The sequence below is a fragment of the Aegilops tauschii genome, chromosome 4 (genome assembly GCF_002575655.3).
Source record: "Aegilops tauschii subsp. strangulata cultivar AL8/78 chromosome 4, Aet v6.0, whole genome shotgun sequence".
NCBI classification, from domain to species: domain Eukaryota; kingdom Viridiplantae; phylum Streptophyta; class Magnoliopsida; order Poales; family Poaceae; genus Aegilops; species Aegilops tauschii.
In genome coordinates this window covers 10444701-10516789 of record NC_053038.3, presented here as the reverse complement: position 1 = coordinate 10516789, position 72089 = coordinate 10444701, and the positions used below count along the sequence as shown (strand labels likewise).

The 72089-nt window shown below is 44.3% G+C and overlaps 1 protein-coding gene across 1 annotated transcript; it reads left to right on the top strand.

Moving 5' to 3' along the window:
- Positions 1-49116: 49116 nt before the first annotated feature.
- LOC109762222 (protein argonaute 12-like) lies at positions 49117-55397 on the top strand. The gene is made up of 21 exons (XM_073497439.1): positions 49117-49571; positions 50203-50402; positions 50495-50641; positions 50782-50942; positions 51049-51158; positions 51470-51640; positions 51727-51843; positions 51997-52104; positions 52190-52261; positions 52615-52737; positions 52812-52986; positions 53078-53199; positions 53272-53409; positions 53823-53965; positions 54041-54103; positions 54190-54253; positions 54418-54553; positions 54653-54726; positions 54852-54946; positions 55054-55085; positions 55234-55397. The coding sequence occupies exons 1-21, from the start codon at positions 49323-49325 to the stop codon at positions 55395-55397; spliced, it is 2664 nt and encodes an 887-aa protein (XP_073353540.1). The 5' UTR covers positions 49117-49322.
- The last annotated feature ends 16692 nt before the right edge of the window (positions 55398-72089 follow it).

Below are 72089 nucleotides of genomic sequence, written 5' to 3'. Positions count from 1 at the left end.
CGATGACTCTTGCATAAGGAAGAAGATAATAATAAAAGATAGGCCCTTCGCAGAGGGAAGCAGAGGTTGACATGCGCTTTCAGGGTTGGATGCACAAAATCTTAATGCGAAAGAACGTCACATTATATTGCCCCTTGTGATATGAACCTTTATTATGCAGTCCGTCGCTTTTATTTCTTCCACATCACAAGATCGTATAAAGCTTATTTCCTCCACACCAATCAATCATACATATTTAGAGAGCAATTTTTATTGCTTGCACCGATGACAACTTACTTGAAGGATCTTACTCAATCCATAGGTAGATATGGTGGACTCTCATGGCAAAACTGGTTTAAGGGTTTTTGGAAGCACAAGTAGTATCTCTACTTGGTGCAAAGAATTTGGCTACCATGAGGGGGAAAGGCAAGCTCAACATGTTGGATGATCCATGATAATATACTTTATCTCAGATATAAGAAAGCATAACCCATTACGTTGTCTTCCTTGTCCAACATCGACTCTTTAGCATGTCATATTTTAATGAGTGTTCCGAATCATAAAAGATGTCCAAGATAGTATATTTATATGTGAAACCTCTCTTTCTTTCTTACTTCCTATTAATTGCAACGATGACCAAAGCTATGTTTGCCAACTCCCAACAATTTTTAATCATCATACTCTTTCTATGTGAAGTCATTACTCTCAATAAGATCAATATGATCTCTTTGTTTCTTTTGATTCCTTTTCTCTTTTTTTATTCACTCAAGATCATAGCAAGATAATCAAGCCCTTGACTCAACACTAATCTTTATTATATAGCTCACGGACTCAATTACAAAGAGAGATCATAAAGCAAAACTCAAAACTAAATCATACCAAAACTTTATTCTACTAGATCAAGATACTACTAAAAGGATCGAACTAAGAAAGCGGTAAAGATAGCAGTGTGGTTGTGATACGATACCGGGGCACCTCCCCCAAGCTTGGCAGTTGCCAAGGGGAGTGCCCATACCCATGTGATTATGTCTCCTTCTTTGGTGAAGAAGGTGGAGTTGTTGATGATGCGGGTTTGTCGTCCATCTTCCAAGGCATAGGCTCACCATCATAGAAGGATGATCGAGTCTCCGGGATCCTCAAATCTGTAGCCAAACTCATCCTTTTGAATCTATATTCATACTCATAGTTTTGGTTTTGCAGGTCATAGATTTGGGCTTGAAGGTGCTCGATCTTCTCGTGAAGCTTGAAGATGGTCTCCCCAATGTTGTTGGCATCCAGTTTGTGGTTGTTGGTGAACTCCGCGATCATCATGTGGTTGGAGTTGAGTCCACGTTCCACCATCCCCTGGCACTTGAAAACTTGTTGCTCCATTGCTTCGAGCCTCGTCTCCACGCTTCCGGTCCCCTTCGGTCCCTCAACATCGTGGATGTGCAGCAACCCATCACCCATCTCAATGGTTTGAGGGTGTCGCAGCACCTCCGCGAGGTAAGGATTGATGACCTTCTCGAAGAACTTGTCCTTGGGGGCACTTGGAGACGTCAATCTAGATCTGTCAGAAAAACAGCTCGAAACAAGGGCAGAGGATATTTGCGTGATACCGGGGTCAAAACCTTCGGGAGATTATATAATGAATTTTTACCGACCAAAATACGTATCGTGCAAGAAAACGGAGTCCGGAGAGCACACGAGGTGCCCACGAGGTAGGGGGCACGCCCAGGGGGGTAGGGCGCCCTCCACCCTCGTGGGGCCCTCGTGTCCTTCCCGGACTGCTTCTTATTTTTCTATTTTTCTAAATATTCCAAAACAGAGAAATATTGCCATAAAAATTGTTTTGGAGTCGGTTTACTTACCGTACCACATACCTATTCCTTTTCGAAGTCTGAAATGTTCCGGAAAGTGTCCCTTATGTATTCCTCTGGGGTTACGGTTTCAATAACATTGGTTTCAACATTTATAGGATTACCTGAGATATAGTGTTTGATTCTTTGACCGTTCACCACCTTCGGATTTGTGCCTTCGAAGTTGTTGATTTTTATGGCGCCGGAACGAGAAATACATAATCACCTACGTTAAACTCACGCTTTTGTATCCTTTTGTCATGCCATCTTTTAACTTTTTCTTTAAATAACTTGGCATTTTCATAAGCTTGGGTTCTCCATTCATCAAGTGAGCTAATGTCAAATAACCTTTTCTCACCGGCAAGTTTGAAATCATAGTTGAGCTCTTTAATAGCCCAATAAGCCTTATGTTCTAGTTCGAGAGGTAAGTGACATGCTTTTCCATAAACCATTTTATACGGAGACATACCCATAGGATTTTTATATGCAGTTCTGTAGGCCCATAATGCATCATCAAGTTTCTTGGACCAATTCTTCCTAGATCTATTAACAGTCTTTTGCAAAATTAATTTGAGCTCTCTATTACTCAATTCTACTTGACCACTAGACTGCGGGTGATAAGGAGATGCAATTCTATGGTTAACATCATACTTAGCGAGCATTTTACGAAAAGCACCATGAATAAAATGTGAACCACCATCAGTCATTAAATATCTAGGGACTCCAAACCTCGGAAAAATAACTTCCTTAAGCATTTTAATAGAAGTGTTATGATCAGCACTACTAGTTGGAATAGCTTCTACCCACTTAGTAACGTAATCAACATCAACTAAAATATGTGTATAATCATTAGAGGCAGGAAAAGGTCCCATATAATCAAAGCCCCAAACATCAAATGGTTCAATAACAAGTGAATAATTCATAGGCATTTCTTGACGTCTACTAATGTTACCAATTCTTTGGCATTCATCACAAGACAAGACAAACTTATGGGCATCCTTGAAGAGAGTAGGCCAATAAAAACCAGATTGCAATACCTTATGTGCAGTTCTATCTCCAGCGTGGTGTCCTCCATAAGCCTCGGAGTGACACTTGCGTAGGATCTGTTCCTGTTCATGCTCAGGTACACAACGTCTAATAACACCATCTACTCCTTCTTTATAAAGATGTGGGTCATCCTAAAAGTAATGTCTCAAATCATAGAAAAACTTTTTCTTTTGCTGGTATGTGAAACTAGGTGGTATAAATTTAGCCACGATATAATTAGCATAATCAGCATAACAAGGAGTACTACGAGAGGCATTTATGACATTTAATTGCTCATCAGGAAAGCTATCATCAATAGGTAGTGGGTCATCACAAACATTTCCTAACCTAGACAAGTTGTCTGCAACGGGGTTCTCAGCTCCCTTTCTATCAACAATATGCAAATCAAATTCTTGTAGCAGGAGAACCCATCTAATAAGTCTAGGTTTAGCATCTTTCTTTTCCATAAGATATTTAATAGCAGCATGATCCATGTGAATAGTTACTTTAGAATCAATAATATAAGGTCTGAACACATGGTCAAAAAAACACAATATAAGGTCTGAACTTATCACAAGCAAATACAACTGCTAAGAATTCTTTTTCAGTAGTAGCATAATTTCTCAGAGCATTGTCTAGAGTCTTACTAGCATATTGAATAACATTTAATTTCTTATCAACTCTTTGCCCTAGAACAGCACCTACGACATAATCCCTAGCATCACACATAATTTCAAAGGGTAAATTCCAATCAGGTGGCTGAACAATAGGTGCAAAAATCAGTGCTTTCTTAAGTATTTCAAATGCTTCTACACAATCATCATCAAAGACAAATGGTATATCTTCTTGTAATAAATTAGTCAGAGGCCGAGAAATTTTTGAGAAGTCCTTAATGAACCTCCTATAAAATCCGGCGTGACCAAGGAAACTTCTTATACCTTTGATGTCCTTGGGACATGGCATCTTCTCAATAGCATCAACCTTGGCTTTATCAACTTCAATGCCTCTTTCAGAAACTTTATGCCCCGAGACAATACCTTCATTAACCATAAAGTGGCACTTTTCCCAATTCAAGACAAGATTAGTTTCTTCACATCTCTGCAAAACTCGATCAAGGTTGCTCAAGCAATCATCAAAAGAGGATCCATAGACGGAGAAGTCATCCATGAAAACCTCACAAATCTTTTCACAAAAGTCAGAGAATATAGCCATCATGCATCTTTGAAAGGTAGCAGGTGCATTACATAAACCAAAAGGCATACGTCTATAAGCAAAAGTACCAAAAGGGCAAGTAAAAGTAGTTTTAGATTGATCATTGGCTGAAACAGGTATTTGAGAGAAACCAGAATAACCATCTAGAAAGCAAAAATGTGTATGTTTGGATAATCTTTCTAGCATTTGATCGATAAAAGGTAAGGGGTAATGATCTTTCTTAGTAGCTTTATTTAATTTGCGGAAATCAATTACCATCCTATAACCTGTAATAATTCTTTGCGGAATCAATTCATCTTATTCATCTTTATCATTAGGAACGACGGTAATACCTCCTTTCTTAGGGACGCAATGGACAGGACTTACCCACTGACTATCAGCAACATGATAAATTATACCTGCCTCAAGGAGCTTTAGTATTTCCTTTCTTACCACTTCCTTCATCTTAGGATTCAGCCGTCGTTGATGATCACGAACTGGTTTGGCATCTTCCTCCAAATTTATTTTATGTTGACATAGAGTGGGACTAATGCCCTTAAGATCATCAAGAGTATATCCAATAGCAGCACGGTGCTTCCTCAGAGTTTTCAATAATCTCTCTTCATGCTCTGAAAGGTTAGCACTAATAATAACATCATATATCTTTTTCTCATCAAGATAAGCATATTTAAGATTATCAGGCAACGGTTTAAGCTCAAACACGGGATCACCCTTGGGTGGAGGAGGATCCCCTAGGATTTCAACAGGCAAATTGTGTTTCAGGATAGGTTCCTATTTAAAGAATACTTCATCTATTTCCCTTCTTTCATTCATAAACATATCATTTTCATGGTCTAGCAAATATTGTTCTAAAGGATCACTAGGAGGTACGGCAATAGAAGCAAGACCAATAATTTCATCCTTACTAGGTAATTCTTCTTCACGGTGTTGTCTACTAAATTTAGAGAAATTAAACTCATGAGACATATCACCCAAACCAATAGTAACAACATCATTTTCGCAGTCTATCCTAGCATTGACGGTGTTCAAGAAGGGTCTGCCAATTATAATGGGACAAAAGCTATCTTGTGGGGAACCAAGAACAAGAAAATCAGCAGGATATTTAGTTTTCCCGCACAAGACTTCAACATCTCTAACAATTCCCATTGGTGAAATAGTATCTCTATTGGCAATTTTAATTGTAACATCAATATCTTCTAACTCAGCAGGTGCAATATCATGCTTAATTTCTTTGTATAAGTCAATAGGTATGGCACTAGCACTAGCACCCATATCACATAAGCCATGATAACAATGATCTCCTATTTTAACAGAAATAACAGGCATGCCTACCACAGGTCTATGTTTATCTTTAGCACAAGGTTTGGCAATTCTAGCAGTTTCATCACGGAAATGAATAACATGCCCATCAATATTATCAGACAAGAGATCTTTAACAATAGCAATATTAGGTTCAACTTTAATTTGCTCAGGAGGTGTATAAGTTCTAATATTGCTTTTACGAAACATAGTTGAAGCTTTAGCATGATCCTTTATCCTAACAGGGAAATGTGGTTTCTCAACATAAGAAGTAGGAACAACAGGATCATTATAAGTGATAGTCTTTTCTTCAACTTTAATAGGTGCAGCTACTTTTACTTCCATGGGAGGATGATATTTAAACCACTTCTCCTTGGGGAGATCAACATAAGTAGCAAAAGACTCACAGAATGAAGCTACACTACAGGAAACAGCTACTTTGCCGTCTGCCATGGCGGACGGCAAAGGCTCGAAAGGCGGACGGCAAAGACCTTTGCCATCAGCCGCGGACGGCAAAAGGCTCCGGCAAAGAAGGCTACGGTAAACAGCTGCTTTGCCGTCTGCTTCCTGGCGGCGGACGGCAAAGGCTCTTTGCCGTCCGCGGCGGACGGCAAAGAGGGCGGACGGCAATAATTGCGCTGTCAGTCCGTTAAGTGGCTAACGGCAGACCTTTGCCGTCCGCCGCAGACGGCAAAGAGCCTTTGGTCTTTGCCGTCCGCCTTATGATGTCATGTACACGTCACTAGATGGCAGGTTCTTTGCCGTCTGCCACTGATGGCAAAGTGCAGGTTCTTTGCCGTCTGCCACGGACGGCAAAGTCTTTGCCGTCTGCCACTGTAGGCAAACTGACCAAATGGGTCAGCTCCCAGGAAGCACAGTTGGCTTCCACGTGGCTTCTTTGCCGTCCGCGGCAGACGGCAAAGGCTCTTTGCCGTCGGTGGCAGACGGCAAAGAGCCTGCATATTGTCTGTTTTTTCTGTTTTTTATTAAATCCCACAATTTGCAGCACATATCACATATATAAGTTTCATATCCAGCACATATCCAACACATATCTAGCACATATCACATATCACATATCCAGCACATATCACATATCACATATCCAGCACATATCACATATCACATCAGTTTCATCCATACACATTGTTCATACATAAGGAAGTTCCATCCATACACATTGTTCCATCCATATATATATTACAATGCAAAGTGTCATGAAGATAGCAAGCTAGATACAATGCAAAGTTTCATCAAAGGCACTCCATCATAGCAAGCTAGCTTCCATCAAGTGAATGAAATCTGCAAAATGGTAAATAAGAAAGTTAGAAATAGGTGACTAGAACAAGAAGAAGACTAGAACAAGAAGTATATGTCATTTATGAGCTAACTTAGGTGAAATGGATCATATATGAGCTAACTAAGTTGAAATGGGTTGTTTATGAGCTAACTTAGTTGAAATGGATCATTTATGAGCTAACTTAGTTGAAATGGGTCGTTTATGAGCTAACTAAGGTGAAGGGCATCGTTTTTGAGCTAAGTAAGGTGAAATGGGTCATTTTGGAGCTAACCTAGTTGAAATGGATCGTTTTTGAGCTAACTTAGTTGAAATGGATCGTTTTTGAGGTAACTAAGGTGAAATGGATCCTTTTTAGCTCACTTAGGTCAAATGGATCGTTTTTGAGCTAACTTAGTTGAAATGGATCGTTTTTGAGCTAACTTTGTTGAAATGGATCATTTTTGAGCTAATTTAGTTGAAATGGATCGTTTTTGAGCTAACTTAGGTGAAATGGATCATTTATGAGCTAATTTAGTTGAAATGGATCTTTTTGAGCTAACTTAGGTGAAATGGGTCATTTATGAGCTAACCTAGGTGAAATGGGTCGTTTATGAGCTAACCTAGGTGAAATGGGTCGTTTATGAGCTAACCTAGGTGAAATGGGTCGTTTATGAGTTAACCTAGGTGAAATGGGTCGTTTATGAGCTAATTATGCAATTTTTGACATAAGTAAGCTAAGTACATATCGTTTTAGAGCTAACTTAGGTAAAATGGATGGTTTATGAGGTCAGTAAGCTTATTAAGTCATTTTGGAGGAAAAGAAGCTAACTCTAGGTCATTATGGTAAGCATATTGGAGGAAATAAAGCTAAGTCTAGGTCTTTATGCATTTGTTAAGCAAAACACTAGAGAAACTTACCGTGATCAGGGAGGTGTAGGAGCGGGCTGGCTAGTGCCGGTAGCTGGAGAAGGATCATGCGATGCGTTTCTGGAGTTAAGCTGCACCAAAGATCATTTCCAATGTCTCGTTAGCATTATGACACTCAAATGTTAAGACTAGCAAGTAATGTCCATTCAAATTAAACTCACCGTGGTCCCAGGAGCAATCACTGGCATCGGCGGAGCGGTCTGACCGGTCTTCTCGCACACAGACTGCACATTTGGTTTTGACGACTCAGTCATACTAGTTAGTAATGAGACAAACACTACATGAATGTTTTGGCTAATCTGCAGAAGAAACTTACCACAAGGAGCTCGTACATGGCCCTTGCCTGCATGTCATTCCGTGCCCTCTCCTCCTCCATCATCTTTGTCGTCCTCTCCTCCAACTCCCGCTGCCTCTCCGCCGCCTCCGCCAGAAGTTTCTCCGTTCTATCTCTCTCACTCTGTATAGCAGCCTGCAACACCACTCACATGACCATTTGTAATCATTGATGGAAGCGCACACAATGTAATGGAGAAAGATAGCTGAGTACGTATCACTAACCTTGATGGCGAGTTGCACTGGCCGTTCACAAGGCCTTATCTCAGGAGCGGAGCTCGACTGGCGCGCCTTGATCTCTGGGAGAGTGCTAGGACAACGGATAAGTCCATCTCCAATGGCTATGGAGCCATGGGACCTCCCGCCACCAGATATCATCACCAGCTCTGGATCAATGGGACCCTGGCTCGGGTTAAAGTCCTCCCCTTTCCTCGCCTTCCCCTCATCTCTATATCTCACGAGCTTGTTGTGGGAGGAGATGTTGGTGAAGTTGTTTGCATCATCGAGGTCAGACTGAGAGAAAGCCTTGACTTTCTTGTAAGAGCCAGTGTGGGCCATGGCATACAGGTCGTACACCTCTGGCACCTTATCCGCCTTATTGTGGCGTGCCTGAAAGAGAGAAACAATGAAAATTAGTAACTAAAGGGCTCAAGCTAGCATGATGAATGAATTGCATGAATCATGAAGCAAACCACATACCCAGTTGCGCCCGAACTGATATAAGTTGGAGCTGCCTTGATGGTGTGGCACACCTTCCATTTGGGCACGTTTGTCCTTGGCCTGGTTGTGGAGGGCTAGCCATTCTTGTGAGCACCACTCATCGACCAACACCTCCCAACAATCCATCCGATCCGCACACCATCTCGGAGGCGCCTAAGTTAGCAAATAGAAACTTGAGCGCTACGGCTAAGAATTACTAAATGAAGGAACTTAAGTAGAAGGCCTTAAGAATTACCTTCATGTACTGCTCCTTACTCAGGAACTTATCGCGGCACGCCGGCTTGGTCTTCTTGATACCACGCAAGGCGTAGTAGTCTCGAACAGCCTGCACCCGAGCCTCGTGCCGTAAGTTCTGGAGTAGGCGCTTGCAGACGTTCTCGATAACATTTGCGCACTCCTCCTCGTATCCCTCCTCACACCTGTAGAATGTCTGCAATCAAATGAGACAATATTGATTAGTACAATTAATAACTAGCTAGTTGAAGATTTTGAAATGTGTAAAGGAGAAATTACCCAGAACGTCCTGATCACCATGTCTGCCCTCGTGTCGCACACGACACCGTCGATAATGACATCCGGCGGGGCCGGGGCAGCCACGTAGTGCTCCCAGCTCAACCCAAGCTCTGGAAGCCGACCCTCACCAGGCAACGTGACAAACCCCGGGAAGTTTTGCCGGCAAAGAACTCCAAGGACGGAGTTGGGCCGGCGGACACTATGATGGTGGTCCCAACCCCTGCAGCATGACAAGGCCAACGCATTAGTTATTTGAAGAAACGTGAATGCAGAAGGTACAAAAATTTTAAATGCACTTACGTACCTCTCCCCATCAGGGAAGATCAACCACCTCTGCTCGCGGGTCGCCGGCACGGACGGGAGCCGTGTAGCACCACGCTGGTAGACGGTGCCACCCTCCTCCTCAAGATCAGTCGGCTCCCCGCCATCATCAGCATGGCCACTCGGCTCCTCGGGCTGATCCGGCCAGGTACCCCATCCGGACGTGTGCTCCTCCGGGGTCTCGTGGGCCGAACTCTCGTGGGCCGAAGGCCAGTCGACCCGAGGCTCGTGGGCCCAAGACCCGTGGACCGGAGGCTCGTGGACCGGAGTCCGTGTAGCCTCCTCCTCGGACGAGTCCACCCTAGCAGTCACGTGCTCGGGTGAAACAGCTGGGGGTGGCGGCGAGGAAGGCGCCCTAGCAGTCACCCTACCTCCTCTCCTGCGACCACGTGCCCCACCTCCTCTCTTCCTACCTCGTCCCCTGCTGGGCACCGCGGTGGACGAAGAAGGGCCCGGCGGTGTGGACATACTGTCCAGCAACGCTCGGCGAAGAGGTACGTCTGGAATCGAAGACCTCAGACCACGCGCCGAGGAAGAAGGAGCCTTGGCGCGCTCCCGACCAGCGCCCACCATCTTTCAACACCTGCCATGACAAACAGTAAACGAAATTAGTACAACATAAAAAAAAGACCGACATGAATAATAATATGTGTATCACTTAAGTGTATCATCATCAAGTACAACATTAAAAAATTTAATACCTGACACTACTAATAATCTCGATCAGTATCATCAATAAATGCATAATCATCATCATCACTATAATCAATGACGGGCTCATAGGGTTCAGTGGCATCAACATGTGCAAGGCCACCTTGACGTAATCGGTCAAGCAATGACAGGTCATCCGCAGCAGTAACCTCTTCTTGTTCCGGCTCTTCTTGTTCCTCCTCTGGGGTGATGTCGGATTCACTGTCACTGTCTACTTCAATGTTTTGGGGTGAAGTATAGAGGTTCTTGAAACGCTTTTTGGAAAGACGTGTCTCTTGGAAGAATTCTCCTTCATATGTGTCTGGGTTAATGTGAGGTTCATAATCCTCTTCCTTTGGGGGAGATAGTCTAGCACGTGGCGGCACTTCATAAACGACATCCCAACCTTTCAGATTTGGATTAGTTTGGCAGGCCCACGGTAGATAGAATACTTGGGTTGCCTGTTGAGCCGTAATATAGACATCAGGAACATCTAAATGGGTGCTTTGGTTGATTTCAACTAGCCCTATATGTTCATGAGTTCTTCTAGTCTCCTTCGGCTGAAACCAATAACATTTGAAGACTACGACATTCGGTGGGTTTTCACCATAGAATAGAAGTTCATAAATTGCTTCAACTCTCCCATAATACTCGGTACCTCCTTCGCCGATAGCAGATACACAACAATTTGTAGACTTTCGGTCGGCCATAGATAGCTCTTTGCCATAGGTACGAAAGCGATACCCGTTGATGTCGTATTTGTCAAATGAACGGACCTTATAGTCAAAACCATTAGCGACTTGTCTCAATTCGGCATCCATAGACTCTGAATTAGCCTACAAGTTTAATATGAAAGGATTGTTGCATTACGCACAAATTAGCGAATGAAACCGGGATAGCCGCCTACAAATTAGCCTACAAGTCTAATAGAAATTACCGTTTGTTTGAACCAAGAGATGAAACCGGGATAGCCGCCACCTTGCTTTGCGAGAAGCTCATACTCTTCGACAGAATCCTTTTGGATCACCGCTCCATACGAGAATAAGGCGACGTATCGACTGTATGAAATATCCAGGAATAAGAGCAGTTCAAAGGAAATAGAAGTTGCGAAACTATGTACCGAGAACTTACTCGATGTACGGCCGCACTTCTATCAGGTTGTTGAAGATATACAACGAAATGGTCCGCCATTGTTCGTTATCCAAAGATACTGGATTTGAAACACTGGCTGGTGCGAGATTCCCTTTGAATAGGCTGAGGTTGGATCCACCCTTTTTAGGGTCGTCAGCATTGTACCGAGGCTTCGGATTATGCAAATGACGATTTTTGGCTTCGTAGTGTGCTGTCACGAAGTTTGCCGCCTCCTCAGTGATGAATGCCTCAGCCATCGATGCTTCAATTCTACGTTTATTTTTACATTTTTGTCGAAGCGTCTTCTGCATCCTCTCAGTTGGGTAGCACCAACGATTTTGCACGGGCCCCCCCAATCTTGCCTCGGTCGGGAGATGCAAAATCAAATGTTGCATTGGATTAAAGAAGCCCGGTGGAAAGATCTTCTCTAACTTGCAGATCAACTCCGGTGCCAACTCTTCCATTTCTTCTAGCACGCTAGGCGATAGTTCTTTCGCACAAAGAACACGGAAGAAATAGCTGAGTTCTGCCAGTACTAGCCATTCATCCTCAGGGATGAAGCCACGCAACATCACCGGCATTACCCGCTCAATCCATATGTGCCAATCATGACTCTTGAGACCAAATATCTTCAATTTATCAAGACTGGCTCCCCTCTGTAGATTCGCTGCATACCCATCGGGGAACATCAACTGCATTTTCACCCACAAGATAATTTCCCTCATAGCCGGCCTTCCAAGATTGAACCATGCCTTTGGCTTCGTCCAGTTCTGCTTTCCTTTCGGTTCTTTCATGTTTTGTAACGGCCTATCACATAGCGCCTCCAGATCGACTCTAGCCTTAGTATTATCCTTTGACTTCCCATCTATGCCGAACAATGTACCAAAAAGTGCCTCGGCGATATTCTTCTCAGTGTGCATCACGTCGATGTTGTGTGGGCAAAGGAGGTCTTTGAAGTAAGGCAGATCCCATAAGCATGTTTTGTGAGTCCAGGCGTGCTTAGAATTATACCCCTTGAAGTACCCTGGACGCTCGGGATTTGGCTCGAGAGCATTTAACTGATCCAGGGTCTGTTGGCCTGTCAATGCATGTGGTGCAGAGTTTTTGACAACTCTACCTCTGATGAAGTTCTTCTTGTCTTTCCTGAACTTATGGCGAGGATTCAGGAACTCTCTATGCATGTCGAAGCAAGAAAACTTGCGACCGGCCTGAAGCCAACGAAACTCAAGAGCTCCCTTGCATGTGGGGCACGGGAACCTTCCATGCACACACCAGCCAACGAATAGCGCATACGCCGGCAAGTCATGCGTCGAGTACATGTACCAGACACGCATTATGAAGTTCCGTTTGCTATAGGCATCGTATGTCTTGAACCCATTATCCCAGGCTTCTTGCAATTCGTCCTTAAGCGGTTGCATGTACACATTCATATTTTTCCCCGGATAGTTGGGCCCTGGAATTATCAACGTCAGGAAAATGTTCTTTCTTTTCATAATCTGTCCGGGGGGGAGATTGAGTGGAAAGACAAATACGGGCCAACAACTGTATTGGGCTGCCGTCATACCAAACACACTGAACCCATCCGTGCTGATGCCGACTCGAGGATGCCTCGGATCTGCCGCTTTGTCACCATGTAATTCATCAAACTTTTTCCACGCAACACCATCCGATGTGTGTACAATCATCAGATTCCCATCTGCATCTAGTTCGGTTCTTTTGCCCGTTTTGTGCCATGTCATCTGTCTGGCCGTCTCTTCGACCATGAAAAGACGTTGAAGTCTTGGTACGATTGGCATATACCGAAGAACACTAACGGGGATTTTGGTCTGTGTCTTCTCACCCATACCGTTGTCTACCACAACATACCTGGAAGACTTGCAAATGGGACAACAGTTCAAGTCCGCATAGTCAAGCCTAAACAAGACACATCCTTTCTCACAGGCATGTATCTTATCATAGGGCATCTTCAGTGCACGGAGGATTTTGTCCGACTGGTACAGGTTTGCAGGCATTACATGGACTTTGGGTAGAAAGCGTCCAAATACTGTCATCATTGCATCATAGCATTCTCTGCCCAAGTTGAACTGAGCCTTCAGAGCCATTACTTGTGAGATGGCATCCAACTGACAAAGCTCAGTGTGCTCATGGAGCGGACGTTTTGCAGACTCCAACATTTCATTGAAGGCCTTTGCAGATTCCTCCATCTCCTCGTCCGAATCCCGAGCATCATCAAAGTCTTGCACCATGTTTTCCATACCGGTACCATGCTCGTCGGTGCGACGACGATCCACCTCGGCTCGGTCACGTTGGGCAGACTCACCATGAAATGTCCACACCGTATAATCGGGCGTAAAACCACTCTTCTGCAGGTGTTTGCCCATTTCAGCCTCTGTCCTCTTTTCCCAATTGCCGCACCGTAAACAGGGGCACCAGGTTTTCCTCTGGCCATTTGCAAATGCGGCTCGCACAAACCCCTTGGTTTTTGTGAACCATTCAGTGCTCCATTTGTTCTGACCAGTGTGACCGGTGTACATCCACGCACGATCACTCATCTTGACTTTCAGAGCTACTAGACACACAACAAATATATATATATATATATATAATTCACCATGTATGTATTCATCAGTTGATCTACTTTGTCAATTTTATTACGTCCATGCAACCTACACTCTAATAGGTAATGATAGGTCCTAATCCCACCCGAGTATGTTTAGATTGGGTTCATTTTCCCATGCTATGCCCCGGATCCTACGCAAAATTTCGGCAGCACCTCCCCGCTGTTCTCCTGATACACGTCTCTGCAATAAACAGAGAGGATGTGTACCCGGAGAACAACAGGGGAGGCACTGACGAAATTTATGCGTCGGATCCGGAGCAAAGCATATGGGAAAACGAACCCAATCTAAACATACTCGGGCTGTCCATGGATAGCGTTGGACAATTCGAAAGAATCAAGGTTATAAATATGCAAATGCATGCATATTTATAACTATGACGCTTTCGAACGGGAGACACATATTGGTTACGCATACTGATAATTCAAGACACATATATAACTAGCTATCAAGTTTCATCGGAATAGATCAAATAATTAATGGGGGAGGAGGACATGTCATTTGTGCTCACCCACGAACGAAGGGGCAGAGCTCGTCAAACGCACGGCCAGGTCGTCGAACACCAAACCTCGCAGCGATGAAACAACTGCACATTTAAAACTACCCGATCAACACAATTATATATGATGTTTTTCATAACAAAATCGAAAGATATATGACCTAACTAATAATTCACAAATATATGACCCCGTCGGCTTCTGGAAGGCCAAAGAACACCTTTTCGGGACGTGTCGGGGGTCGGGGTGTCGTGTCGGTCTCGGGGTGCCGTGTCGGGGTCGGGGTTGGGGTCTCGGGGTCGGGGTGTCGGGTCGGGGTGTCGGGTCGGGGTGCCGGGTCGGGGTCGGTGTGCCTTGTCGGTGTCGGGGTCGGGGTGTCGGGTCAGGCTCGGGGTCGGGGTCGGGGTCCGGGTCGGGGTATCGTGCTCGGGGTCTCGGGGTCGGGGTGCCGGGTCGGGGTCGGGGTGCCGTGTCGGTGTCGGGGTCGGGGTGTCGGGTCAGGCTCGGGGTCGGGGTGTCTTGTCGGGGTGCCGGGTCGGGGTCGGGGTGCCGTGTCGGTGTCGGGGTCGGGGTGTCGGGTCAGGCTCGGGGTCGGGGTCTCGGGGTCGGGGTGTCGGGTCGGGGTGCCGGGTCGGGGTGTCGGGTCGGGGTGTCGGGTCGGGGTGCCGTCTCGGGGTCGGGGTGCCGGGTCGGGGTCGGGGTGTCGTGGTGTCGGGTCAGGCTCGGGGTCGGGGTGTCGGGGTCGGGGTCGGGATGTCGGGGTCGGGGTCGGGGTCGGGGTGCCGTGTCGGTGTCGGGGTCGGGGTGTCGGGTCAGGCTCGGGGTCGGGGTGTCGGGGTCGGGGTCTAGGGGTCGGGGTGTCGTGTCGGGGTGCCGCGTCGGGGTCGGGGTGCCGTGTCGGGTCGGGCTTTTTTCCTCTTTTTTCCTTTTCTTCTTCTTCCTATTCTTCCTTTTCTTCCTCTTCTTCTTTTTTCTTCTCCTCCTCCTCTTCTTCTTCTTCCTTTCCTTTTTCCTCTTCTTCTTCTCCTCCTCTCCTCTTTTTTCTTCTTCTTCTTCTTCCTCTTCTTCTTTTTTCTTCTCCTCCTCCTCTTCTTCTTCTTCCTCTTCTTCTTTTTTCTTCTCCTCCTCCTCCTCTTCTTCTTCCTTTCCTTTTTCCTCTTCTTCTTCTCCTCCTCTCCTCTTTTTTCTTCTTCTTCTTCCTCTTCTTCTTTTTTCTTCTCCTCCTCCTCTTCTTCTTCTTCCTTTCCTTTTTCCTCTTCTTCTTCTCCTCCTCTCCTCTTTTTCTCTTCTTCTTCTTCTTCCTCTTCTTCTTTTTTCTTCTACAACCTAAACCTAAAACTAAACCTAAACCTAAAACTAAACCTAAAACTACAACTAAAACTAAATCTAAACTAAAACTAAAACTAAAAAGGAAAAAAAAGAAAAAAACAGAAAAAAAAAACTGAAAAATGGGGGCTCACCTGGGGGGTGGAGGAGGCCGGTGGAGGAGGGGGCGGGGCGGTGGAGGAGGCGGCCTGGGGGCGGCGGCGAGCCGGGGCGGCGGGGGCGACGGGGCGGCGGGGGGCGGGGGGCGCGGGGCGGTGGGGGGCCGGGCGGTGAGGGCGACGGGGCCCCGGGGCGGCGGCGAGCCGGGGTGGCGGGGGCGACGGGGCGGCGGGGGGCGACGGGGCGGCGGGGGGCGCGGGGTCGGGGGGCGCGGGGTCGGGGGGCGCGGGGGGCGCGGGGCGGCGGGGGGCCGGGGCGGTGAGGGCGACGGGGCCCCGGGGCGGCGGCGAGCCGGGGCGGCGGGGGCGACGGGGCAGCGGCGGCGCGCGGCGGGCGGCGGCGTGGGAGGAGAGAAACGGCGGCGTGGGAGGGAGAGGGAAGAAGCGAGTAACGGGCGGGGGTACGGGCCGTTAGGTAGTAGGCTCTTTGCCGTCCGCCCCCCTTTGCCGTCCGCTTTTTTGCCTCTTTGCCGTCTGCTAGCGGACGGCAAAGAGGTGGCCCGTTAAGTTTTTCAAAAACGGGCGGGGGGTGGGGGCCACCTCACTCTTTGCCGTCCGCCAGCGGACGGCAAAGATTCTTTGCCGTCAGCTGGCCGACGGCAAAGAGCTGGCAGACGGCAAAGAGCTTCTTTGCCGTCTGCTTTTGGGTAGCTGATGGCAAAGAGCTGGCAGACGGCAAAGAGCTTCGTTGCCGTCAGCTAGCAGACGGCAAAGAGCTGGCAGATGGCAAATTAGCTGATTCCAGTAGTGCTACTATCTCACAGTCAAGTCCATATTTAGTGCTAAATTTACGGAAAACATCGGTATCCATAAAAGATTTAACACAATCAAACTTAGGTGTCATACCTGACTCCTTACCTTCGTCGAGATCCCAATCTTCAGAGTTGCGTTTAATTCTATCCAATAAATTCTATTTGAATTCAATAGTCTTCATCATAAAAGAGCCAGTACAAGAAGTATCGAGCATGGTGCGATTGTTATCAGAAAGCCGAGCATAAAAACTTTGAATAATTATTTCTCTTGAGAGCTCATGATTAGGGCATGAATATAACATTGATTTAAGCCTCCCCCAAGCTTGAGCGATGCTTTCTCCTTCGCGAGGCCAAAAATTATATATATAATTGCAATCACGATGAACAAGATGCATAGGATAAAATTTCTGATGAAATTCCAATTTCAATCGTTTATAGTTCCATGACCCTGTATCATCACATAGCCTATACCATGTCGATACATCTCCCTTCAAAGATAAAGGGAAGACCTTCCTCTTAACAACATCACCGGGTATACCTGCAAGCTTAAATAATCCACAAACTTCATCCACATATATTAGGTGCTCATCAGGATGCTTTGTTCCATCTCCTACTAAAGGATTAGCTAGCAGTTTTTCTAACATACCCGAAGGAATCTCAAAGTGGACATTTTCATTTTCATTTTCATTTTCATTTTCAGTAAGTTCAGTAGGTTGAGGAGCAACTCTTTGCTCTACTGGTCGGGGTGAAGATACCCCGAACAAGCCCCTCAGAGGATTACTTTCCATAGTAACAAGCGACAGTAAATTTCAGCACACTATATAAATTTTTCCTTACCAAATTCCACCTACCAAAGGCGCATCACTCCCCGGCAACGGCGCCAGAAAAGAGTCTTGATGAACCACAAGTGTAGGGGATCTATCATAGTCCTTTCGATAAGTAAGAGTGTCGAATCCAACGAGGAGCAGAAGGAAATGATAAGCGGTTTTCAGCAAGGTATTCTCTGCAAGTAGTGAAATAAGTGGTAACAGATAGTTTTGTGATAGGATAATTTGTAACGAGCAACAAGTAACAAAAGTAAATAAAGTGCAGCAAGGTGGCCCAATCCTTTTTGTAGCAAAGGACAAGCCTGGACAAACTCTTATATAGAGAAAAGCGCTCCCGAGGACACATGGGAATTATCGTCAAGCTAGTTTTCATCACGTTCATATGATTCGCGTTCGGTACTTTGATAATTTGATATGTGGGTGGACCGGTGCTTGGGTGCTGTTCTTACTTGAACAAGCATCCCACTTATGATTAACCTCTATTGCAAGCATCCGCAACTACAACAGAAGTATTAAGGTAAACCTAACCATAGCATGAAACATATGGATCCAAATCAGCCCCTTACGAAGCAACGCATAAACTAGGGTTTAAGCTTCTGTCACTCTAGCAACCCATCATATACTTATTACTTCCCAATGCCTTCCTCTAGGCCCAAATAATGGTGAAGTGTTATGTAGTCGACGTTCACATAACACCACTAGAGGATAGACAACATACATCTCATCAAAATATCGAACGAATACCAAATTCACATGACTACTAATAGCAAGACTTCTCCCATGTCCTTAGGAACAAACGTAACTACTCACAAAGCATATTCATGTTCATAATCAGAGGGGTATTAATATGCATATAGGATCTGAACATATGATCTTCCACCAAATAAACCAACTAGCATCAACTACAAGGAGTAATCAACACTACTAGCAACCTACTAGTACCAATCCCGGACTTGGAGACAAGAATTGGATACAAGAGATGAACTAGGGTTTTGAGAGGAGATGGTGCTGGTAAAGATGTTGATGGAGATTGCCCTCTCCTGATGAGAGGAGCGTTGGTGATGACGATGGCGATGATTTCCCCCTCCCGGAGGGAAGTGTCCCCAGCAGAACAGCTCTGCCGGAGCCCTAGATTGGTTCCGCCAAGGTTCCGCCTCGTGGCGGCGGAGTCTTGACCCGAAAGGTTGCTTATGATTGTTTCCTCGATGAAAGACTTCATATAGCAGAAGATGGCCACCGGAGAGCCATTAGGGGGCCCACGAGGCAGGGGGGCGCGCCCCCCACCCTCGTGGGCAGGTGGTGGCCCCCCTGACGTATTTCTTCCGTTCAGTATTTTTTATTATTTCGAAAATTGACTTTCGTGGAGTTTCAGGACTTTTGGAGTTGTGCAGAATAGGTCTCTAATATTTGCTCCTTTTCCAGCCCAGAATTCCAGCTGCCGGCATTCTCCCTCCTTATGTAAACCTTGTAAAATAAGAGAGAATAGGCATAAGTATTGTGACATAACTTGTAATAACAGCCCATATTGCAATAAATATCGATATAAAAGCATGATGCAAAATGGACGTATCACTACCCTACTGGAAAGACCTAGAGGTCCGCTCTTCAATCGACGTGAAAGAACCTTTGCGTGAACCTGCTAGGCTTCTTGGGCGTGTATGGGAAGACAAAAGATACACCTGAGGCATGGGAGGACCTGCAACGTTTGCACGAAAAAGACGGCATGCCTCCAAAGCAGTATGAAGGTCCTGCCAGCTACGCTCTTACCAAAGAAGAGAAGGAAATCTTCTTTGAATGCCTGCTCAGTATGAAGGTCCCGACTGGCTTCTCGTCGAATATAAAGGGAATAATAAATATGCCAGAGAAAAAGTTCCAGAACCTAAAGTCTCATGACTGCCATGTGATTATGACGCAACTGCTTCCGGTTGCATTGAGGGGCCTTCTACTAGAAAACGTCCGATTAGCCATTGTGAAACTATGTGCATTCCTCAATGCAATCTCTCAGAAGGTGATCGATCCAGAAACCATACCAAGGCTAAGGAGTGATGTGGCGCAATGTCTTGTCAGTTTCGAGCTGGTGTTCCCACCATCCTTCTTCAATATCATGACACACGTCCTAGTTCATCTAGTCGGCGAGATTGTCATTCAGGGGCCCGTATTTCTACACAATATGTTCCCCTTTGAGAGGTTCATGGGAGTCCTAAAGAAATATGTCCGTAACCGCGCTAGGCCAGAAGGAAGCATCTCCATGGGACATCAAACAGAGGATGTCATTGGGTTTTGTGTTGACTTCATTCCTGGCCTTAAGAAGATAGGTCTCCCTAAATCGCGGTATGAGGGGAGACTGACTGGAAAAGGCACGCTTGGAGGGGACTCAATAATATGTAGGGACGGGCATTCTTGGTCTCAAGCACACTACACAGTCCTACAGAACTCTACCTTGGTGACCCCGTATGTCGATGAACACAAGAACAGTCTGCGCTCCAAACACCCGGAGTAGTGTGACGACTGGATTACATGTGAACACATCAGGACTTTCAGCAGTTGGTTGGAAACACGTCTCAGAGGTGACAACACTGTTTGTGATGAGATGTACTCGTTGTCCAGGGGACCATCTTCGATTGTACTGACTTACAAAGGATACGAGATAAATGGGAATACATTTTACACGATCTTCCAAGATCAAAAGAGCACCAACCAAAACAGCGGTGTCCGCTTTGATGCAGCAACCAAGAGGGGAAAGGACACATATTATGGTTACATAGTGGACATATGGGAACTTGACTACGGACATGATTTTAAGGTCCCTTTGTTTAAGTGCAAATGGGTCAATCTGTCAGGAGGCGGGGTACAGGTAGACCCATAGTACGGAATGACAACAGTGGATCTGAACAATCTTGGGTACACTGACGAACCGTTCGTCCTAGCCAATGATGTGGCACAGGTTATCTATGTGAAGGACATGTCTACCAAACCGAGAAAAAGAAAAGATAAGGAAGCGAATACATCATACGATGAGCCAAAGCACCACATAGTTCTTTCAGGAAAAAGGGACATCGTGGGAGTGGAGGGCAAGACAGACATGTCCGCAGATTATGAAAAGTTTCATGAAATTCCTCCCTTCGAAGTAAAGGCTGACCCAAGCATCCTGATAAACGATGAAGATTATCCATGGTTACGGCGCAATAAGCAAAGGACACAAGCGAAGAAAAAGTGAAGACTTTCTCTCCACAACTATTATGATGATACCATGCCAACTTTCAACCTTTTCGCAGTTCATTTGAAATGCCTGTTGTAACAGACGAGTTTTCCTATGAAACCCTGATATCTCGAATGTTGCATTTGAACACACAAGAAGTCCGGAGTTGTAATAAGTTATTAAAAATAAAAGAGAGGCACAATGCTCACCTGCACGTTGCTTAGCTTCAGGCCTTGAGGAAATAGTGTAGACTGCACGGAGCTATGTGTAGTTTTCGTCCGAAACCCTGATCGCTCCGTGCAGTCTACACCACTTCCTCAAGGCCTGAAGCTAAGCAACGTGCAGGTGAGCATTGCGCCTCTCCTTCATCGTCTCTGCACCCAGGGCTTATAAACCGCTGTGAGTGCCTCTCGCTTGGCAAGGTGGGACTAAAAAACAGCTGCAGAAAGAATCAACTAAAAAACTCTTTTACCGGTTCATGCCACGAACCGGTACTAAAGGTGCTCGTGGGGCCCCAGCCTTAGAACCGGTACCAAATAAAATGCCTTTATAACAGCCTTAGAACTGGTAATAAAGGAATCAACTAAAAAGCTTTTATAAACCTTTAGTATTATTGAAACTAAAATTATATAGAATTTATGCAACTAAAATTATCAAAGTATTTTCTGTTCAAAACATTAAAAGCAAAAGGAACTTTCATAAAATAAATACAAAAGGCAAAAAAGAAAACAAAAAGAAAGTATTTTGTTGAAAGTAGAAAAAATAAAAGAAATACAAAAAGAAAGTATAAAATAAATATGTAGAAACAAAATAAAACAAACTATAATAAAATAAAATAAATAAACCTTAATAAAATAAATAAAAATAGCAACAATAAGTATCAGTAAGTATTTTGTTGTAAGTGGAAAAAAAATAAAGCAACAAAGAAAACAAAAAAAGGGAAAAAATGAAAAAAAAATGCCACCTACTGGGCCACCACGGCCTGAATACGACTAGAAACCCACCCATGGGCCAGGATTCAGGCCCACAGAAGGCCCAGTAGGCCCACAGGCAGATACAGTGTGTCTAGGCCCGAAAGCCTGCATTTGAGAGGAGCTCGAGAGGGCAGCGGGAGTGGGGCTTATAAACCACTCTCGAGCTCCCTCAACTAGCGAGGTGGGACTAAACTTTCGTGCCGCGACGCGGGCAGCACAAGGACTTTAGTCCCGGTTGGTGGCACCAACCGGGACTAAAGGAATGCATTGGTACCGGTTCATGGGACCAACCGGAACCAATGCCCACCTTTTAGTCCCGGTTGGTGCCACCAACCGGGACCAAAGGCCTCTGCTTCCCGCCCTTTGGGCTGCTGAAAAGAGACCTTTAGTCCCGGTTGGTGGCACCAACCGGGACTAAAGGGGGCATTGGTCCCGGTTGGTGGCACGACCCGGGACCAATGCTCTGTCTATATAATCAACACTTGTGAAAATTTTCGTTCAATTCTTCGATCCCGCCCCGACGACGCCGCCAGGCTGCCCCCTGCCTCGCCGTCGCCGTCTGATGACCCACAAGTATAGGGGATCTATCGTAGTCCTTTCGATAAGTAATAGTGTCGAACCCAACGAGGAGTACAAGGAAATGATAAGCGGTTTTCAGCAAGGTATTCTCTGCAAGCACTGAAATTATCGGTTGTTTTGTGATAAGGTAATTGGCAACAAGTAACAAGTAATGAAAGTAAATAGGGTGCAGCAAGATGGCCCAATCCTTTTTGTAGCAAAGGACAAGCCTGGAGAAACTCTTATATAGACAAAAGGGCTCCCGAGGACACATGGGAATTATCGTCAAGCTAGTTTTCAATCACACTCATATGATTCACGTTCGTTACTTTGATAATTTGATATGTGGGTGGACCGGTGCTTGGGTGCTGTCCTTACTTGGACAAGCATACCACTTATGATTAACTCCTAATGCAAGCATCCACAACTACAAAAGAAGTATTAAGGTAAACCTAACCATAGCATGAAACATATGGATCCAAATCAGCCGCTTGCGAAGCAACGCATAAACTAGGGTTTAAGCTTCTGTCACTCTAGTAACCCATCATCTACTTATTACTTCCCAATGCCTTCCTCTAGGCCCAAACAATGGTGAAGTGTCATGTAGTCGACGTTCACATAACACCACTAGAGGAAAGACAACATACATCTTATCAAAATATCGAACGAATACCAAATTCACATGACTACTTATAGCAAGACTTCTCCCATGTCCTCAGGAACAAACGTAACTACTCACAAAGCATATTCATGTTCATAATCAGAGGGGTATTAATATGCCTAATGGATCTGAACATATGATCTTCCACCAAGTAAACCAATTAGCATCAACTACAAGGAGTAATCAACACTACTAGCAACCTACAGGTACCAATATGAGGTTTTGATACAAAGATTGGGTACAAGAGATGAACTAGGGTTTGAGAGGAGATGGTGCTGGTGAAGATGCTGATGAAGATTGGGGCCCTCCCGATGAGAGGATCGTTGGTGATGACGATGGCGATGATTTCCCCCTCCCGGAGGGAAGTTTCCCCGGCAGAACAGCTCTGCCGGAGCTCTAGATTGGTTCCGCCAAGGTTCCACCTCGTGGCGGCGGAGTTTCTTCCCGAAAGCTTGCTTATGATTTTTTCTCGGACGAAAGACATTATATAGCAGAAGATGGGCACCGGAGGCCTGCCAGGGGGCCCACGAGGCAGGGGGTGCGCCCAAGGGGGGTAGGGCGCGCCTCCCACCCTCGTGGCCAGGGTGTGGCCCCCCTCTGGTAGTTTCTTCGCTCGGTATTTTTTATTAATTCCAAAAATGACTTCCGTAAAGTTTCAGGACTTTTGGAGCTGTGCAGAATAGGTCTCTAATATTTGCTCCTTTTCCAGCCCAGAATCCCAGCTGCCGGCATTCTCCCTCTTCATGTAAACCTTGTAAAATAAGAGAGAATAGGCATAAGTATTGTGACATAATTTGTAATAACAGCCCATAATGCAATAAATAACGATATAAAAGCATGATGCAAAATGGACGTATCAACTCCCCCAAGCTTAGACCTCGCTTGTCCTCAAGCGGAAGCCGATAACGATAAATATGTCCACATGTCTAGGGATAGAGGTGTCGATAAAATAAAATACGAACATGAGGGCATCATGATCATTCTTATAACAGCAACATATATAGATATTGTTATATGATTTCTTATGCTCAAGTAATAATCTATCCACAATGTCAAGTATGAATCAGAAACTTCATTGAGAACCAACAAACTATAATCTCAGTCATTGAAGCAATTGCAATTTATCATAACATCGGAAAGAGTCAATATAAGAGCTTTTCAGCAAGTCCACATACTCAACTATGATTTAGTCTTTCACAATTGCTAACACTCACGCAATACTTGTGGTTATGGAGTTTTAATCGGACACAGAGAAAGATAGGGGCTTATAGTTTCTGTTGGGAATCGTAGCATAATTTAAAATTTTCCTACGCTCACCAAGATGCATCTATGGAGTCTACTAGCAACGAGGGGAAGGGAGTGCATCTACATACCCTTCTAGATCGCGAGCGGAAGCGTTCCAATGAACGTGGATGACGGAGTCGTACTCGCCGTGATCCAAATCACCGATGACCGAGTGCCGAACGGACGGCACCTCCGCGTTCAACACACGTACGGTGCAGCGACGTCTCCTCCTTCTTGATCCAGCAAGGGGGAAGGAGAGGTTGATGGAGATCCAGCAGCACGACGGCGTGGTGGTGGATGTAGCGGGTCTCCGCAGGGCTACGCCGAGCTTCTGCGAGAGAGAGAGAGAGAGGTGTTGCAGGGGAGGAGGGAGGCGCCAAGGCTGTTGTGTTGCTGCCCTCCCCCCCTTTATATAGGCCCCCTGGGGGGGGCGCCGGCCCTGGAGATCAGATCCAAAGGGGGGGCGGCGGCCAAGTGGGCGGGAAGGGGTGCCCTGCCCCCCAAGGCAAGGGGGAAGCTCCCCCCTAGGGTTCCCAACCCTAGGCGCAGGGGGGGAGGCCCAAGGGGGGCGCCCCAACCCACTAGGGGCTGGTTCCCTTCCACTTTCAGCCCACGGGGCCCTCCGGGACAGGTGGCCCCACCCGGTAGACCCCCGGGACCCTTCCGGTGGTCCCGGTACAATACCGGTAACCCCCGAAACTTTCCCGGTGGCCAAAACTGGACTTCCTATATATAATTCTTCACCTCCGGACCATTCCGGAACCTCTCGTGACGTCCGGGATCTCATCCGGGACTCCGAACAACTTTCGGGTTTCCGCATACATATATCTCTACAACCCTAGCGTCACCGAACCTTAAGTGTGTAGACCCTACGGGTTCGGGAGGCATGCAGACATGACCGAGACGCCTCTCTGGTCAATAACCAACAGCGGGATCTGGATACCCATGTTGGCTCCCACATGTTCCACGATGATCTCATCGGATGAACCACGGTGTCAAGGATTCAATCAATCCGTATGCAATTCCCTTTGTCATTCGGTATGTTACTTGCCCGAGATTCGATCGTCGGTATCCCAATACCTTGTTCAATCTCGTTACCGGCAAGTCTCTTTACTCGTACCGCAATGCATGATCCCGTGACTAACGCCTTAGTCACATTGAGCTCATTATGATGATGCATTACCGAGTGGGCCCAGAGATACCTCTCTGTCACACGGAGTGACAAATCCCAGTCTCGATCCGTGCCAACCCAACAGACACTTTCGGAGATACCCGTAGTGCACCTTTATAGTCACCCAGTTACGTTGTGACGTTTGGCACACCCAAAGCACTCCTACGGTATCCGGGAGTTGCACGATCTCATGGTCTAAGGAAAAGATACTTGACATTGGAAAAGCTCTAGCAAACGAAACTACACAATCTTTTATGCTATGCTTAGGATTGGGTCTTGTCCATCACATCATTCTCCTAATGATGTGATCCCGTTATCAATGACATCCAATGTCCATAGTCAGGAAACCATGACTATCTGTTGATCAACGAGCTAGTCAACTAGAGGCTTACTAGGGACACATTGTGGTCTATGTATTCACACATGTATTACGATTTCCGGATAATACAATTATAGCATGAATAATAGACAATTACCATGAACAAAGAAATATAATAATAACCATTTATTATTGCCTCTAGGGCATATTTCCAACAGTCTCCCACTTGCACTAGAGTCAATAATCTAGTTACATTGTGATGAATCGAACACCCATTGCGTCCTGGTGTTGATCATGTTTTGCCCTAGGGAGAGGTTTAGTCAACGGATCTGCTACATTCAGGTCCGTGTGTACTTTACAAATATCTATGTCTCCGTTTTGAACACTTTCACGAATGGAGTTGAAGCGACGCTTGATATGCCTGGTCTTCCTGTGAAACCTGGGCTCCTTCGCAAGGGCAATAGCTCCAGTGTTGTCACAGAAGAGAGTCATCGGGCCCGACGCATTGGGAATCACCCCTAGGTCGGTAATGAACTCCTTCATCCAGACTGCTTCCTGTGCTGCCTCCGAGGCTGCCATGTACTCCGCTTCACATGTAGATCCCGCCACGACGCTTTGCTTGCAACTGCACCAGCTTACTGCTCCTCCATTCAAAATATACACGTATCCGGTCTGTGACTTCGAGTCATCCAGATCTGTGTCGAAGCTAGCGTCGACGTAACCCTTTACGACGAGCTCTTCGTCACCTCCATAAACGAGAAACATATCCTTAGTCCTCTTCAGGTACTTCAGGATATTCTTGACCGCTGTCCAGTGTTCCTTGCCGGGATTACTTTGGTACCTTCCTACCAAACTTACGGCAAGGTTTACATCAGGTCTGGTACACAGCATGGCATACATAATAGACCCTATGGCTGAGGCATAGGGGATGACACTCATCTCTTCTATATCTTCTGCCGTGGTCGGGCATTGAGCCGTGCTCAATTGCACACCTTGCAATACAGGCAAGAACCCCTTCTTGGACTGATCCATATTGAACTTCTTCAATATCTTGTCAAGGTATGTACTCTGTGAAAGACCAATGAGGCGTCTTGATCTATCTCTATAGATCTTGATGCCTAATATATAAGCAGCTTCTCCAAGGTCCTTCATTGAAAAACACTTATTCAAATAGGCCTTTATACTTTCCAAGAATTCTATATCATTTCCCATCAATAGTATGTCATCCACATATAATATGAGAAATGCTACAGAGCTCCCACTCACTTTCTTGTAAACACAGGCTTCTCCATAAGTCTGTGTAAACCCAAACGCTTTGATCATCTCATCAAAGCGAATGTTCCAACTCCGAGATGCTTGCACCAGCCCATAGATTGAGCGCTGGAGCTTGCATACTTTGTTAGCATTCTTAGGATCGACAAAACCTTCCGGCTGCATCATATACAACTCTTCCTTAAGGAAGCCGTTAAGGAATGCTGTTTTGACGTCCATCTGCCATATCTCATAATCATAGTATGCGGCAATTGCTAACATGATTCGGACGGACTTCAGCTTCGCTACGGGTGAGAAAGTCTCATCGTAGTCAACCCCTTGAACTTGTCGATAACCCTTAGCGACAAGTCGAGCTTTGTAGATGGTCACATTACCATCTGCGTCCGTCTTCTTCTTAAATATCCATTTGTTTTCTATGGCTCGCCGCTCATCGGGCAAGTCAGTCAAAGTCCATACTTTGTTTTCATACATGGATTCTATCTCGGATTTCATGGCTTCTAGCCATTTGTCGGAATCCGGGCCCGCCATCGCTTCTTCATAGTTCGAAGGTTCACCGTTGTCTAACAACATGATTTCCAGGACAGGGTTGCCGTACCACTCTGGTGCGGAACGTGTCCTTGTGGACCTACGAAGTTCAGTAACTTGATCTGAAGCTTCATGATCATCATCATTAACTTCCTCCCCAGTCGGTGTAGGCACCACAGGAACATTTTCCCGTGCTGCGCTACTTTCCGGTTCGGAAGGGGTGACTATCACCTCATCAAGTTCCACTTTCCTCCCACTCAATTCTTTCAAGAGAAACTCCTTCTCAAGAAAGGACCCATTCTTGGCAACGAAGATCTTGCCTTCGGATCTGAGGTAGAAGGTATACCCAATAGTTTCCTTAGGGTATCCTATGAAGACACATTTTTCCGATTTGGGTTCGAGCTTTTCAAGTTGAAGTTTCTTGACAAAAGCATCGCATCCCCAAACTTTTAGAAACGACAGCTTAGGTTTCTTCCCAAACCATAATTCATACGGTGTCGGCTCAACGGATTTCGACGGAGCCCTATTTGAAGTGAATGCGGCAGTCTCTAAAGCATAACCCCAAAATGAGAGCGGTAAATCGGTAAGAGACATCATAGATCGCACCATATCCAATAGAGTGCGATTACGACGTTCGGACACACCATTTCTCTGAGGTGTTCCGGGCGGCGTGAGTTGTGAAACTATTCCACATTTCCTTAAGTGTGTACCAAATTCGTGACTTAAATATTCTCCTCCACGATCTGATCGTAAGAATTTTATTTTTCTGTCACGTTGATTCTCAACCTCACTCTGAAATTCCTTGAACTTTTCAAAGGTTTCAGACTTGTGTTTCATTAGGTAGACATACCCATATCTACTTAAATCATGAGTGAGAGTGAGAACATAACGATATCCTCCGCGAGCCTCAACACTCATTGGACCGCACACATCGGTATGTATGATTTCCAATAAGTTGGTTGCTCGCTCCATTGTTCCGGAGAAAGGAGTCTTGGTCATCTTACCCATGAGGCATGGTTCGCACGTGTCAAATGATTCGTAATCAAGAGACTCCAAAAGTCCATCTGCATGGAGCTTCTTCATGCGCTTGACACCAATGTGACCAAGGCGGCAGTGCCACAAGTATGTGGGACTATCGTTATCAACTTTACATCTTTTGGTATTCACACTATGAACATGTGTAGCATCACGTTCGAGATTCATCAAAAATAAACCATTGATCAGCGGGGCATGACCATAAAACATATCTCTCAAATAAATAGAATAACCATTATTCTCAGATTTAAATGAGTAGCCATCTCGAATTAAACGAGATCCAGATACAATGTTCATGCTCAAAGCTAGCACTAAATAACAATTATTGAGGTTTAAAACTAATCCCGTGGGTAGATGCAGAGGTAGCGTGCCAACGGCAATCACATCGACCTTGGAACCATTCCCGACGCGCATCGTCACCTCGTCCTTTGCCAGTCTCCGTTTATTTCGTAGTTCCTGCTTTGAGTTACAAATATGAGCAACCGCACCGGTATCAAATACCCAGGAGCTACTACGAGTACTGGTAAGGTACACATCAATTACTTGTATATCACATATACCTTGGGTGTTGCCGGCCTTCTTCTTGTCCGCTAAATATTTGGGGCAGTTCCGCTTCCAGTGACCACTTCCCTTGCAATAAAAGCACTCAGTCTCGGGCTTGGGTCCATTCTTTGACTTCTTCCCGGTAACTGGCTTACCGGGCGCGGCAACTCCCTTGCCGTCCTTCTTGAAGTTCTTCTTACCCTTGCCCTTCTTGAACTTAGTGGTTTTATTCACCATCAACACTTGATGTTCTTTTCTGATCTCTACCTCAGCTGATTTCAGCATTGCATATACCTCGGGAATGGTCTTTTCCATCCCCTGCATATTGTAGTTCATCACAAAGCTCTTGTAGCTTGGTGGAAGCGACTGGAGGATTCTGTCAATGACCGCGTCATCCGGAAGATTAACTCCCAGCTGAGACAAGCGGTTGTGCAACCCAGACATTCTGAGTATGTGCTCACTAACAGAACTGTTCTCCTCCATTTTACAGCTGAAGAACTTGTCGGAGACATCATATCTCTCGACCCGGGCATGAGCTTGAAAAACCAGTTTCAGCTCCTCGAACATCTCATATGCTCCATGTTTCTCAAAACGCTTTTGGAGACCCGGTTCTAAGCTGTAAAGCATGCCGCACTGAACGAGGGAGTAATCATCAGCACGCTGCTGCCAAGCGTTCATAACGTCTTGGTTCTCAGGGATTGGTGCTTCACCTAGCGGTGCTTCTAAGACATAGTCTTTCTTGGCTGCTATGAGGATGATCCTCAGGTTCCGGACCCAGTCCGTATAGTTGCTGCCATCATCTTTCAGCTTGGTTTTCTCTAGGAACGCGTTGAAATTGAGGACAATGTGGGCCATTTGATCTACAATACATAGTGTAAAGATTTTAGACTAAGTTCATGATAATTGAGTTCATCTAATCAAATTATTTAATGAACTCCCACTCAGATAGACATCCCTCTCGTCATCTAAGTGAAACATGATCCGAGTTTAACTAGGCCGTGTCCGATCATCACGTGAGACGGACTAGTCAAGATGGGTGAACATCTCCATGTTGATCGTATCTTCTATACGACTCATGCTCGACCTTTCGGTCCTCCGTGTTCCGAGGCCATGTCTGTACATGCTAGGCTCGTCAAGTCAACCTAAGTGTATTGCGTGTGTTCCGAGGCCATGTCTGTACATGCTAGGCTCGTCAACACCCGTTGTATTCGAACGTTAGAATCTATCACACCCGATCATCACGTGGTGCTTCGAAACAACGAACCTTCGCAACGGTGCACAGTTAGGGTGAACACTTTCTTGAAATTATTATAAGGGATCATCTTACTTACTACCGTCATTCTAAGCAAATAAGATGCAAAAACATGATAAACATCACATGCAATCAAATAGTGACATGATATGGCCAATATCATTATGCTCCTTTGATCTCCATCTTCGGGGCACCATGATCATCTTTGTCACCGGCATGACACCATGATCTCCATCATCATGATCTCCATCATTGTGTCTTCATGAAGTCGTCACGCCAACGATTACTTCTACTTCTATGGCTAACGCGTTTAGCAACAAAGTAAAGTAATTTACATGGCGTTATTCAATGACACGCAGGTCATACAAAATAATAAAGACAACTCCTATGGCTCCTGCCGGTTGTCATACTCATTGACATGCAAGTCGTGAATCCTATTACAAGAATATGATCAATCTCATACATCACATATATCATTCATCACATCTTCTGGCCATATCACATCACATAGCACTTGCTGCAAAAACAAGTTAGACGGCCTCTAATTGTTGTTGCAAGTTTTTTTACGTGGTTTGTAGGTTTCTAGCAAGAACGATTCTTACCTACGTATGACCACAACGTGATTTGCCAATTTCTATTTACCCTTCATAAGGACCCTTTTCATCGAATCTGTTCCGACTAAAGTAGGAGAGACAGACACCCGCGCCACCTTATGCAACTAGTGCATGTCAGTCGGTGGAACCTGTCTCACGTAAGCGTACGTGTAAGGTCGGTCCGGGCTGCTTCATCCTACAATGCCGCCTAAACAAGAAACGACTAGTAGTGGCAAGAAGAATTGGCAAACTCAACGCCCACAACTGCTTTGTGTTCTACTCGTGCATAGTAACTACGCATAGGCCTGGCTCATGATGCCACTGTTGGGAATCGTAGAATAATTTAAAATTTTCCTACGCTCACCAAGATGCATCTATGGAGTCTACTAGCAACGAGGGGAAGGGAGTGCATCTACATACCCTTGTAGATCGCGAGCGGAAGCGTTCCAATGAGCGTGGATGACGGAGTCGTACTCGCCGTGATCCAAATCACCGATGACCGAGTGCCGAACGGACGGCACCTCCGCGTTCAACACACGTACGGTGCAGCGACGTCTCCTCCTTCTTGATCCAGCAAGGGGGAAGGAGAGGTTGATGGAGATCCAGCAGCACGACGGCGTGGTGGTGGATGTAGCGGGTCTCCGCAGGGCTACGCCGAGCTTCTGCGAGAGAGAGAGAGGTGTTGCAGGGGAGGAGGGAGGCGCCAAGGATATTGTGTTGCTGCCCTCCCTCCCCCCCCCTTTATATAGGCCCCCTGGGGGGGGCGCTGGCCCTGGAGATCAGATCCAAAGGGGGGGCGGCGGCCAAGTGGGGGGGAAGGGGTGCCCTGCCCCCCAAGGCAAGGGGGAAGCTCCCCCCTAGGGTTCCCAACCCTAGGCGCAGGGGGGGAGGCCCAAGGGGGGCGCCCCAGCCCACTAGGGGCTGGTTCCCTTCCACTTTCAGCCCACGGGGCCCTCCGGGACAGGTGGCCCCACCCGGTAGACCCCCGGGACCCTTCCGGTGGTCCCGGTACAATACCGGTAACCCCCGAAACTTTCCCGGTGGCCAAAACTAGACTTCCTATATATAATTCTTCACCTCCGGACCATTCCGGAACCTCTCGTGACGTCCGGGATCTCATCCGGGACTCCGAACAACTTTCGGGTTTCCGCATACATATATCTCTACAACCCTAGCGTCACCGAACCTTAAGTGTGTAGACCCTACGGGTTCGGGAGACATGCAGACATGACCGAGACGCCTCTCTGGTCAATAACCAACAGCGGGATCTGGATACCCAAGTTGGCTCCCACATGTCCCACGATGATCTCATCGGATGAACCATGGTGTCGAGGATTCAATCAATCCGTATGCAATTCCCTTTGTCATTCGGTATGTTACTTGCCCGAGATTCGATCGTCGGTATCCCAATACCTTGTTCAATCTCGTTACCGGCAAGTCTCTTTACTCGTACCGCAGTGCATGATCCCGTGACTAACGCCTTAGTCACATTGAGCTCATTATGATGATGCATTACCGAGTGGGCCCAGAGATACCTCTCCGTCACACGGAGTGACAAATCCCAGTCTCGATCCGTGCCAACCCAACAGACACTTTCGGAGATACCCGTAGTGCACCTTTATAGTCACCCAGTTACGTTGTGACGTTTGGCACACCCAAAGCACTCCTACGGTATCCGGGAGTTGCACGATCTCATGGTCTAAGGAAAAGATACTTGACATTGGAAAAGCTCTAGCAAACGAAACTACACGATCTTTTATGCTATGCTTAGGATTGGGTCTTGTCCATCACATCATTCTCCTAATGATGTGATCCCGTTATCAATGACATCCAATGTCCATAGTCAGGAAACCATGACTATCTGTTGATCAACGAGCTAGTCAACTAGAGGCTTACTAGGGACACATTGTGGTCTATGTATTCACACATGTATTACGATTTCCGGATAATACAATTATAGCATGAATAATAGACAATTACCATGAACAAAGAAATATAATAATAACCATTTATTATTGTCTCTAGGGCATATTTCCAACAATTTCGCCTCCCAACCTTTTACCTCGAGGGTAATGTCAACAATAATAGTTCATGTCAACTTACATCCAATTGGATATATATATATATATATCAGGATCTTTCCAACACAATGTGCTTGCCAAAGGATAAAATGTAAAAAGGAAAGGTGAAGATCACCATGACTCTTTGCATAAGGGTAGAAGATAAAAGTAAAAGGTAGGCCCTTCGCAAAGGGAAGCAGAGGTTGTCATGTGCTTTTGGTTGGATGCACGAAATCTTAATGCAAAAGAACGTCACTTTATATTGCCACTTGTGATGTGGACCTTTATTATGCAGTCCGTCGCTTTTATTTCTTCCACATCACAAGATCGTATAAAGCTTATTTTCTCCACACTAATAAGTCATACATATTTAGAGAGCAATTTTTATTGCATCAACGATGACAACTTACTTGAAGGATCTTACTCAATCCATAGGTAGATATGATGGACTCTCATGGCAAAACTGGGTTTAAGGGTATTCGGAAGCACAAGTAGTATCTCTACTTGGTGCAAATAATTTGGCTAGCATGAGGGAGAAAGGCAAGCTCAATATGTTGGATGATCCATGACAATACACTTTATTTCAGATGTAAGAAAACATAACCCATTATGTTGTCTTCCTTGTCCAACATCAACTCTTTAGCATGTCATATTTTAATGAGTGCTCACAATCATAAAAGATGTCCAAGATAGTATATTTATATGTGAGAACCTCTCTTTCTTTATTACTTCCTATTAATTGCAACGATGACCAAAACTATGCTTGTCAATTCTCAACAACTTTTAATCATCATACTCTTTATATGTGAAGTCATTACTCTCCATAAGATCAATATGATCTCTTTGTTTCTTTTTATTCTTTCTTTTTCTTTTATTCACTCAAGATCATAGCAAGATAATCAAGCCCTTGACTCAACACTAATCTTTATTATATATAGCTCACGGACTCGATTACATAGAGGGATCATAAGGCAAAACTCACAACTAGATCATACTAAAACTTTATTCTACTAGATCAAGATATTACCAAAAGGATCGAACTAAGAAAACGGTAAAGATAGGAGTGTGATGGTGATACGATACCGGGGCACCTCCCCCAAGCTTGGCAGTTGCCAAGGGGAGTGCCCATACCCATGTGATTATATCTCCTTTGTTGGTGAAGAAGATGGTGGTCATGATGGACAGTCGCACATCGAGCGTAAGAGATCCTCCAACTTGCGGATATGCCCTTGAGTGCGACGATATGCTCCTTCAACAAAATATTTTCACGTGTGAGATACTTGTTTTGTATACGAGCTAACTCAATCATCTTGAAAGCTTCAATCTCAGTTGGGGTAAGAAGATTTTGATGAGGTGGAGGGATGTCTTCTTCTTCTACTGCTGGAGTTTGGTCCTCCGTGGCCTTCTTGATCCCTTCATCCTTGTTGATCTCCATGGGTTCTTCCCTCTTCAGCTCTATCTTCATTAGCCAAGCATCGTTGTCACCATTGTTGGAGGAGGGGGACGACATGATGCCTGGCCTTGACAACCCTGACAGAAAACAGCTTGAAACAAGAACAGAGGATAATTGCGTGATACGGTGGTCAAAACCTTCAGGAGATTATATAATAAATTTTTACCGACCAAAAGAAGTATAGTGCAAGAAAACGGAGTCCGGAGAGCACACGAGGTGCCCACGAGGCAGGGGGGCGCGCCCAGGGGGGTAGGGCGCGCCCTCCACCCTCGTGGAAGCCTCGTGTCCTTCCCGGACTACTTCTTAATTTCCTATTTTCTTAAATATTCCAAAACGGAGAAAAATCGCCATTAGAACTGTTTTGGAGTCGGTTTACTTACCGTACCACGTACCTATTCCTTTTCGGAGTCTGAAACATTCTGGAAAGTGTCCCTTATGTATTCCTCCAGGGTTACGGTTTCAATAATATTAGTTTCAACATTTATGGGATTACCTGAGATATGATGTTTGATTCTTTGACCGTTCACTACCTTTGGATTCGTGCCTTCGAAGTTGTTGATTTTTATGGCACCGGAACAATAGACCTCCTCGATAACGTAAGGACCTTCCCATTTAGAGAGAAGTTTTCTTGCAAAAAATCTTAAACGAGAGTTGTATAGCAACACATAATCACCTATATTAAACTCACACTTTTGTATCCTTTTATCATGCCATCTTTTAACCTTTTCCTTGAACAGTTTGGCATTCTCATAGGCCTGGGTTCTCCATTCATCAAGTGAGCTAATGTCAAATAACCTCTTCTCACCGGCAAGTTTGAAATCATAATTGAGCTCTTTAATGGCCCAATATGCCTTATGTTCTAGTTCGAGAGGTAAGTGACATGCCTTTCCATAAACCATTTTATATGGAGACATACCCATAGGATTTTTATATGCAGTTCTATAGGCCCATAATGCATCATCAAGTTTCTTGGACCAATTCTTTCTAGATCTATTAACAGTCTTTTGCAAAATTAATTTGAGCTCTCTATTGCTCAATTCTACTTGACCACTAGACTGTGGATGATAAGGAGATGCAATCCTATGATTAACATCAGACTTAGCAAGCATTTTATGAAAAGCACCATGAATAAAATGTGAACCACCATCACTCATTAAATATCTAGGGACTCCAAACCTCGGAAAAATAATTTCTTTAAGCATCTTAATAGAGGTGTTATGATCAGCACTACTAGTTGGAATAGCTTCTACCCACTTAGTAACGTAATCAACAGCAACTAAAATATGTGTATACCCATTAGAAGAAGGAAAAGGTCCCATATAATCGAAGCCCCAAACATCAAATGGTTCAATAACAAGTGAATAATTCATAGGCATTTCCTGATGTCTACTAATATTACCAATTCTTTGACACTCGTCACAAGATAAGGCAAACTTACGGGAATCCTTGGAGAGAGTAGGCCAATATAAACCGGATTGCAATACCTTATGTGCAGTTCTATCTCCAGCGTGGTGTCCTCCATAAGCCTCGGAGTGACACTTGCGTAGGATCTGTTCCTGTTCATGCTCAGGTATACAACGTCTAATAACACCATCTACTCCCTCTTTATAAAGATGTGGGTCATCCCAGAAGTAATGTCTTAAATCATAGAAAAACTTTTTCTTTTGCTGGTATGTGAAACTAGGTGGTATAAATTTAGCAACAATGTAATTAGCATACCATGGAGCAGTACGAGAAGCATTTATGACAGCTAATTGTTCATCAGGAAAGCTATCATCAATAGGTAGTGGGTCATCAAGAACATTCTCTAACCTAGACAAATTGTCTGCAACGGGGTTCTCAGCTCCCTTTCTATCAACAATATGCAAATCAAATTCTTGTAGCAAGAGAACCCATCTAATAAGTCTAGGTTTAGCATCTTTATTTTCCATAAGATATTTAAAAGCAGCATGATCAGTGTGAATAGTTACTTTAGAATCAACAATATAGGGTCTGAACTTATCACAAGCAAATACAACTGTTAAGAATTCTTTTTTAGTAGTAGCATAATTTCTCTGGGCACTGTCTAGAGTTTTACTAGCATATTGAATAACATTTAATTTCTTATCAACTCTTTGTCCTAGAACAGCACCTACAGCATAATCACTAGCATCACACATAATTTCGAAGGGTAAATTCCAATCAGGTGGTTGAACAATAGGTGCAGAAATCAACGCTTTCTTAAGTATATCAAATGCTTCTACACAATCATCATCAAAGACAAAAGGTATATCTTTTTGTAATAGATTAGTCAGAGGCCAAGAAATTTTTGAGAAGTCCTTAATTAACCTCCTATAAAAACCGGCATGACCAAGGAAACTGCTTATACCTTTGATGTCCTTGGGACATGGCATCTTTTCAATAGCATCAAATTTAGCTTTATCAACTTCAATACCTGTTTCAGAAATTTTATGCCCCAAGACAATACCTTCATTAACCATAAAGTGGCATTTCTCCCAATTCAAGACAAGATTAGTTTCTTCGCATCTCTGCAAAACTCGATCAAGGTTGCTCAAGCAATCATCAAAAGAGGATCCATAAACGGAGAAATCGTCCATGAAAACCTCACAAATCTTTTCACATAAGTCAGAGAATATAGCCATCATGCATCTTTGAAAAGTAGCAGGTGCATTACATAAACCAAAAGGCATACGTCTGTAAGCAAAAGTACCGAAAGGGCAAGTAAAAGTAGTCTTTTCTTGATCCTCAGCTGACACAGGTATTTGAGAGAAACCAGAGTAACCATCTAGAAAGCAAAAATGTGTATGTTTGGACAATCTTTCTAGCATTTGATCAATGAATGGCAAAGGGTAATGATCTTTTTAGTAGCTTTATTTAATTTACGGAAATCAATTACCATCCTATAACCTGTAATAATTCTTTGTGGGATTAATTCATCTTTATCATTAGGAACGACAGTAATACCTCCCTTCTTAGGGACACAATGGACAGGACTTACCCACTGACTATCAGCAATGGGATAAATTATACCTGCCTCAAGGAGCTTTAATATTTCCTTTCTTACCACTTCCTTCATCTTAGGATTTAGCCGTCGTTGGTGATCAATAACTGGTTTGGCGTCTTTCTCCAAATATATTTTGTGTTGACATAGAGTGGGACTAATGCCCTTAAGATCATCAAGAGTATATCCTATAGCAGCACGGTGCTTCTTCAGAGTTTTCAATAATTTCTCTTCCTCTTTCTCTGAAAGGTTAGCACTAATAATAACAGGATATATCTTCTTTTCATCAAGATAAGCATATTTAAGAGTGTCAGGTAATGGTTTAAGCTCAAACACGGGATCACCCTTGGGTGGAGGAGGATCCCCTAGGATTTCAACAGGCAAATTGTGTTTCGGAATGGGTCCTGTTTAAAGAATACTTCATCTATTTCCCTTCTTTCATTCATAAACATATCATTTTCATGGTCAAGCAAATATTGTTCTAAAGGATCATTAGGAGGCACAGCAATAGAAGCAAGACCAATAATTTCATCCTTACTAGGCAATTCCTCATCACGGGGTTGTCTACGAAATTTAGAAAAATTAAACTCATGAGACATATCACCCAAACCAATAGTAACAACATCCTTTTCGCAGTCTATCCTAGCATTGACAGTATTCAAGAAGGGTCTACCAAATATAATGGGACAAAAGCTATCTTGTGGGGAACCAAGAACAAGAAAATCAGCAGGATATTTAACCTTCCCACACAAGACTTCAACATCTCTAACAATCCCAATCGGTGATATAGTATCTCTATTGGCAAACTTAATTGTGGCATCAATTTCTTCTCTCTCAGCAGGTGCAATATCATGCATAATTTCTTTGTATAAGGAATGAGGTATTGCACTAGCACTAGCACCCATATCACATAAGCCATGATAACAATGATCTCCTATTTTAACAGAAATAACAGGCATGCCTACAACAGGTCTATGTTTATCTTTAGCACCAGGCTTAGCAATTCTAGCAGTTTCCTCACAGAAATAAATAACATGCCCATCAATATTATCAGCCAAGAGATCTTTAACCATAGCAATATTAGGTTCAACTTTAACTTGCTCAGGGGGTTTGTGTGTCCTAATATTACTTTTGTTGACAACAGTTGAAGCTTTAGCATGATCCTTTATTCTAACAGGGAAAGGTGGTTTCTCAACATAACCAGTAGGAACAACAGAATCATCATAAGTGATAGTCTTTTCTTCAAGTTTAATAGGTGCAACTACCTTTACTTCAATGGGAGGATTATATGTAAGCCACTTCTCCTTAGGGAGATCAACATGAGTAGCAAATGATTCACAGAAAGAAGCTACTATCTCAGAGTCAAGTCCATATTTAGTGCTAAATTCACGGAAAGTATCGGTATCCATAAAAGATTTAACACAATCGAACTTAGGTGTTATACCTGACTCTTTACCTTCATCGAGGTCCCAATCTTCAGAGTTGCGTTTAATTCTTTCCAATAAATCTCATTTGAGTTCAATAGTCTTCATCATAAAAGAGCCAGTACAAGAAGTATCGAGCATGGATTGATTATTACGAGAAAGCCGAGCATAAAAATTCTGAATAATCATTTCTCTTGAGAGCTCATGATTGGGGCATGAATATAACATTGACTTAAGCCTCCCCCAAGCTTGAGTGATGCTTTCTCCTTCGCGAGGCCAAAAATTATATATGTAATTACGATCACGATGAACAAGGTGCATAGGATAACTTCTGATGAAATTCCAATTTCAACCGTTTGTAGTTCCATGATCCCATATCATCACATAGCCTATACCATGTCAATGCATCCCCCTTCAAAGATAAAGGGAAGATCTTCTTCTTGATAACATCATCGGGCATACCTGCAAGCCTAAATAATCCACAAACTTCATCCACATAGATTAAGTGTAAATCGGGATGCAATGTTCCATCTCCTGTAAAAGGATTAGCCAGCAGTTTCTCTATCATACCCGAAGGAATTTCAAAGTAGACATTTTCAATAGGTTCAGTAGGTTGAGGAGCAATGGTGTCTACTACACAACCTTCTTCTTGTAGATGTTGTTGGGCCTCCAAGTGCAGAGGTTTGTAGGATAGTAGCAAATTTCCCTCAAGTGGATGACCTAAGGTTTATCAATCCGTGGGAGGCATAGGATGAAGATGGTCTCTCTCAAGCAACCCTGCAACCAAATAACAAAGAGTCTCTTGTGTCCCCAACACACCCAATACAATGGTAAATTGTATAGGTGCACTAGTTCGGCGAAGAGATGGTGATACAAGTGCCATATGGATGGTAGTATAGGTTTTTGTAAACTGAAAATATAAAAACAGCAAGGTAACTAATGATAAAAGTGAGCGTAAACGGTATTGCAATGCTAGGAAACAAGGCCTAGGGTTCATACTTTCACTAGTGCAAGTTCTCTCAACAATAATAACATAATTGGATCATATAACTATCCCTCAACATGCAACAATGAGTCACTCCAAAGTCACTAATAGCGGAGAACAAACGAAGAGATTATGGTAGGGTACGAAACCACCTCAAAGTTATCCTTTCTGATCGATCTATTCAAGAGTTCGTAGTAAAATAACATGAAGCTATTCTTTCCGTTTAATCTATCATAGAGTTATTACTAGAATAACTCCTTAAGACACAAATCAACCAAAACCCTAATGTCACCTAGATACTCCAATGTCACCTCAAGTATCCATGGGTATGATTATACGATATGCATCACACAATCTCAGATTCATCTATTCAACCAACACAAAGAACTTCAAAGAGTGCCCCGAAGTTTCTACTGGAGAGTCAAGACGAAAATGTGTGCCAACCCCTATGCATAGGTTCATGGGCGGAACCCGCAAGTTGATCACCAAAACATACATCAAGTGGACCACGTGATATCCCATTGTCACCACAGATAAGCACGGCAAGACATACATCAAGTGTTCTCAAATCCTTAAAGACTCAATACGATAAGATAACTTCAAAGGGATAACTCAATCCATTACAAGAGAGTAGAGGGGAGAAACATCATAAGATCCAACTATAATAGCAAAGCTCGCGATACATCAAGATCGTACCACCTCAAGAACACGAGAGAGAGAGAGAGAGATCAAACACATAGCTACTGGTACATACCCTCAGCCCCGAGGGTGAACTACTCCCTCCTCATCAAGGAGAGCGCCGGGATGATGAAGATGGCCACTGGTGAGGGATCCCCCCTCCAACAGGGTGCCGGAATAGGGTCCCGATTGGATTTTGGTGGCTACAGAGGCTTGCGGCGGCGGAACTCCCGATCTATTCTGTTCCCCGATGGTTTTAGGGTATATGGATATATATAGGCGAAAGAAGTCGGTCAGGGTAGCCACGAGGGGCCCACGAGGGTGGAGGGCGTGCCCAGGAGGGGTGGGCGCGCCCCCCTGCCCCGTGCCTTCCTCGTTGCTTCCCTTACGTATACTCCAAGTCTTCTGGATTGCTTCCGTTCCAAAAATAACTCTCCCGAAGGTGTCATTCCGTTTGGACTCCATTTGATATTCCTTTTCTGCGAAACACTGAAACAATGGAAAAACAGAAACTGGCACTGGGCTCTGGGTTAATAGGTTAGTCCCAAAAATAATATAAAAGTGCATAGTAAAGCCCATTAAACATCCAAGATGGATAATATAATAGCATGAATACTTCATAAATTATAGATACGTTGGAGACGTATCAAGCAAATATTTGCTCTACCGGTCGGGGTGAAGATACCCCGAACAAGCCCCTCAAAGGATTACTTTCCATAGTAGCAAGTGACAGTAAATTTCAGCACACTATATAAATTTTTCCTTACCAAAGACGCTTCACTCCCCGGCAACGGCGCCAGAAAAGAGTCTTGATGACCCACAAGTATAGGGGATCTATTGTAGTCCTTTCGATAAGTAAGAGTGTCGAACCCAACGAGGAGCGGAAGGAAATGATAAGCGGTTTTCAGCAAGGTATTCTCTGCAAGCACTGAAATTATCGGTAACAGATAGTTTTGTGACAAGGTAATTGGCAACAAGTAACAAGTAATGAAAGTAAATAGGGTGCAGCAAGATGGCCCAATCCTTTTTGTAGCAAAGGACAAGCCTGGACAAACTCTTATATAGAGAAAAGCGCTCCCGAGGACACATGGGAACTATCGTCAAGCTAGTTTTCATCACGCTCATATGATTCGCGTTCGTTACTTTGATAATTTGATATGTGGGTGGACCGGTGCTTGGGTGTTGTCCTTACTTGGACAAGCATCCCACTTATGATTAACTCCTAATGCAAGCATCCGCAACTACAAAAGAAGTATTAAGGTAAATCTAACCATAACATGAAACATATGGATCCAAATTAGCCCCTTACGAAGCAACGCATAAACTAGGGTTTAAGCTTCTGTCAGTCTAGCAACCCATCATCTACTTATTACTTCCCAATGCCTTCCACTAGGCCCAAGCAATGGTTAAGTGTCATGTAGTCGACGTTCACATAACACCACTAGAGGAAAGACAACATACATCTCATCAAAATATCGAACGAATACCAAATTCACATGACTACTTATAGCAAGACTTCTTCCATGTCCTTAGGAACAAACGTAACTACTCACAAAGCATACTCATGTTCATAATCAGAGGGGTATTAATATGCATAATGGATCTGAACATATGATCTTCCAGCAAGTAAACCAATTAGCATCAACTACAAGGAGTAATCAACACTACTAGCAACGTACAGGTACCAATCTGAGGTTTTGATACAAAGATTGGATACAAGAGATGAACTAGGATTTGAGAGGAGATGGTGCTGGTGAAGATGTTGATGAAGATTGGCCCCCTCCCGATGAGAGGATCGTTGGTGATGATGATGGTGATGATTTCCCCCTCCCGGAGGGAAGTTTGCCCGGCAGAACAGCTCTGCCGGAGCTCTAGATTGGTTCCGCCAAGATTCCGCCTCGTGGCGGCGGAGTTTCTTCCCGAAAGCTTGCTTATGATTTTTTCTCGGACGAAAGACTTCATATAGCAGAAGATGGGCACCGGAGGCCTGCCAAGGGGCCCACGAGGCAGGGGGCGCGCCCAAGGGGGGTAGGGCGCGCCTCCCACCCTCGTGGCCAGGGTGTGGCCCCCCTCTGGTAGTTTCTTCGCTCAGTATTTTTTATTAATTCCAAAAATGACTTCCCTGAAGTTTCAGGATTTTTGGAGCTGTGCAGAATAGGTCTCTAATATTTGCTCGTTTTCCAGCCCAGAATCCCAGTTGCCGGCATTCTCCCTCTTCATGTAAACCTTCTAAAATAAGAGAGATTAGGCATAAGTATTGTGACATAATGTGTAATAATACCCATAATGCAATAAATAACGATATAAAATCATGATGCAAAATGGACGTATCACCGTCACCTCCGCGCGCCGTTCCGCGCCCCCCCCCGGCGGCGTCGCCGCCCCCTGCCACCCTGCCCCGACGTGGCCGCCCTCTGCCGCTACCTCGCCGTCGCCGCCCTGTGCCGCGCCTCGTCGTCGCCGCCCAGTGAGCCCCCTCCCTTCCCCCGCGCCGCCACCCCTGCCTGCTCTGCTTGCCGCGCGCCGCCGCCACCGCCCCGGCCTGCTCTGCTTTGCCGCGCGCCGCCGCCGCCCCGGCCTGCTCTCTGGTTTTTTTTCGTACACTTTTTTGTAATTGATTGATGTATGTATATATGGATGTTGTATGTATATGTATATATATGCAGATGTATGTATGATCCATGGATATGTATGCATTGATGTATGATTTTTTTGTTCATATAATTTTTTTTGTCAATTTATGTATATATATGTTCATATATATATGTGTGCATATTTAAAAAAATGTGTTGCAAAAGTTATATTTAAGGTTAGTTTATTTAGTGCATTTTAGGTTATTAGTTTTACTGTTAGTGCATTTTAGGATAGTTGATTTAATAAAACTACTTTATTTTACTATAAAAGTAGTTTGTTTTTAGTAAGTACTACTTTATTTTATTTATAGCAAGTGCTTACTAGTCGAACTAGTTGATTTAATAAAACTACTTTATTTTACTATAGAAGTAGTTTATTTTTAGTAAGTACTACTTTATTTTATTTATAGTAAGTGCTTAGTAGTTGAACTAGTTGATTTAATAAAACTACTTTATTTTTACTATAGAAGTAGTTTATTTATAGTAAGTACTACTTTATTTTATTTATAGTAAGTGCTTAGTAGTTGAACTAGTTGATTTAATAAAACTACTTTATTTTACTATAGAAGTAGTTTATTTTTAGCAAGAAAATTAATAGAACTAGTTTATTTTTTTAGTTCAAGCAATTATTCCCGCATCGACGTCGACGATGCCTATCCCGCATCCTCGTCGTCGACTCGGCGGAGGAGGCTGACTTGATCAGAGGGGCCATGTCCGGGACTGGGCTCCGCCGGGCTGGTATTGGGAGGTGCTACCTTCCGGAGGGCGTATGTTGGTGAGGAGTCAGCCCGTCGTTGACCCGATCCTTGTTTGGTGGCGGTCGTGTGGGCCAGTGACGGTGCCGAGGCTTCCGGACACCGCGGAGGTGGTACGTCACCGTGTCAGCGAGGAGGACGAGCACGTCCGTCGCTACATGGTTGCGTTGGAGGGCAGGTTCGACAATACCTGGCAGGTTCTTCAGGGATCTCACTGGAGCTATGATCCTGTGATGGTTCCTTCTCTTTGGGTGTCCACCGCCCGCGCCGATACCCGTCGGGCGCTACGGTTCTAGCTGTATTAGCGATGCTATATGTATGATAGTATTCGAGGTGTATTAGTGATAATATTCGACGATGTACGGACGCAAGAGATGATGTAGTTTTGCTTATAATTGAATGCATGTTAATTTGAATACTACTTTATTTTACGATTTGGTTTTGCTTATTATGCTCAAATTGGAAAACTACTCCTACTTTGAATGCTAAAATTGGAGAGCACTATGCAAGGCGTATGCATTTGATTAGTTGATAGCTTATAGGGTTTTTGTTTTTGCAGAAATCTAGGAGCCCCCTCCATCATCCCCGCCGTCGTCCCCGTCACCGACCCCCCCCCCCCCCCCGACCTCGAGGTGAGACCAGCCAAATCTCAATATGAGTCCTATAAGATATTTTGAAATGTTTTTGCTCATATCTTGAACCATTGAAATGTAATGGCCATCAAGTTTGAATGCTCATATGATGTAGATAAAAACATGTATATTTCCGTTTCGGTAAATTTCACGCGCTCGATATGTCCTTTTTTTAGTAAGATAATTAAACGATATTTCGGGTTGACTTTAAGTCTGTCGAGTCTCCACCATATATGAGAGGACGAAGAATCCCGACTGTTGTCGTGGGGGTAGCTTCTCCTTCGTTCCCGTGTGCTAGACAATTTGGTGTAATGCACTCGGGAACGAAAGGAGGAGCTACCATCACCGACGGTCGCAAATGTCAGAGAGGAATCAGTGAGGGAGAGTCTCCACCATATATATATGAGAGGACGAAGAATCCCGACTGTTGTCGTGGGGGTAGCTTCTCCTTCATTCCCGTGTGCTAGACAACTTGGTGTAATGAACTCGGGAATGAAAGGAGGAGCTACCATCACCGACGGTCGAATATGTACACCACGTGAGCTGAGAGTTTTCAAGAAAAGACTCGACAGACCGATAGTCAGCCCGTGATGAATAATAATGATCTAATTTAGGTTTTTTAGTACATATATTTAATTGTACAACTTTAATATTTAATTATGAACATAGGAAATGTCGTACTCGGACGACGGAAGTCTCCCGGGGGAGTGCGACTGGTGCCACGACGACCGAGGTCTGTGCGACAGGCCTCACCTGGACGAAGATCGACGCTTTAGCATTAAGCTGGAGGAGACCTTCGATGTTGAAACGGTACGCAACGACGACAAGTATTTTTTTTCGTAATTAAGCACGACTTCAACTATTTCAACGTGTAATTTTCATCTTTTACAATTCGACTAGCTTATCCCATGCCATGCAAGACGCTATGTCTTGGAGAGGATGGGCTTTGAAGACCATGAAAGTTTTGAAACAAAGAAAATTCATCTAAGGACCCATCATGGTGTGGATTTTGAAGTAAAGTTGTACAATCCTGAGAGCGTAACCCATTTTGGTTGCAAAAAATGGGAAGCACTTTGCAAGATGTATGGTTTTCATGAGGATATGCTTGTCACCATGGATCTTGGTGATCCTGAAATCGAGCAAGACAATATGGACATTTGGGTCCTTGTTGATACGCCTCCAATTCTACCGCTATGTGAGTTTCTCAAACATAGTTATTAGCTAATTTATATTGTTCATTTCAAAATAGTTGACAGCTTATTTCCATTGACAACTTATTTTCATTCTTCAAAGAATGTGCGGAAGATGGTAAACAAAACCTACTACACCGAAGGCTCCGAATTAACTTATCAGGAGAAAAATCATCTGATCGCACTTTGTACTGATCTTGAGAATTACAATATCTACAATCAAGCTCCTCAACATTATGGTCAATACGTGCCACTAGTGCACGTGTTGAACTACAGTAACTACTATGGAGATACCCTGATAAGATTTTTACTATTACGACATCCGTGCATCTTTTGCATACTTCTAAAACTAGTACATCATTGCTAACTATGAAGTTATTACTATGTTTTTCAACAGATAATTCCAGAGGATTGTGTGCCTCATTTGATGTATCAGAATGGTAGCCTTGATGTTTTGAACATACAGCCAGGTCATCCTACGAACCTCAACTGTCCATACCGGATTTCTAAAAGAAATGGAGACATGAAAATCAAAGAATGGAAAAAATGTATGGATAGTCGTAAGGAGGTTTTTGGAAGCAAAAGGAAGCGAAGCGCAAGAATTGGAGACAGGATGATCTCCATTCTCCATAATGGAGAGTCAGGGTCTATATTATTTTATCCTATTTTACCTTAAAGAGGGTATTTAGGTCCTACCTAATACTGATGATCATGTGCTAAGAACAATTAAGTAGGGTTGGTTCGATGACTATGAGGATGATGATTGTATGACTTGTTATTAATAACGAGTAGAAGTTGTATGATGATGATTAGTAGGACTTATTATTATGATGATGCATGATGCGAGCATGAAGAGTTATTATATATCAGTGGGTGAAATGAATATGGATTGGATTGAAGTGAAGGCAACATGCATGTGGTGCATGTCGAAAGTATAGTACTAATCCAAACTTGATCAAGTTAGGATTAGTATTACTTTCGACATGCACCACATGTTGCCTTCACTTTAATCTAAGCCATGTTTAGGCATAGCAGTAGCGTTGGTAAACCAAGCACGGAGATAAGAGAGGACACTTCTCTCTGTTAGCTAGCTAACACACCCTAAATTACCCCCTAAACCACCCCCTTTCAGAAAAAAAACAAAAACCCCAGCTGCTGACGCGTGGATGCCTATTGGTCCCGGTTGGTGCCACCAACCGGGACCAAAGGCCCTCCTGCCTGGGCTCGCCGCACCGGCCACGTGGAGGCCCATCTGTCCCGGTTCGTGTAAGAACCGGGACTAAAGGCCTAGGGTTTTAGTAACGACCCTTTAGTCCCGGTTCAAAAACCGGGAATAATGGGCCTTACGAACCGGGACAAATGGCCGTTTTTCTACTAGTGTGCCCTGGCCTCAAGAACCGGGACTGATGCACCATTTGGTCCCGGTTCGTGAGTGAACCTGGGATTAATGCCCTTACCCAGGCCTCAACCGAAGCCCTGTTTTCTACTAGTGAGTAGGGCATGGGAGACGACGACGCCTTGAGTCCCGTGAGCCGGCTCGTGTCCCATGCCTACTCTACCTTGTCGGCGACCAGACCAACACTCTGCGAAGCGCAGCCTGGTGCCGGACATGGCCACGACAGAACTGGGCGAGCTCCAGCTAGATTAGGTTTCACGTTGTTGCATGTAAAAATATGAATTTGAGGTGTCTGGTTGTAGAATCAAATATTTGAGATGTGATCGGCCAATGTCCGCGGACGTGCCCAAGGGCGTTCTCAGGCATTTGAGAGGCCAGATTTGTCCGTCGCGGCTGTAGATGCTCTAAGTGAATATGGCCATGGCATGTCACTGCATCTCAGTCGCTCACTAAGGGTATCTCTAATTGATCTCTTGTAATTTAGACGAGCAAATGACAAAATATCTCTTAACTCCATATATTTGCTCCTCTAAAAAAGTGTGGTTCCTAATCTATCCTCTAAACTTCATTCTTTTTTTCCCAAACCTTCCAAAATTTAGTTTTAGTTTACACTACATTTCAACTACATATTTGCACACATATTAAAATTTCACACAATTAAGGTTCACACAACTCACAAATATTACTAATTCAGAATTTACAAACCCTAATTATTCAATTCCAAACACATGGAAGGGTTCAAATGAATAAAAGAGCATGATAAAAACAAACTTGCCATGTTTCAAAAAGGTAAATGACCATGTTCTAAAAATTATTCATCATGGTCAACTAAAGTAAGTGACCAGGACGGCAGCTGATCTCCTCCGCGTAGACGCGGGCGTCGCAGTGGATCTGGTCAAGAGAGAGGAGGCCTCGTCACCCGCCGGGTGGTGCGGGGAGCATGTGCCGCACACGCTCCCACGATGCGAGGAGGGCTCCTGAACAGCTCTGCTGGGCGTGTTGCGCGCCGACCGCCGTAGCATCATCCCACTGCCCTTGAGCTCGCCGCCGTACTCCTCGCCATCACGCGTCGGCCACCGCAGCTCGGCGGAGAAAGTCGGCCAGGATCGAGCTAATTGGGGATCCCAGAGAGAGGAAATGATGGAGGGTGTGTGTGTGTGTGGCGACCGCATCGTGGAGTGAGGGGAGAGGAAGTGGCGGGTGGAGGCGTTCGCCCGTTCGGCCTTTGGATCGAACGGATCTTGGCATCAAGATTAAGTATGCCGGATCGAAGGACGACGGATGCGTTCGCTCCAAACGGCGAAGTCGAGATAAAAACCCACGGCGAGGGTCTGTACGCACTTGCGGACATGTGCACTGCCACGTAAATAACCGAGGGCTTTCTCCATGGACTCGCTCTCCTAGACAAGTACTCCTACTAGTAGCACGATTTGGCTAGGATGGGCGACGTGGGCTGCATGCTTTGCTAGGCCGCCCCGCGCCCCGATAATTCTTCATCATTGCCTCCGCTGCAGCAGCGTGCCCTTAATGGCGATTAGACGTGACGGCGGTGCGAGAACGTGCCCCCGGCCGGCCGGTTGCGCGCGCGCCGGCTCGAAAGATCTCCTCGTTCCGCGAGCGCGCAAGGGGAGGAGAATGCGATGAGACCCCGGTCGCGCCGCTCCGGCTCCGCTCCGAGTTACTGACACGCGGGCTCCACATGTCACCGCCGTTTCTCTTTCCCCGATACATCTCCGAGCCCGTCTTTTCTATTCTATATAGCGTCGTCGTCCAAGCCGCTTGAGCTTCGTACGTTCTCTTCTGCCAACTCCTTGGGTAGGGTTTGCTCCTAGCCTGTCCATGTCTTCGCGAGGCGGAGGCGGCCGGCGCGGCGGCCACGGCCGCGGCGACGAGTCGTCCGGAGCGCAGGAGGGTGGCCGCGGTCGGGGCGATGGCGCCGGCCGAGGGAGGGGCCGAGGAGAGGAGGCCGGGGGCGAGCGCGGCCGCGGAGGACATGGCCACGCGCCGCGCGGTCGCTCCGGAGATCAGGAGCCACCTGGAGGACGCGGCGGGGACGGCCGAGGGAGGGGCCGAGGCGGCGAGCGCGGTGGCCATCGCGACGACGCGGCGAGAGGCCGAGGTGGTCGAGGCGCCTCGCAGCCTGCTGCTGGCGGGCGGGGTGGCGTCCCCGCGGTGGGGGAGCACGACCCGCGTTACGGTGGCACTGGACCTGGCGGAGCCGGCCAGCCAGTGGCGGCCCCGACGGCGACGGTGGAGGTGCTGGGTGCCGAGGTGGAGCGGAAGATGGTGCTAGCTAAGGCCGCAGGCGAGCGGCCGTCGTCGTCCTCCTCGGCCCCGGCTGCAGCGGAGGAGCAGCGGAGGGTCGCCATGGAGCCTCGGGTGCCGGCGGCGCCGGCCAATCTGCCGCCGGTGTCGAGCAAGGCGGAGAAGTTCCCGGCGCGGCCGGGGTTCGGCACCATCGGGAGGAGGTGCCGCGTCCGCGCCAACCATTTCCTCGTGCAGGTCGCCGACAAGGAGATCTACCATTACGATGTACGTATGCTCGAACCCGTTCGGTGATGTTGGTAAATGTTCATTCATGCATGGATCTTGTGAATTGAATTCGTTGTAAGCTGTATTTTGAACCATCAAGTGGATTTGGATCAAAATAGAACCAATCACATGTTTATGTCGAAGCTAATACAAATGTTAGTAAAGAGACAAACAGATACCAAAATCAGGCAACTTATGGTAACAAGTTTCATGCAAATTTTAAGGTTTCGCCTTCAAAAGTGGGTTAATAATTTGATTTCTGCAAGCACATGAGCATGGTTAATTTTCACCTTCAAAAGTAGGTGAATAATTTGATTTCTGCAGGCACATCATCATGGTTAATTTTGACCTTCAAAAGTGGGTGAATAATTTGATTTCTGCAAGCACATGAGCATGGTTAATTTTCACCTTCAAAAGTGGGTGAATAATTTGATTTCTGCAAGCACATGATCGATCATGGTTAATTTTCACCTTCAAAAGTGGGTGAATAATTTGATTTCTGCAAGCACATGATCGATCATGGTTAATTTTCACCTTCAAAAGTGGGTGAATAATTTGATTTCTGCAAGCACATGATCATGGTTAATTGTTAATTCTCAGTATGATAACCATGCATCTTCCTGTTGCGCAGGTGGCAATTGATCCGGAAACGAGGTCTCGCGGATGGAACAGATCAATAATCAACAAACTAGTTAAATTGTACAAGGAACACTTGGACGGTAGGCTGCCTGTTTATGATGGAAGAAAGAGCCTATATACCGCTGGTGCACTGCCATTCAAGAACAAAGTATTTGTCGTCAAACTTGCCAATGCCGCGAAAGGGAATAAACGGTAGGACAAAAACATTCCAGTCTTCCTTTTTGTCATCAAAACCTGCTTGTTCATGTAATGGTTTTTACATTGTACTCATTCCTGTATTTTAGCGAGGAGGAATACAAGGTGACCGTCAAGCTTGCTTCAAATCTGGATATGTACAGCCTTCGGCAGTTTTTGGCTGGTAGAAGCAGGGATGTGCCACAAGACACTATCCAAGCTCTCGACATCGCCTTAAGGGAGTGTCCCACAACAAAGTAATTTCTTATATTTGATACTTCCTTGATGTGGAGTAGTAAAGGAAGTATCGCATTGATACTTCCTTGATGTGGAGTAGAAATTTTTCATTGTTTAAGTTCCCCTATTTTCATTCCTTATATTTGTAATTCAACATTTTGTTTGCATCTTCTTTAAATTGGAACAGGTATGTATCGATCTCTAGATCATTCTTCTCTCAGTCATTTGAACATGGTGGCGCAATTGGCAACGGTGTTGAATGCTGGAGGGGTTATTACCAAAGCCTTCGCCCCACACAGATGGGTTTGTCACTAAATATCGGTACGGCTGTACCTAAACTGTTCCTAGTGTCATGAAAGTGTTTCTTAATTTTGTAGTCCCTTAAAAAATCCTGTCACTAATATTTCTCATTCGATTTTATTCTCAGATATTTCCGCAACAGCATTTTACAAGGCCCAAGCAGTGATGGACTTTGCAGTCGAATATCTGAATATCCGAGATGCTTCAAGGCCCTTGATTGATCAGGATCGTATTAAGGTATGAATGGTGATATCTTATTTTTCTCACCTTTTTTTATGTCTACCAATCTAACTGTTGCATTTTTTTTTTCTTTTCTGCTTTATAGTTGAAGAAAGCCCTTAGAGGTATCCGGGTTGAAGCCACTCATCGGACTGATAAAACCATACGCTACAAGATCACTAGCTTATCCTCAGCTCCATTGAAGGAATTAATGTATCTATTCACTTTTATACGCTGTTTCCTGAATGCACTTTCTTTAAATTTTCATGTAGTCATATAACACTGTAAATTAATTGTGGTTATTGATAGTGACCAGGGGTAGAAACTAGCTCAATTACAACTTTCCGATGATCATTTGCTACTGCAGGTTTGATCAAGATGGTGTGCGCGTATCAGTTGTCCAGTACTTTAAGAAGCAATATAATTACTCTCTCAAATATATCAATTGGCCATGCCTTCAAGCTGGTAGTGATAGCAGACCGCTATATTTGCCTATGGAGGTGCTTATGATCTTCTTTTGTGACACTTTAAGTTTGCCTTTAGTTTTTGTAGTTAAATCAATAGTGTGTACATATGATTTCTTCAGGTTTGCAGCATAGTTGGGGGACAAAGATATTCACGGAAGTTGAATGAACGCCAAGTTTCAAGCATACTAAAGATGGCATGTGAAAGACCAGCTCAACGGGAGAGCAGTGTTCTAGAGGTGAATTTTAGCCCTTAATGTCATTTACTGCAGACTTTGTATCTGTAGGATAGCACGAGCGTGCAGTTTTATGTTTTGTATTGCTCTTATATCCATATTTGTATTCATTTGATTTGAGGATATATGATCTGTTCCCTTTTTTTATGTTCTCAGGTTGTTAATAGGAATAATTATGGCAATGATGACTATTCGAAAGAATTTGGCATGAAAGTCATGAACCAACTTGCATTGGTCGATGCTCGTGTACTACCTTCCCCAAGGGTAACTGCTTCTGAACAAAATGACCGCATTACTGTTCTTACATTATTTTATATTTATTTGACCTCTTTAATATTTCTCTTGTTAGCTTAAATATCATGACTCTGGACGGGAAAAAGTATGTAATCCTTCAGTGGGACAATGGAACATGATAAACAAGGTATTATACATTTATACCCTATACCATATTCCTTTTTAGTGACATAATTTCATTTCGGCAACATTGTTACGCTCAGTGTTTATGTTTAGTATTATCAATATCAGTTTGGTCTTGCATGTTATTTAGCACTAACATGTAAGTGGAGAACATGTCGGTCTCTAAACTTTTTGGTATGTAAGTTATGATTGTATGTATTTTTTCCATTGTTATATTTATGATATAATGCATTGAAATGACTGTATATACTTTTTTGCCTGGCTGTTTGTACTTGTAGCGATGTTTTTATATCTTATGTCTATTTCATTTGCTTTCTGCATCAGTCTTAGTAATACTAATTTCGTTGTTTTTCCCAGAGAATGGTGAATGGAGGATCTATCAACCATTGGGCATGTCTAACTTTTGCCTCTCGTCTTCACCCAAATGACATTGGCATGTTTTGCCGCGATCTGGCTCACATGTGCAATAACATTGGCATGGTAACCTTCTTTTCTTCTGGAATGAACTTCTGCTGCTAGCATATATACTGACTGAATAAATTTTCCTGTTGTAGGAAATGAACATGGAACCATGCGTGAATATCACACAAGCTCGCCGTCAGGACACTGTGGAGTCTGCAATCAGAAATATCCATAGGCATTCTGCAGAAGTGCTCACTAAGCAAGGTCTAGAAGGGAAGCAGCTTGAATTATTGATCATCATATTACCTGATATTAGTGGTTCTTATGGTATGCTCTATGAATTGATTCTCTGAGCTGATATCTGACTATTTTAAAATAGAAATCAGTTTTAATTCCAAGTTTCTGCCATCTAATGCAGGAAAGATAAAACGGCTCTGTGAAACCGAGCTTGGAGTAATAACTCAGTGCTGCTTACCCAAGAATGTTCAGAAGGGTGGGAAACAATACCTTGAAAATCTTTCTCTGAAGATCAATGTTAAGGTATGAATCAATTGCTAGCTGCTTGACAATCAGGCCTGCGAAATGCTGAGACCTTTGCTGTTTTATGATTAGGTCGGAGGTCGGAATACAGTACTTGAAGATGCTTTGTACAAGAGGATACCCCTTCTGACAGACGTGCCTACGATAGTTTTCGGAGCTGATGTTACCCACCCAGCTGCTGGAGAAGATGCATCTCCATCTATTGCAGCAGTATGTCATTCTGCTCTCTCTCATCATGTCAAGTTTGTTAATTTGCAGTCTGCTTATATTTGACAAGAGACGGTCAGAGTCGGATGCACTAATTAATAGCGCTCAACTTCCGTTTCTATTTTTTTACACTTTTTATCAGTACCATCTGTATTGGAAGTTTGTAATAGCTTTGCATTTTCGGTAACAAAAGGAGCGATACGTGAGAACAAAAGTAGCGATATTCATTGTAAACGCTGCTAAGCTTTTACTTGTGCTTCAAAGGAGAAACGTACTACCTATCTATTTTTTCATTTTACTTTGTGTGGCTAGTACAGATCCTCTCTTTCTGTTTGCCGTCTTGGCACCATACTATGAATAACGCATGATAGAATTTGGAGTTCTGGAACTAAGGCTTCTACATCCTCACATTGTAGGTTGTTGCATCTATGGATTGGCCAGAAGTAACAAAATACAAATGCTTGGTCTCTTCACAAGGCCCTAGGGAAGAAATAATTGCCGACCTTTACACAGAAACAATGGATCCACAAAAGGGACGTGTTGGTGGTGGCATGATAAGGTAATGCAAGATACGGAAGTATTTGCCTAGTTTTCCTTTTTGCAACAATAACATTGAATTCTTGAAATTTTGCAGGGAGTTGCTTCTCTCTTTCTACAGAGCAACTGGATGCAAGCCTCACAGGATTATATTTTATAGGTTTGTAAAGCGTGCAGTCTTTGTTTTTCCAAGAATCGTTTCTTAGTCTCTGCTTAATACTGATTACTGAATCATCTAATATGCAGAGATGGTGTTAGTGAGGGTCAGTTCAGCCAAGTGTTGCTTTATGAAATGGATGCGATTCGCAAGGTTCTTCTCACCCCCTTTGACCCTCTCCATATAACGCCACATTGGTCCTTTATTTTCCGTTTCAACATTCTGCGGGCCTGATTCCCTAGCAGCTAGTGATTAATTCATACCGTAACATTGTAATTTCTAATTTGTTTGCTACACCATGTTCTTCTTGCTCCCAGGCTTGTGCTACTTTACAGGCTGGTTACCTCCCACCAGTCACATTTGTTGTTGTGCAAAAGCGGCATCACACTCGCCTATTCCCTGAAAATCATCGTGCGCGGGATCTGACGGATAGAAGTGGGAATATCCTACCTGGTTAGTTAGCATAATATGTGTACGACCTGGTAGATTTTACGTACCAAAGTGTGTTCCAGTAATAACAAGATTAAAGCATCAAGTGTGCTTTGTCCTCAGGTACTGTTGTTGACACAAAGATCTGCCATCCTACTGAGTTCGACTTTTACCTCTGCAGCCATGCTGGTATTCAGGTAATGTTGCATGACTCACATTTCTGCTTAGTCCCATGATACTTCTAATGAATTGGGCAAGTCTTTCATGATAACATGGTACTCGACTTGATACTGAAGTCTCTCCTATGTTTTCCTTTGGACAGGGAACAAGCCGACCGACACATTATCATGTTCTTCTCGACGAAAACCGTTTCAGTGCTGACGCCCTGCAAACCTTGACCTACAACCTTTGCTATACGTAAGCTGCTCGGCCATTTCCCTCCTTGATGAATGATGCAAAAGCATAATACTGTTGTGTTCCCTGTTTTCTGACCTTTTGTCTTTATGATGATTTCTCACTTGCAGCTATGCCCGGTGCACGCGTTCGGTATCTATAGGTATGCGTTTAATCCACAGTGTACAAGTCTTCATATCAGCTTGCACTTGCAGGAATGTTCATGGTGTCAGGATCTTAGGCAGTAGTGATGTATTTTCAGTTGCTACTCTAAATTTTCTGCTGATTTTGCTTTCTTGCTGCTGTGACAGTTCCCCCAGCATACTACGCGCACCTGGCAGCCTTCCGCGCGCGCTATTACATGGAAGACGAGTTCTCGGACGGGGGCTCGTCGTCTGCCACGGCCCGGTCCGCGCCTGCGAGGCAGCTCCCGAAGATCAGGGACAGTGTCAAGGAGTTCATGTTCTACTGCTGATGTATGTATGCGTGGCTGATCCCTTGCTTGCTCGAACTACGTACGGTCTCCATGCCTTTTGCCTAGGAGTTGATGGTTGCTAGCGCCTCATCGATGCCTTTTGTGGTTTGTGAAACTTCTAGTGGTTTAATTAGTAGGGCGTGTTGCCTGCAAGAACTGTAGCTTTAGGGGTATATTTTGTGGAAAACACTTGTACCAATCTCTATGGAATGCTGTTGTCGGGCTTGGAAGTTACATAAGTTGTCGACGTGCGTCTGTTGTCATTTTTGTTTGAGAGAGATCGACAGAGAACAATCGAGAGGGTTGTAAAGTGAATCAAGTACTAGTCTTTATTGATAGTGTAGGATCCTTTACATACAACATGTACAGACGTCTCCAAAGGAGACGACGGTTCCAAGAGGCGACGCTCCAGGGAGAAACCGTTGTGACGGTTCCCACATCCTGCAATTACATGCACGGGGAGAGCGGGGATTATCCCCTAATTAACGATGAGTTAATTATTCTTAACACTCCCCCTAATCACCGCTTGACTGCATTAAGATCCATTATCTTGATTAAATTCTCCTCCAAAAACCCTGTGGGAAAAATATGAGGAGATAGTGTGCCAAAACTCCTTCAAATTCAGTGGGAAAAATAAGGAGAAAATGATGCAACATATAATGGTTATTGTCTCTTTTAACTCAATATGAGAAATCCATAGAGTTTAGAGAACAATAAATATGTCGTATATACTTTCCTAAAAACCCCGGTGGGGAAAACAGAAAGTATGGCATATGATCATGTGTTGATATTACCTCATTAAAAACCTTTATGAAAATTTGTAAAGTAAACTCATGAAGGGCAAAAGAGTATAATATGATGCATTGAACAGGAACAATTCAGGAAGATACTCCCCCTAATTCTTGCAAAATTCGAAGCCGTCACATACCAATTCCGTGAAAAGTTAGTAGAGACTTCATGAATAAATCAGTCACATGATTTAACTTGCAAGATATGCAATATAGCAATATTGCTTATTACGTAACCTGTTTGCATCCGGGCAACACAAGACACATAATCGTTGAGATAATGGTTGATGAATGTAGCCACGAGGTCTGTTTCGAAGACTCTTCATGAGAGGGCTACCACACTTAGTAGGAACACTAATCTTGTCTACGATCTGACATAGTAGGGATCTGATCGATGTATCCAATGATATCGGTGTTCACATTTCTGTGAAACTGAAAAACCAGGACAAGATTTTTGATGCATTGGAGATATCTAAAGATATTTTTGAGTACCAACCAATTGTGTTTGGTGGATACAATGGCATTATGGAAAGTTGAGTACCAACCAATTTGTCCACAATAAATTTCTCCAATATATTATGGATATAGACAATATAGTATACCATAATGTATGAATGAAGGTGCTCAAGTTGTAGTAACGAGCGGTGTTTTGGTTTACCCAAATCCTTCATTTTAAAGTCCGTCATTTAGATGATTACATGTGTCGTCGTTGCAGACACACAAACATGGATAATCATCATTGTAGGAGTAATCCTTGTGTATAAAGATCTCACTACGTCAGTTGTACAATATGTACTGACAATAATAAGTCGTATGGTGACTTACTGAATTTACACAATGTATGTTGCATTTTGTATTTCGATTCAGAATTGAGATTCCACCGGGAATCAATCATATATCTCTGAATCTAGTGATCCACATGGATATGTAATCACTACATCTATCAACTGCAGAGATAGATGATTTTGTACTGCCAATGATATAAGTTATCGGAATGAGATTCCACCTCTGGAGAATAGTTGGGTATCTGCGTGAACCCTTGTGCTACAATACTTGCTCTTTGTTTCACCACCTCGTTGTTCTCAATTCTGTTTCCAGAAGAAAACTGGTGTAGGTATTGCTTATGAATACCGTCTCATTATTGAGCAAGATTATTTCTACCTAGATTATACACTTTGCTTGAGTTCAGTCCGAGTGTTGTTCACACTTTGCCATGGCCATGGTCTTTGGATCTGAATCACTTGAAAGATTATTTTAATCTAGTTGAGAAATGTATGTCGACAATTGTAGACTTCCGTTTGTATGTTTCTCCAGAATTTATATATCAATATATAGTTGATGGAAATATCGTTACCCATAGTGACTGCTCGCGATTTCCCAATGCGATTGAGTCGGGTATTCCGACGTCCCGGTCATTTTGTGCACTATGACCTGGGTTGGTGGAGGTTTCCCGTCCAGTGGATGTATACTACCCATCAGGTGTCTGTCAACGTGAAGTTGACTTGCATTTACTGATTCACAGGCCTTGATATCCTTGCCTTGCGAGAAGCTGAATCCTGATGTACTATTGCCGTACTTCTCCCCCTGTTGCTTTGAACGGGGAGTTGAGTGGTTTTAGTTGGTACCTCCACTCTTTCAGACGTACTATTGCAGGATTGTGTGACACCTTTGTAGTCAGTAAATGAATCTGGCAGGTTATTTACAACGTGTTGCAAATCTTCTGAACGCATAGTTTAGATCTTTGAGTACGTGGATTTGAGGCAGAAATGTGTTGAACATTCCACTAATTTCCCGGTATTCTTTATGGTACTTGAAATCTCCCCCTAATGCCTGGAAATGTTCCTCATTGAATCAGCATACTGGCCTTGAATAACTCCCCGTGCAAGGGGCTTGAGGTATTGACGAAAATACAGTTATTCCTCACATAGATCCCAACTATATGATGAGGGGCCAATGATGTATGCCGGGTAGTGATATAGGTATGCAACCGAATTACCGCAGATAGGAAATACTTGGTAGATATCCACATATCAAAGATAAGAGGGGAATAATATTATGCAGTTCTGTCATGAGCGTGTAAAACTGCATGACTCCAACGTAAAGTTGGTAAGTTGCAATTCCAAAGTAAAGATAATGCAATGCGCTTTAACTCTTTGGATATGATTCTACCAAACCATTTTGAATCTAGACATTAGGACAAATTGCTAAACTTCAATCCAAGGGCCATAAAGAAGGCACTCAAGGAGAATTCTGCAATGTTATCGGTTCGATTTGCTTGAAATCGATGTCAGGATAATGAGCCAATGGTTTCGTGTGAATAAAGCACACATTAAGACCATCATGTAGATATGCCTTTTAGAACCATGGAATACATGAATAGTCTAGTCAATGGATGGGAAGAGCCACTTACCTCAACTTGATGCATTCAAGGAGTCTGAGTGGTTCAACGTAGACTTTAAGGTGTGCGAGCCTTAAAATTAGCTTCCCTGTGTCACTTATAGTGCACATAAAATCCAAATGTTGTTAGAATTTAGCATCATAATAATCATAAACTATTGGAATTGCTGATAGTTTCGGTTTCAACCCAATATGTCTCGATGACAAAGGCGAGTATGGCAAGTTTGTCATGTACAAGACACTCTGGAAAACTATTTCGTACACAACATGTGCTACGGGTTGTGTCGTATGTGTAGTACAATCCAGATGATACACAAAGAATGTGCTTGCCATATCCGTTGCGTATGGTAAAGAGAAGTTATTTCTCTCTGTTGTCATCATAAGTTTCGCTATGGAAACTATTTTGACGGATACCTCCATAGTTTAGTAGGGTACGAGTTAAACCCGAGTACCCACAGGGATAGTAAATATGACTCGAGTTGAGCCAACAAATACCTCATCGCGTCTAGCGATTTTAAAATATCTCCTTTCTCTCAATGAGAGTGGAAACATTGGACTTCCCTGAGTATAGAGTTTGTGGTGCATATGTCCACAAAGCACATATTATTTTTCATCGGATTGACTCCCGTAGAAATCTATATATAGACATGAGGATTCTCAATATGAAAATCACTGTTAGATATATAGACATACAAATGTATTTGTACCATAGTGCTGATACACTATATTGTGATATACAATATATGACGATGACAACAATACTTGTGTTGTTGTTACAACATCGTAAATGGACATTAATAATATTGACCACTCAGGAGATTGAAAGACTATTCATAGTCTCCAAACATGTCGGTTGACGCATATTCGACCATCACATTCTCCGTGCTCATAGGGTCCCGTCACAGCTGGTGATGTCGGATTGAAGGTTGAAGTAAGATTCAAACCTTCGCCCTTGAGGTTCATTGTATCCCAGGAATTGCTGATGCAGAATAACTAGATGCTGAGATCTAAATCTAATGCCTTATGATTTATAAGACGCCATTTTCTGTTAGCGGTGTGATTCTGACCAGAGGTGCATCCGGAATTGCACACATTATCCCACGAGACACAAGAGCGATCATGATGTCCATGACCCAGATAGGGCAGTGGTGGCCATTGAGGGTGAATGCCTCAAACTCTATTGCCATATGTTACCTCTATGGGTAAACCAGAGATAATTAATTTACAACCAGTAAATTAAATACCATCATGGTAATGTTGCAAATTAATGGATATTTCAAGAAATTATCTTGAAACCATTAATGTGAATCTCAAATTGCTAAGCATGACACCTTGAAGATAATCTTCAAAATGAAGTAGATCTCGCAGCACTAGGAAGTATAATATGATACTCACTCCTGATGCCTTATGTCATGACTTAGTAAAATGCATGGGAGTGCACAATGTTGTGCAATCATAATGTCAAATATGATAAAATATAGGCTTTATCAGTAGTCATCGATAATCTGTGTAGGCAGTAGATCCATATGACTACCTTGTGATCCCAAGCATCAATTTGACGAAATCACTTTGAATTTTGCATTTGTATTTGCAAGGAATTGAAAATCTCAATTGCAAATAGAAGTATTAATCTCGACACGTGTTTAACATGGAAATAGATACATCATAGAAATATTCCAGAATACATCGTACTCAACGGAGAAACAGTACTATAGACGTACTGAATTTATCTTTGCAAGAGATGAGAAATCTCAATTGCAAATGAACGTAACTAATCTCAACACGTGGTAAACCTGGAAATATATTACATCAACTTAAGATCTGGAATACATCTCGGTACTCAATAGATACACACTACTATCGTAATGAATAGTAATGATGTTGCAAACTTGATGTTCAAGTGAAAAACTTGAATTGTATAGACCTCAAATTAAAATGAGATGATCTTGTATCAAGTTGCAAGATAATTCAGCGAGGTGAATTAATAATTTGCGAGAGAAAATTGATCTCAATCGCAATGAGATTGTTTTGCGAGAAAATGATAATTCTCAATCGCAAATCTATATTGTTGTGCGAGAAAACTTAAGCTCAATCGCGGAAAACTTGTTCTAGAATTTTAAAACTCAACAGAAAATGCATGTCAAGTATCAACATACACATATTTCTGGAATTTTAGAACTCAACAAAAAATACAGTAATTAACAGGGTCTAAAACAGGCAAATACTAGTAAATAGCAATGAAAAAAATAGCGTGCTACAGCAAAATAGCGCCGACCTCAAAATATGCTATTAGCGTGCTATATCATGCTATAGCGTGCTATTAGCGAGACGTTGTACACTGATATATTTAGCGAGACAATTCTCAAGATGCTAAAGCGTGCTATTAGCGAGGTTACAGCGTGCTATTTTTTTCAGTGGTAAATAGTACTGTTAGTATTGTTCAAAATTAGCCTGGACCACTGTTTTACCCATTTTGCAAATTTCGCAAAAACAGGGACCTGCATGCAAAAATGGCAAAGGGATAAGGTTGCCTCTACTCTCTCTCCTGTGCGGTTCCGCGATGGGGATTTTTCTAGCGCCGTCTCGAGCGGCCTCGAGGGCTCGCCGGAGAAAGGAGAGGGTGGATCTTGCCGTGCCGGAAGTCGCCGCCGCAGGGCGCTGGAAAGCGCCGTCACGGGCTTGAGACGCCCAGACGCCGCCGCTTCGGGCTGTGCGGAAGGCCGCCTGGTCGCTATGTCTTGCCGCGACGTGCCGCCGGAGAGCGCCATTGGTGGCGGCAGGACTCAATGCGGAGGTGTGATCCGGCGGCGCGGCAGGAGACGAAGCCGCTGGAGCCGGCGTCTTGGTCCAGCGGGGACTGAAACCAAGCGATGTCTCTTGCCGTGAATGCCTTCGTCCTTCGTCCAGCGTAAGGCAAGATTCTATTCATGGTAAAGCAAATTTGTGTAGCCATGAAGAAAATTGGAAAAAGTAGCACCTTGTTTCTCTGTAGCAATTAGTTGAAGTTGGTACTCCAATTTGCGTGGTGCTCGACTCTAGTCTCCGATTCTCTTCTTCTTCTTCCCATCTTGGAGTTTGTTCGTCGGATTTGCTGCCGCTCTCCATCGGGGACGGTGATATTCGCCCCGTTCTTCTCGTGTGGCATCTCTCTCGGGAGAGTTGTGCGCCTGTTTCCTCAGGCACGCGCACCGAAGGAAGTAGTTGCGGATGGCCGGACGAGAGTCGTGGCCTCGGACGCCACCTCCAGGGAAGGGCTCTCCACGCACATCCGCCAGGATGCGGCCTGGACGTGCGCCAAAGCCGTCGCAGGCAGGGCGCCGCTGGAGTCGCCGTGCGGGAGCGTGCTGATAACGTGTTTGAGAGAGAGATCGACAGAGAACAATCGAGAGGGTTGTAAAGTGAATCAAGTAGTCTTTATTGATAGTGTAGGATCCTTTATATACAACATGTACAGACGTCTCAAAGGAGACGACGGTTCCAAGAGGCGACGCTCCAGGGAGAAACCGTTGTGACGGTTCCCACATCCTGCAATTACATGCACCGGGAGAGCGGGGATTATCCCCTAATTAACGATGAGTTAATTATTCTTAACAATTTTGAAAGATCTTCACCTAGTTCGCTGTCGTGATGACGAGCCTGACATCCTTGCTTCTCGGCCACGGCTCGATCACGCATACATACGCACCCACTGCCGGCCTCGCGGTCACGGCAGCGTGCTATATATTCCGGCCGGAGTCTGAAGTCAGAGGCAGCCGTGGACTGGGGTGCGTGGCTGATAAGATGATTTGCGTCACACTAGTCAAACCCCTAACCTCGCCATCAGTCGTCGCCGCCGGTGTGAAACGCAGACGCACCGGACAGGAGGACGCCGGCCGGTGCGCTTATCCGGGCGAGGAGGGAAGCTCGTCGTCCTCGTGCTCGTCCCCGTCTATGACTAGTATTTCCAGTTATTTTGCTGGCGCGTAGCAGTTGGCTGGCTGCTTGTCCGAAGAAGATCCCAGAGGACTGACGAGCTGTGCGACTACTTGTCGCCGGAGAAAGTGACGGCCGGCGTCGCTGGCGGTGACTCGTCTCCGATAGAAATGGGCGTACCCTACGTGGTGTTGCTTCGCCTACCTCTTTTGGGTGGGCTTCCGGGGATGTGGGGAAGCTGCGTGTGCTTGACATGCATGCACTAGTTTGACAATGGGGTGGTTCAACTATTAGAGCATCTCTAGGGGCTTGTGTAAATTTGGTACTCTATATCTTCACATACATAATGGTGTAAAAAAATTTCATTTTAGACAACCTCAGTTTCTCAGTGGATTGACGACGCCGTGGGAAAAGTAGCTGTTGAAAATATAGCCGTTGGAGACGGTACCACCCCCCCCCCCCCCCCAACCGTATAAGGGCAGTATTGTCATTTGATTATAAGGTATATGTATACGAGATGTGATACATACAAGAGGTACATAGCAGATCGGCCGCCCCTCACACACCTTCGTCCTGGGCCTGGCCCATTATTCTTCTTATTTTTTTATCAGTTCTTCTTCTTATTTTAACCGTACAATAGTTCATGTATTTTAATAAAAATAAAATGAAGTAAAGAGAAAAAAATAGATGGAAAACAGGACAAACAATAACCGAAAAAATAAAACAACAAATTTTAAAAATTGTTCATGTTTTGAAAGATGTTTGGAAATTGTTCATGTTTTGAAATTTTGTTCAAATTTCAAAAATTGTTACGTCAAATTCCGTACATAAATTCTATAAATATTCGGCATTTCAAAATTGTTCACATATTTTTTTCAGTTAGAGTTTCGAACTTTTTTTTTCAGAAAATATTTCTTATATGTGAACACTGTTGTGTCTTCTTATATATTTCGCACTATAAAATACTACAAGCGGCTGTGGGGTGAATTTGGCTCTAAGTGTGAGGTCTTGAGTTCAATTCATCACGAGGTATCCTTTTTCTTAATATTTTTACGTTGCTTATACTGGACGTGGCTTAATGGGCAGGCCTGTGCAATTTGTATACGAGGTCTCACGACGTACTTTTAAAAAGGACAATCTTACCCTTAATTATGAAGGGGTATGGGATAATCTGAGCCATCGATGTGTTTAGGGGGGTCTACCGAAGCAGAAGTGTATGTATGAGTTTTACACACTACCGGACTCGCCCTCTAAGCCGACGGCCATGGGCCGTCGGCATAGGCCATTTGCCGTCGGCTTAGGAATATGCCGACGGCAGCCGTCGGCATATCCCCGTCGGCATAGATCACGTCAGCATAGTCTTTTCAGACCGTCGGCATAGAAAAGCCGTCGGCATAGGCACATATGCCGACGGCTTCCGTACGGCCGTCGGCATATCATCGCCGTCGGCAGTGATTTTCACCTGACGGCACCGTCAAACGCGCTGACAAACCACAGGCTGCCATGTGGCAGAGGTATGCCGACGGCCATCTCTGCCATGTGGCAGCCTCTGGGAGCTCCTGGCAGCAGGGATATGCCGACGGCCAAGCCGTCGGCATAGATTTTCATCTGCATAGAAGCCGTCGGCATACCTCTGCCAGGTGGCAGCCACTGGGCAGCCCTGGGTATATCTATGCCGACGGCTTTGCCATCGGCATAGATCTGTGCTTTCCCCCCTGTTTTCTCTGTTTCAATTCATTTTGACAGCATTTCAAACCAGAAAATATGGGATTATGCAGAAATATGACAGTTCATCATCTAAACATACTCAAGATCATCATCATCATTTAAACATACTCAAGTTCATCATCTAAAGATCATCATCGGCGAAACTTCATGAACATAAGTAGTGCAAGACATGGAACATCATCATCGTCATCTAAAGAAACTAACAAGTAGGAACATGAAAGGTATGGCACGACGGCCACATGCAAGACCACCACAAATGAAAGGTGTCATCACCGACATCAGGCAAGACCACCGCCGCCAAGACCACCTCCGCCAAAACCACCACCGCCAAGACCACCTCCGCCAAAACCGGCACCGCCAAGACCAGCACCACTCTACCAGATCGGAGTGACTGGGGTTGACGAAGCAGGAGTCGAGCTACCGGTCCCCTACATGTTTGAGAGAAGATTCTAACGGTAAATATGATATGATAGTGTTGAATGAACGAGAACTAGTTTGTTAGTAGTTAGGCAAATGTACTAACCAGACTATCACTTCCTAGTGCCACCCATTCATCGAACGTGGGCATGTGTGGGGGTTCTCCCGCAGGTGGTGGTGGGGGTCCCATTTGTGGTGGATCCGTGCGATTACTCCAAGACGCAAACATAGCCTGGATGTTAGTTAAACAAGCAAACTAGAAGGTCAGAAGGAATGAAAGTGCAAAAATTTAGCTTGGTTTTAAGAGGAAAAAACTAACCGTCATCATCTGACGGTTGTAATCATCGTTTGCCTTCACTCGTTGCAAGTACTCCCGCATCTCGAGATTCCTATGCTCGACAAAGGCCTTATATGCCTACAAAATTTAGGTTGTTTTGAAGTGGGCAATGCTGAAAATAAACTGAGAAAGTTAGAGAGAAAGAAGATAAAGGGGAAGTACTTACAGCATGCTGGCGGGCTAAGGGAGGCTGCGAACGCCTCGTACTCTCTAACGGGCTCGGGTTGGTAGCCCGAAGCCGTGTGTACGAGACCGAGGGAGTGATCAAGCCATCAAAACACGGATACCAGCCATGGGGCTTCCCCTGGATGGCCGCCACCGCCGTGTCGTCGATCTGAGACTGGGCGACGTCAGGAACATCCGGATGCAACCTATGAAACTGCTGAGTGTAAGACTCCAGGTGCTCCTCGGTCTTGCCGTAGTACTGGCTCTCGCCGTCCTTGCGATCACTCCACTAGCGGACTAGCTTCCACGACTCAATGTCTGAGAGCGGCCTCTTCAACTTGTCCTCCTGCAACATCAAACAGAAGTTAGCCATACATAAAGAACATGACGGTAAACAAGAACAAAAATGCATCATGCATATAGATATACCTTCATGGCCTTGAAGCCCCAGTGGTTCCTGTTTCCTTGGCCGCGTGTCCTGTCTTTTCCACAGTTAGCCCGGGCCTTGCTGCTCTTGGCAGCAAACTCTGCATCGTCGCCTAGCCACATATCCACCAAACTTGCCCATCCGTCATCCTTTCCATAGAACCAACGAGGAATAACCTATGCAAATTTTGGAAGCATGACATGTGAGCACGAATCATATGATTGACTGCTTGAAACAATGAAAAGTCAGTAATAGTTACCTTCATGAACTGCTCCCTGTTCAAGGTAAGTCGTTGCCTCTGCGCTTGAGTTTTGGTCATCTTTCGATGAAGGTAGGTGTGGTAGTACTGCGAGACGGCAACCCAGCGCACCTCGTACTGCAACTGACGAGCTTTCTTCTTTGCAGCAGCAAGCAAGACCACGTCGGCTCTGGCCTTGTGCTCGTCAAGAACTCTATAGAGTTGCTGCAATCATGCATAAATCAGAAGAAAACAAGGCATGAGTTGAGTGATTCAATGATAAACTATGAACGAAACTGAAGACAAGTGATTCAGAAGAGAACTTACCCAAAATTTGGTGATCACGGCCTTAGCGGCCGTCCCGTACTCCGCGTGGCTGTAAGCCTTGTAGTGGGCCCAGCTCGTGGTCAAAACCCGCAGCTCCGGGTCCCTATCTGGCCGCGGGCAGAACAGGCCCGGCCAAAACTCCTTCAACAGGACAGTGATAAGGCCGTTCGGTTTACGACCCTTTCCGTGAAGGATCCAGTTCCTGCAAAAGAATCAAAGGATTGGCATGTGTACAATAAGAAAATGTTGTCATGTGTTGAAAATATGATTGAGAGGCACTTACTTTGTCCCCGCAGGTTCAGTGAGCCACTTGTGCGCCTCGATAGAAGGTGGTGTAGGTACTCTGGCAGTACCACACAGCCACCCCTTCGGAGCACCCGGCGGCAAGTCACCCCACAACTTGGGGTCAACCTCCCCTCCACCACCCTCCTCACCCTCCTCCTCCTCCTCACCCTCCTCGGCCTCCTCCTCCTCGCCCTCCTCCTCCTCGCCATCAGGAACATACTCCTCCTCCTCAGACTCAAAAGGTGCCTCAGTATAGGAGGGCATCGAAGAAGACCCTCCTATTTCGGACACGGCCCGGAGTTTTTTTGCCCCGGGTGCCTCTCCCCCCACCTCCTCCTCCTCTAGGGGCTCTCCCCCCACCCCCTCCTCCTCTAGGGTCTCCTCCCCCGATCCCTCGACCTCCCTATGAGGTGTCATCATCGCGTAGTCGAGGGGGGGGGGGTGACCTTCTGGGCTCGTCCACTCCGAGTAAGTGATTTGAATTTGTCGAGGAAATCGGCGCTGCTGGACTTGCCCATGATTAGCAAACCTACATTAACAAGAGAATAAACAATTAGTAAGGATATCAAATAAACAAGCATATGGAAAAGAACATTAATAACAGAAGAGCACATATGAATCATCATTAAAAGAACTTACATTTTCTAGAACCCATATGAATCATCAGTATTGTAACCTATTTGTCGACCGGTCTCATCATCACTATCACGCATATCTTCTTCATTGTCTGACGGAGGTGGAGGTGGAGGATCTTCCTCATCGTCAGCGTCTTCATTTAACTTTTCAAGCATAGTTATGTCTCTTTGATTCACAACTGCCTCACCATCAATCCGTGCGTAGTCGTCATTTGGGTCCAGGTCAACATAACCCAAGTCATCATCCTCCTTGTTTCGGACCACGTCATCATGTTCCTCTTGAAAGAACACTCCCTCGTATGTCATGGGGTTTATGTTGTAGTAATCATCATCGTTCGGGTCCAGTAGCTTACCATGTGGCGACACCTTGAACACAACTTCCCAACCCTTTAGGTACTCTTTCTGGCATGGGTAAGGCAGATAATATACTTGTGTGGCCTGGGTAGCGGTGATAAAGAGATCAGCTCCGGCATAGACGGTTGATGGTTTAACTTCAATTAAACCAACATAAGGCATATGTCTCAGACCCTTTTTGGGGTCGAACCATCGGCATTTGAACACAGTGAGACTTAGGTGTTCGTGGCCACGTTTGAATGTAAGCTCGTATATTTTTCCTACCCTTCTGTAGTAATCTACTTTATTATCTCCTTCGGTGAAGACTCCGGTATTTATAGTTTTGGGATCAGGACGACTGTTCTGGTGATCCTCTGTATGGAAGCGATACCCATTCACATCATACTTTTCGCATGTCATGATGGCAGGGTCAAAACCCATGGAAACCCATCTCAATTCTTCATCCATTGATTCGTTCGGATCATTTCCCTACAAGTTTAATTAAAATTATAGGATGCATGAGTTTAATTGGAATTGTAGGGTGAAATGGGTAATAGGGAAGTGTGAAAATTTACTTTCTCCATGAACCACGCAACGAAATTTTTCCTTCCATCAGCACCCTTTCGGAGAAGAGCAAGTGCCTCCGCTTCAGTAGGAGGCAGCATTCCCGTCCACTCTTCATCAACGAATCGACTACAATAAGAAAGCAATATAAGAACTAGGCAAAGTGAACATAATGAATTGACTAAAATAATGGTGCAAGGGTATTACCTCATCCACTCATCCTCAACTTCCTTGATGTTGTGCAACATATAGAACATGACATCCTCCCACTCATCTCGTGGCATGATATAAGGTGTCGAGCATCCAGCCCTGCCACCTTGCCCGATGAATAGAGGCAGCTTGGGTTTATACTTGGGTTCTTCTGTATTGTATCGAGACACCTTATTGTTCAGCGTGGGAACATGGTCCGGATAGTACGCTGTCCTGAGGTCTGCCACCTCCTCTAGGATAACTGCCTCAGCTATGGAAGCTTCAATCTTAGCTTTGTTTCCACATTTCTGTCTCAGATGCTTGTTCTGTCTCTCAAGGCCATACTGCCAATGATTCTGCACAGGGCCCCTCAACAATACCTCGTTTGCGAGGTGCAAAATGAGATGTGTCATCGGAGTAAAGAAGCCTGGCGGGAAGATCTTCTCTAGCTTGCATATCAACTCCGGCGCCTTCTTATGCATTTCTTTTGTCATCTCAGGACATACTTCTTTAGCACAAAGCGTGAGGAAGAAATGGCTTAACTCCGCAAGCACACGCCAGACACGCTCGGGAACATATCCCTGAACCATTACCGACATAATCCGCTCAATCCATACATGATAGTCATGACTCTTGAGACCGGTCACTTTGCCCGTTGAAAGATTGACCCCCTTACTTATATTCGACGCATAACCATCAGTGAACTTCACGTCGTGTTTCAGCCACTTGAATGCCTCCATCTTATGATCCTTTTTAAGTACGAAGTCAGCATCTGGCTCGAACCAAGATTTTCGACTGCCTGTGGGAGACTGCATGTGTAGACGTGGTCTATCACAAATATTCTGTTGATCGACTCTAGCATTAACATTATCCTTTGTCTTATCAGGAATGTTGAGGATCCTGCGAAAAGGGACTCTGTGAAATTATTTTCGGTGTGCATCACGTCGATGTTGTATGGATGTTTGAGGTCCTTAAAATAGGGAAGCTGCGTGAAGGGGTAATGTGAGTCCAGTTGTGCGTCTCACCATATCCTTCAAAACATTTTTTCCCTTTACACTAGTAGAAAAAGGGTCAAATGTGAGACACATTAGTCCCGGTTTGCATTTGAGCCGGCACTAATGTGTCCATTAGTGCCGGTTCAAACGGCTAGGCAGGAGGAGATCTTTAGTACCGGTTCAGGGCGAACCTTTAGTACCGATTCATGCCACGAACCGGTACTAAAGAGGCTGGGGCCCGGCCAGCCCCTTCAATACCGGTTCGTGGCAAGAACCGGTAGTAAAGAGGTTGTGGCAGGCTGTTTTTAGTCCCACCTCACTCCCCTAGCAAGATTTTTACCACCTTAAATATGTTACTTCTCAAACTATCACAAGCACTTGGTCTTCATTGAACTCTATGTGTAGAATTTGTGGTCGCAATATGAGTCTTCACCGGTTTCTAAACCGTTGAGGACTCATATTGACAATTCAGATTGTACAAAAAAAGATCATTGATAATCAATGTATTTTTTATGTATATTTTTACATGTTTACGCCCTCACTCTCTCCACTCACTCGGTCTCCCCCTCAATCCCCCTGCGCCGGTCCTCCCCTGCCGGCCGCCCCTCACTCTCTGCTGACTTAGCATCTGTTACACGGGCTCTTCATTTTTTTAAACTTATTTGAACTCCAGACTTTTTTGCGTTCCGTATGCACCATTCAAAGCGAAGTCATCAATTTTCAACACGTTCTGACATAATTTTGCTGTTTTTCATTCATTTACGGATTTGTTTAGAGAGCTAAATGACCGTGAAATTGAAAATCACTACAAAATGAACTCTAAAAATGTTGCAATTTTCAACACGTTCTGACATCATTTTGCTGTTTTTCATTCATTTACCTATTTGTTTAGAGAGCTAAATGACCGTGAAATTGAAAATCACTACAAAATGAACTCTGAAAATATTGAAACTTGGCATGGTATTATCATTTCACCCACATAGCATGTGCAAAAGAGTAGAGAGGGTTACGGAAAAAACTGGACGCACTTCGTGTACAAACTGGACAATCTCTTTCGGAGTATCAGGGTTTCGGACGAGAACTCGTTTGTTACACGGTTACTTCATTTTTTAAACTTATTTGAACTCCAGACTTTTTTGCGTTCAGTATGCAGCATTCAAAGTGACGTCGTCAATTTTCAACCCTTTCTGACATCGTTTGCTCTTTTTCAGTCATTTACCGATTTGTTTAGAGAGCTAAATGATCGTGAAATTGAAAATCACTTCAAAATGAACTCTGAAAATGTTGAAACTTGGCATGGTATCATCATTTCACCCACATAGCATGTGCAAAAGAGTAGAAATGGTTACGGCAAAAACTGGACGCACTTCGTGTATAAACTGGACAATCTCTTTCGGAGTATCAGGGTTTCAGACGAGAACTCAGCTGTTACACGGTTACTTCATTTTTTAAAACTTATTTAAACTCCAGACTTTTTTTGCATTCTGTATGCACCATTCAAAGCGAAGTCATCAATTTTCAACACGTTCTGACATCATTTGCTCTTTTTCAGTCATTTACTGATTTGTTTAGAGAGCTAAATGACCGTGAAATTGAAAATCACTACAAAATGAACTCTGAAAATGTTGAAACTTGGCATGGTATCATCATTTCACCCACATAGCATGTGCAAAAGAGTAGAGAGGGTTACGGCAAAAAATGGACGCACTTCATGTACAAACTGGACAATCTCTTTCGGAGTATCAGGGTTTCGGACGAGAACTCATATGTTACATAGTTACTTCATTTTTTTAAACTTATTTGAACTCCAGACTTTTTTTGCGTTCAGTATGCAGCATTCAAAGCGACGTCATCAATTTTCAACCCTTTCTGACATCATTTGCTCTTTTTCAGTCATTTACCGATTTGTTTAGAGAGTTAAATGACTGTGAAATTGAAAATCACTACAAAATGAACTCTGAAAATGTTGAAACTTGGCATGGTATCATCATTTCACCCACATAGCATGTGCAAAAAAGTAGAGAGGGTCACGGCAAAAACTGGATGCACTTCGTGTATAAACTGGACAATCTCTTTCGAAGTATCAGGGTTTCGGACGAGAACTCATCTGTTACACCGGCAATTCAAAATTTTAATAACTTATTACAACTCCGGACTTTTTTTGCGTTCAGCAGGCGCCATTCAAAGCCACGTCATCAACTTTCAACCCTTTCTGACGTAATTTCCTATTTTTAATGCATTTACTGATTTGTTTTGAGCTAAATAGCCCTGAAATTGAAAAACACTATAAATGAACTCTGAAAAGCACTACAAATAGAAGAAAATAAATAAAGCAGAAAAGAAAAAAACTATATAAAAAACTACTCAGAAATAAATAAAGTAGAAAAGAAAAAACTATATAAAAAAACTACTTAGAAATAAATAAAGCAGAAAAGAAAAAAACTGTATAAAAAATTACTCAGAAATAAATAGAAGAAAATAAATAATGCAGAAAAGAAAAATCTATATAAAAAATTGTTGGGGCGCTGCCCAGTGGACCTGCCAGACCTCGGGTGTGCAAATTCAGGCCCAGAAGGCCCAGCAGGCTCATAGGGCAGCGCACCATAGTTAGGCCCAGAAGCCTGCTATACAGAGGAGTTCGAGGGAGCAGCCGTGGCTGGGTTTATAAACTAGTGCGGTTGCCCTTCGCCGGTGAGGTGGGACTAAACTTTGCCCCCCTCGCCTGGTAGCGCACCACCTTTAGTACCGGGTCGTGGCTCCAACTGTTACTAAGGGGGGGTCTTTAGTACCGGTTGGAGCCACCACCCGGTACTAAAGCGGGTGCGCTTCCCGCCGCTTCGCCTAGCCAAAACAGACCTTTAGTACCGGTTGGTGGCTCCAACCGGTACCGAAGGTGGGTTCTATATAAAAAAACACTTCAAAAAATTCGTCAGTTCTATCTCCCTCTGCTTCTTC

What these genes read in the sequence shown, in the direction of transcription:
- LOC109762222 (XM_073497439.1), top strand. Translation starts at nt 49,323, where the DNA reads ATGGTGCTAGCTAAGGCCGCAGGCGAGCGGCCGTCGTCGTCCTCCTCG. An exon ending in TGATATTAGTGGTTCTTATG is followed by an intron (nt 52,987 to 53,077) that starts GTATGCTCTATG and finishes CATCTAATGCAG; the next exon opens with GAAAGATAAAACGGCTCTGT. An exon ending in ACCTACAACCTTTGCTATAC is followed by an intron (nt 54,947 to 55,053) that starts GTAAGCTGCTCG and finishes TCTCACTTGCAG; the next exon opens with CTATGCCCGGTGCACGCGTT.